At 37.3% G+C, this 71128-nt stretch overlaps 7 protein-coding genes across 8 annotated transcripts; 4 read left to right on the forward strand and 3 right to left on the reverse strand.

Moving 5' to 3' along the window:
• Positions 1-11367: 11367 nt before the first annotated feature.
• On the reverse strand, positions 11368-12426 carry LOC112030030 (uncharacterized). Its single transcript, XM_024062712.1, has one exon. The coding sequence runs from the start codon at positions 12424-12426 to the stop codon at positions 11368-11370; it is 1059 nt and encodes a 352-aa protein (XP_023918480.1).
• An 18763-nt stretch (positions 12427-31189) lies between these two features.
• Positions 31190-33135, forward strand: LOC112030051 (probable WRKY transcription factor 7). Of its 2 annotated transcripts, none has more exons than XM_024062732.2 (3): positions 31190-32134; positions 32241-32369; positions 32603-33135. In XM_024062732.2, the coding sequence occupies exons 1-3, from the start codon at positions 31398-31400 to the stop codon at positions 32760-32762; spliced, it is 1026 nt and encodes a 341-aa protein (XP_023918500.1). In that variant the 5' UTR covers positions 31190-31397; the 3' UTR covers positions 32763-33135. The 2 variants fall into 2 exon arrangements, with proteins under 2 accessions (XP_023918500.1, XP_023918501.1); XM_024062733.2 differs by having other exon boundaries at positions 31194-32134; positions 32244-32369.
• Positions 33136-37483: 4348 nt separating this feature from the next.
• Positions 37484-38653, reverse strand: LOC112030031 (uncharacterized). Its single transcript, XM_024062714.1, has one exon. It carries the CDS (start codon positions 38651-38653, stop codon positions 37484-37486), a length of 1170 nt encoding a protein of 389 aa, XP_023918482.1.
• A 5937-nt stretch (positions 38654-44590) lies between these two features.
• On the forward strand, positions 44591-47410 carry LOC112030009 (tRNA-dihydrouridine(16/17) synthase [NAD(P)(+)]). Its single transcript, XM_024062695.2, has 3 exons — positions 44591-45194; positions 45291-45397; positions 46345-47410. The coding sequence occupies exons 1-3, from the start codon at positions 44724-44726 to the stop codon at positions 47078-47080; spliced, it is 1314 nt and encodes a 437-aa protein (XP_023918463.1). The 5' UTR covers positions 44591-44723; the 3' UTR covers positions 47081-47410.
• Positions 47411-47673: 263 nt separating this feature from the next.
• On the reverse strand, positions 47674-49389 carry LOC112030071 (probable 2-oxoglutarate-dependent dioxygenase At3g50210). The gene is made up of 6 exons (XM_024062758.2): positions 49010-49389; positions 48865-48884; positions 48739-48785; positions 48409-48489; positions 48236-48325; positions 47674-48157 (listed from the first exon to the last, which is right to left on the reverse strand). The coding sequence occupies exons 1-6, from the start codon at positions 49153-49155 to the stop codon at positions 48032-48034; spliced, it is 510 nt and encodes a 169-aa protein (XP_023918526.1). The 5' UTR covers positions 49156-49389; the 3' UTR covers positions 47674-48031.
• Positions 49390-63501: 14112 nt separating this feature from the next.
• LOC112030002 (stress-induced protein KIN2-like) lies at positions 63502-64248 on the forward strand. The gene is made up of 3 exons (XM_024062685.2): positions 63502-63657; positions 63746-63814; positions 64020-64248. The coding sequence occupies exons 1-3, from the start codon at positions 63604-63606 to the stop codon at positions 64164-64166; spliced, it is 270 nt and encodes an 89-aa protein (XP_023918453.2). The 5' UTR covers positions 63502-63603; the 3' UTR covers positions 64167-64248.
• Positions 64249-64908: 660 nt separating this feature from the next.
• On the forward strand, positions 64909-65670 carry LOC111995705 (stress-induced protein KIN2). Its single transcript, XM_024027635.2, has 3 exons — positions 64909-65057; positions 65146-65214; positions 65420-65670. The coding sequence occupies exons 1-3, from the start codon at positions 65004-65006 to the stop codon at positions 65492-65494; spliced, it is 198 nt and encodes a 65-aa protein (XP_023883403.2). The 5' UTR covers positions 64909-65003; the 3' UTR covers positions 65495-65670.
• Positions 65671-71128: the final 5458 nt, after the last annotated feature.

Consider the following 71128-nt stretch of genomic DNA (forward strand, 5'->3'; position numbering starts at 1 on the left):
TGTGGTTGCTTATTTGATTCTAGCACATTCTTTTTGACTAAGACCTCACAAGTATCTATCAAAAAAAAATTAAAAACAGACCTCACAAGTCACAAGTAAATGGCCTTCGCCCGACATATTTTGTCACACCAATTTCATATAGACTTGTCCTCTTACAAACTCATAAACACAGGGAAGGTTATTTCTTTGTGGTCTGTTTGGATGCCCAAAATTTGGGCCTTTGGATTGGTTTTGAGGGAATAAATCCAAATTCTTTGTTTGGGTAACTTTGAAGTTCTTCATTGTCTCAAAGTGAGTCAGGACCATCCTAAGCCAATTTACTTTACTCTTTACTCAAGTACAGTAGTTAAGCATTTCACATTGACTCCGTTGAACCTCATTATGAATTGTTCAACACTTTCTCCTCGCCTTTATTTTGTTTTCTTCGAGCCAGATTAAGCCGTACGTCGAGATTCCCAAATCCGTGTGGACAAAGTCGATTTGAAATTTTCTTCCATTTCTTCCCATGTATGGATTTAGTTTTGTGGCAGGTCGGTGTGTCTTACAAAGGCTTGGTCAGTTAAAAAATTTAGGTAATATTCTTAACTTGAAATAATCATTTTTTGATGGCTTATCACACTGAATGGTGTGAAACATAAGATATGTTCCATGACTATGTTAAATATAAACACACTAGTGAACAAACACAATGCACAGAAAATAAATTAATAAAAAATTATTATTTGGATAAGAGATCAAGCCTACGCGGGCCCAAGCCTAATTTCCAATGCATGAAAATATAAATTCATAGAATATGTAATTCCTTTCTCATTTTGGTCTCAATGATTTCAATCACCTTTTTTTCTTCTTATGAGTATGATTTCAATTGCTTTAAATCATATTCAAATTAACAAATTAGGAGTCAATTTCTCGTTTATTTCTTATTGGTTTTTAACTACTAATAAGTGATCATATAACGTTAATCTCCTCACTTAGGAGAAAAAGTTCTATCTTGGACTCGAAAAATTTTCAAATGCGCCGGGTACATGAGATACTGTTCCCTTGGACCCATCTCAAAGAAGGTGTGGGTTCTACTTTTCTTTTGCCTGAAAAAATAACTACACAAACACTTTGCAAACAACCATTTTCCAACATATATTTGTTGCTGAAACTTCTACAAGAACTGGAGTTTCATTTCATATTCCTCACGATTAAGGCTGCGGTGGTTGTAGTCACGGTAGTGATGGTGCTCGGATTTCCTCTTCGCTAGGCGTGGAATAGATCATCTTGGTGATTGATTTATAAAATAGTTTGGACACTAAAAATGTTAGGCCATTATGAGCATGGAGGAGGAGATTGTTAAAATTAATCACCTAAATTTCTCATACAGCCACCCACTAAGAAATCTCTCTCTCTCTCTCTCTCAACACCAATAAAAATTAGATTTTAACTTTCCTTCATCATGCATTGCCATATTCAAGGTAAAATAAATATTTTTTTAAAATGCTAAATTATATTTTCATTTCTAAAGTTTGCAAGGACTTTTGATTTTGGTCCTTAAACTATTGAAAATGTTACATCTTTTATCCTTAAACTTTAACAATAAATGTTTTAATCCCTAACTAGAAATTGCAATTTTTAAAGAACTAGAACCATTCATGTTTTCTTAAAAGAAAATGCTAGAGCTATAAACTATTTTACAACATGTCTTACAAACTACTAATATGGTGAGTGTTTATTGGTAAATGAGAAAGTAATGTTAACGATAGACCCAAATGAGAACCAATAAGAATTAGCTACATCAATAGTTTGAAAAAAATATTATAAAAATAGTTTATGGCGGTAACATTACTTTTTCTTAAATCCATTAAAAAACTCCAAACTAAAACTAGCGGCTTTTTTTAAGTAATTGCATTCTTTCAAGTTTCAACTAGGAAATTCTTCTTACTTCAACGTTAAATATATTTAGAAGAAGATTAGACACCACTTGGAAAAGAAGGAAGAAAATAGAGTCAAGTGGGCTTTGTGTGTGTTTACGTTTTTGTTTCTCAAAAAAGTGGGTTGCAAGTATCCAATATGGTAGATACAGAAGCAAAATACCCGACAAATATGGCACAATCAGATTCTGTATGTGAGTCCAACAACCATGTTTGATCTTGTCCATTGCAATAGATAACAACCACATCAATTAATCATATCCGCTTTGTTACTCAATCGGATCGTGAATTTTAGAATGTCAATCAACATCTAATTAATCCAATGAGTTCTTGGACAGTGCCTTTAGTTAATGTTAATGTATTCCTATACTTACCACAATTATTAATTATTTTTTTAAAAAAGGGGTATTCACATGACCTGAAAGTTCTTCCGTCTTTTTGTATAATATACTAACACACAGTGGGCATTATGATGGTTTAAAAACTTAATCAGCTAATGACCCGAGTCACCTGACAATAGTTTATTACTACAGATGGGTGATTAAAAAAGGATTGAACTATAGGAAAATTGTTTGATAACAGCAAGTAAGGTTGACTCCTACCGAGAATCTAGGTCTTGTTAGGAAAAGAAAAACCTTTACCTCAACTAGGGCCAATTAGTGAGGTTGACCAAAGGTGCTTCAATGGTTAAGCCAGCACAAAGAGAATCAGTAATTGAATTATAAACATAACTTCAATTAGAGGTAACATACCTTAATCAGTGAAATAAATGAGGTTTTATAGGACAGGAAGGGCTTGGGTTTGTTAATAATAATAATAATAATAAATAAATAAAAAAGCATCACAAAGTCACAAACTAAGCCATAACTATCCTTGTGTTTGACTATGAGTTGTGGATAAAAAGTAGTGGGTTCAAGTGAAAGTGATAAGCAAGCAGTTACAGCCTACCACGTAGGATAGTTGTGACTTAGTTTGTGGTACTAAAATTACTTAAGAACAATACTCTTCAAATTAGACTTTTTGGGATTTGTCAAGAAATAGTTTCCTTTAGTCAAGTAAGGGAACGTATACTAGAATTAAGTTCCTAAAGTTGCAAGCATCGGTGCAAGTTCAATCACATTGTATAACTCAAGGTGTTAGGAGTAGTACCCTAAAACCCAATTCTATGATGTCATCTTCCTAATGATAAAAGTTGTTTTATTCTCTGAGATTGTTTTTGCTTGAATATTTGGACATTATATTTTATAGTCCATAAGATGCATGTATGTGATATAGGTATAAGAATGATGTATACAGATATCTAAATCAAAAGTTTTTTATAAATACATAAACCCTAGTTCATAGCTAGTGATGAAATTGAGTATTTCATTTGGGAAGACTATAACATATAAATTATGATGATTTTTGATGATGCTGAGATCGTCAGTCAAGATGTTCGTCCAGATAAAGGTCATCCTTCGCTGGTATCAGCCCTGGGATACAACAAAAGAGAAAGAATCACCGGTGGGGTGCTACCCACAACGCCTCCGATGATTAAGTTAGAGAAGCTTAGCAAGCGGAGTAAAGTAGAGAAAACTAAAAGGAGGATAGAGTGGTGTGATTTTTCTTACCCCTTTTGGATCTTGTTTAAGGGTATATATAGGTTATTTCAGTGTCCTTCTAGCTGTTGGCTCCGTCATTATGGGAGCATTATTGATGGGGTTCATAACGCTTATGCCAGGTGTTAAGTTGACCGGCGTACCTTCAACGGCATTGGTGTTTATTGCAGCTATTCGTAACGGCCGTCCTTGGTTGGGTTGATCAGGCGGCCTCCTTCGTACTGTGACGGTAATGAGATCGTCCTTATTCATCGTCCTTGTAGGATGGACGATCTTACTAATTTATTGGACCCATCAGTTGCCCCCCATTCCAAGGTCGTCCGTAACCTTGGATGGTCTTGGGAATACAAAATGGTTATTTTTTTATTTTTTTTTTTTGGCGCTTGGGAATGTGTTCTCCGCATTAACTACCCTGTGGCGGTGTGGCATACTCTGTGGCCACGTGTCAAACTCTGACCAGTGGGGAGGCATCGTTTTCGGCGAATGTCTTTTTGGTTTCCCACGATTTCCAAGGTAAACTTTAACCTCTACTTTTCCTAACTTCTTCATTTTTATCTCTTATCTGGCTTCCTCTGGTTTTTTCCTTTCTGTCTCTTCTGTGTCTGCTGCTACTGCTTTACCTCTCTGATTCCAGATTTTCTCCCTTTCTTTTTAAGGTTCGTATCCCTTCTTCTTTGCTTCTTTCCTTTTGCTATCTACATATTTTTGCTTACTTTCCTTTTTCGAAATGCACATGTCCCTTCTTAATGGTAGGTTATTCTGATTTTGAGAGTATTTCTCCTTCTATTACCTTTTTCTTTGCTCGCTTAGGGGGACTTCTAGAACTTTCCGGTGAACGGTATCCACAATCTGGTGATTTTGCGGTAGGGGGGTGTGGCCTAGATTTAGTTTTGAGAGACTTGTACCCATTGTTACAGCGGTTGCTCTTTTGGTTCAAATCCACCTGCGAGGTTTTTAGGGGGGAAGAAATGGGTTCTGTTGTAAGGTCCACTAGTTCTGAGGGGGGCTCGTCCTCTGGTGCGGCCGCGGACGGGGCTGTGATGGACACAGCTACCTCCGTGCCTCCTCCCTCGTCAATACCCTCTACTTCCATTGTCGTCCCTCGTACCTTCCATGCCCTCAAGGAAAAATGTCATTTGGGCGTGAACGTTTTCAGTAAATTTAGGGATAGGTTTCAATTCCCTGTAGAAACTAGGGTTCGTCTACCCAGGAAGGGGGAAAGAGCATGTACCTTTACCCATGGGAAGGCTTGCTTCTATGAGGCGGCCTTCCTGTGTGGCCTGAGATTTCCCGTCCACCCATTTATCATGGAGCTCCTAGACCGCCTTCAGATTGCTCCTGGGCAACTCATGCCCAATTCTTGGAGAATCGTCATAAGCTGCATGGTGATCTGGACAATCATAGCAGATGGAGAAATGATAACCGTGAACGAGCTTACCCATCTCTATCGTTTGAAAGAGTCTAGGGAGTTTGGGTATTACGAACTTGTTCCTTGGGATAGGAGATCCCGTCTAATAGTTGACCTCCCTTCATCCTTCCGTTACTGGAAGTCGAGATACTTCTTCGTGTCTGGAGACGGTTGGGAGACTTTGTCAGATGATTTTTGGGGGAATGTTCCCAGGTTGCTGCGACGGTGGGAGACCCCTCATCTTGGTGCGTTCGTCTTTTATGCTCTCCTTCTTCCCTCCTCATGGATGTTTTCTTTGTTCGTCCTTACAACTTTGAATGGTTTTATTCTTGTGCAGTGAAAGAACGTCCTGATCTGAAGAGCCAATTTAGGGAGAGAGTTCAGGAGGCAATTAGATACGCAAAGACGATCGACGACTTTGACGAGCTCGTTGATCCACGTACTTTATCCCGTCACTGCTTGGGGCCTGAGCCTTCGATCTACGTCCTTCAAGCGATTGATCGAGATCAACGGAAACGTAAGTGATTCTGAAGCACAGGATTGTCCTCTTTTTCCTTATTATTCTAACTCTTTCTCATTTGTTGTTGCAGAGATGACGAGTAAATTTAACAAGGATATGTACGCGAAGATCAAGGGGAAGAAGAACGAACCCCTTTCAAGTATCGGACAGAAGACTCTAAAGATTACTGATAGAGAAAGAGAGAAGGCAAAGGAAAGAGAGAGAGAGACGACGGAGAGGGGCTCGTCTACCCTTACTCTGGACGAGGCAAGGACAGCTTCCCCGGCCATTTCCCTTGAAGAGGTCCCTGCCCCAAAGAGGCAAAAGACAGGCAAAAAGGGGAAGGAGAAGGTTGGCTCCTCTGTTTTGGAGGATGCTGACACCGCTGTTGCCCCGGGAAAACGAGTTCTTTACTCCTGAGGAGAAAAGGGAAATTTCGCTCGTGCCTTCTCATCAGATGGTGAACTAGCATGTGCACAAGCTCGTACAGGTATCTTTTGGGCTGTTCCTCGTTATTCTCCAAAATATATGCATACACATATGTCTTAAGTTTTTATCCACAAGTACTGGGGGAGACCATGCACCTTACCTCACAATTTTTGGCAAGCGAGGAGAAGGCAGTTATGGCTACTTCGAAGGTGGAGGTTTTGGAGGCCAAGGCTTCAAGTCTGCGAAAAGATTTGATCGCTGCGATGGACGCTCACAATACCTCCATGGAGCAGGTCAAAGCCCTGACGGAGCAGCTGGAGGCTGAAAAGTCTCAAGTAAAGTAGAAGGACGAGCTTCTTGCTGCTGCGGGACAAAAGATGAAAGAGGCTGTGGCTAAGGCCGTCCTTGCCTTCCAGACGACCGACGAATACAACACCATCCTGTTCCAGTGGTACTTTAAGGGTTTCGAGCTGCTGAGGAGATACATGGTGAAGCACGGGCAGGGGGTCAATCTGGACGATCTAGATTTTGAAGCCGTTGATAAAGAAATCGAAGCGGACGAGGCTGCTTCGGCTGCTCAGGGTTCAATGGCTTCAGGCGAGGATCCTCCTGCGGAGGACGAAGGTGGAGATGACGTTCCAGCATCATAACTTGTTTTTATGTAATGTATTTTGTTTTTATGTGCCCTGTGTGTTTTGGGCTGTCATGGTGAAAACATTTATTTTGGTCCCCATATGTTTTGGGGTTTCTCTTTCCTTTCTTTTGAACAATCTACATCTTCTGGCGTATATATATTTATGTTATGTTTGTGGCTTTCTTCCATAACTGTTGCGAATTTTTTTTTTCTTTATACTTAGAAAAAATTGACTTGGAATTATCTCATCGTCTCTTGAAAAGTTTCCTTCGTCATTCTGTGGACTTGGGTGATTTTGGTGGCAGATTACTCGGACGGTGTGTGTCCACTTGGAAACTCCAACATTTCCTTTTATTATTAGGGCGATGTGTGCCCTTTGGATAAATTTCATCGTCTTTTTAGATCTAGACAATGTTTTATTCCCGGTGTGGGTTTCATTGTCTTTTCAATCTGGACGATGTGTATTTTTCTTTGAGGAATTTTATTCCTTTTGCGAACTGAATGATGCGAGCATCCCCGCTGAACTCGTCGTTTTGATCTGGACGATGTGAATCATCGTCTTTTTGATCTGGACGAATGATTGTTTAATTCTGTGAAAGGTAATCAGAATACGATGAATTCTTTGAACGAGATGATTGAAATGCTGGATGATTACTGATAGAATCCTGAATAACTACTTATACAAAATATGTAGTTTGCAGAAAACAATGCATGTAAATAACTTGCTTTAATAGAAGATGTGGCACTAAACTATGGTAATTTCTTACAATGGGGCCACGGATCATTTCCTGTGATACCTTTTTAGGTGTTCAATGTTCCACGGACGAGGTAGCTTGTTTCCGTTCAGGTCTTCTAGATGGTAGCTCCCTTGTCGTGAATAGTGGACGACGCGGTAAGGCCTTTCCCAGGTTGGGCTTAATTTTCCTTGTGCAGGGTCCTTCGTTGCTGTGGTTACTTTCCGGAGGACGAGGTCACCGATGTTGAATCTTTTCAACTTTACTCTTTGATTGTAGTATCTTGCCATTTTTTGCTGGTACTTGGCCATTCTTTGGGAGGCCTGGTCCCTGACTTCGTCCAGACCGTCCAGGTTGAATCTTAACTGGTTTTCGTTACTTCTTTCGTCAAAGAACTCCCTTCTGGTGCTTGTGAGGCCTACTTCAACCGGGATGACTGCCTCTGTGCCGTATGTTTGCCTCTGTGTTGTATGTTAGGTTGAAGGAGGTTTCTCCTGTTGGTGTTCTTGTCGTCGTCTTGTAAGCCCATAAGACGCCTGGTAGTTCCTCTAGCCATACTTCCTTTGCCCCCACTAACCGGGACTTGATGGACTTGAGTAAGGTTCGGTTAGTTACTTCTGTCTGCCCGTTGGCCTGAGGATGCCCTGGCGAAGAGTATTTGTTCTTGATGCCTAGGCCTGAGCAAAATGATCTGAACTTTTGGCTATCGAACTGATGACCGTTGTCAGAGATGATCGTCCTTGGGATCCTGAACCTGCAAATAATATTTTTCCAGACAAAATTTTGTACCTGAGCCTCTGTGATTGTTGCAAGAGCTTTTGCCTCGACCCATTTTGTAAAATAATCAATTGCGACCAGCAGGAACTTTACTTGTCTCTTTCCTTGTGGTAGAGGGCCCATGATATCGATCCCCCATTGCGCGAATGGCCAGGGTGAGGAGATAGTCGTCATTCTTTCTCCTGGAACTCGTTGAATATTCTCATATCTCTGGCAGCTGTCACATTTCTTCACAAAATCTGACGCGACCTGCTGCATCGTTGGCCAGAAGTAGCCTGCTTGCACGATCTTTCTAACGAGAGATCTTGACCCTATGTGGTCTCCACAAATTCCCCCATGCACCTCCTCGAGGACGTATCTGGCCTCTTCTTCTTCTAGGCACTTCAGGTAAGGTTGAGAGAAACCTCTTCTATAAAGTTGGTCATTCAGTATGGTAAATCGGGCAGCTCGTTTACGGATTTTCCTGGCCTCTTTAGTGTCTGATGGTAATCGTCTATCCTTGAGGAAGGATAGAATCGGGCTCGTCCATCCTTGAATGGTGTGTCCAGAGAAGTTTTCTAGTTCCTTGATGCTGGGGAGGTTTTGCTCTTCTAATTTCCATCTGCTGGTCACGTCTAGAACATCTGTTGAGGCGCTCCGTGCCACTTCGTCGGCTTCTACATTCTGCTCGCGTGGGATCTGTACAAACTCTACACGGTTAAAGTTGCTAATTAGTTGGGTCGTCAATTGGAGATATTTTTGCATCCATGCTTCCTTTGCTTCAAAGTCTCCCCTGGCCTATCCAATGACGAGTTGCGAATCATTCTTGATCACAACATTTTCAGCTCCTAGTGCCTGAGCCAACCTGAGTCCTGTTAGCAGGGCCTCGTATTCTACTTCGTTATTGGTTACGGGAAATTTCAACTGAACCCCATATTTGAGAACATCTTCCTGGGGGGAAACAATAACGACGCCTGCTCCTCCTCCTTTTTGTGTGGACGAACCATCTGTATTAATCGTCCATATGTCTTCCCGACCTTCTTCCTGTTCGTTGATGGTGAATTCTGCTATAAAATCTGCTAATACTTGGGCTTTTATGGCTATGCGAGGGCAGTATTCGACATCGAACTGACTGAGCTCAATTGCCCACTGCACCATTCGTCCCGCTGCTTCGGGCTTGTTCATGGCTTTCTTGATGGGTTGGTCCGTCATTACTTTGATTGGATTGGCCTGGAAGTAGGGACGAAATTTTCTTGAGGCCACTATTAGGCCGAAGGTGATCTTCTCAATTCGTGGATAACGAGCCTTGGCCCCCTGGAAGGCTTGACTGACGTAATACACAGGGAGTTGTCTCTTGTCTTCTTCCCTTATTAGAGCTGCACTTACGGCCGTAGCAGATACTGCCAGGTATAGGAATAGATCTTCACCTTCTTTGGACGGACTTAATAGTGGAGGGTTACTCAAGTATTGCTTCAAGTCTTGGAACGCTGCCTCGCATTCCTCCGTCCAGTCAAACGCCTTCTTCAAGGTTTTAAAGAAAGGGAGGCACTTATCCGTTGCCCTAGAGACGAACCTGTTGAAGGCTGCTACTCGGCCTGTGAGTGATTGCACTTCTTTAATCGTCCTTGGTGAAGACATTTCGAGAATGGCTTTTACTTTTTCCGGATTTGCTTCAATTCCTATTCGCGAAACCATGAACCCAAGGAACTTCCCTGATGAAACTCCAAAAGCACATTTGGAGGGATTCAACTTCATGCAGTATCGTCTGAGCGTGTTGAATGTTTCCCTTAGGTCGTCTAGGTGATCGTCCTCTTTTTTGCTCTTGACGAGCATATCGTCGACGTATACTTCTACATTTCTCCCGATCTGTTCTCTGAACATCTGATTTACCAACCTCTGGTACGTGGCACCTGCATTCTTCAAGCCAAAAGGCATGACTTTGTAGCAATAAAGCCCTTGGATGGTGACGAAGGCAGTTTTTTCTTGATCTTCCTCGGCCATCTGTATTTGGTTGTATCCTGAAAATGCGTCCATGAATGTCAGGAGCTTGTGCCCGGCAGTAGAGTCAACTAACTGATCAATTCTGGGCAGGGGGAAGCTATCCTTTGGACAGGCTTGGTTTAGATCGGTGAAATCAACGCACATCCTCCATTTTCCGTTAACCTTCTTGACCATGACGACGTTGGCCAACCATTCCAGATAATAAACTTTTCGAATGAAGTTAGCAGCGAGTAACTTGTTCACTTCATCCGTCACTGCCTTGTTTCTTTCTGAAGCAAAAACCCTCCGCTTCTATTGGACGGGCTTCTTTTCTGGGTCCACGTTTAAGCGGTGCTGGATGATGTTTGCAGGAATCCCCGGCATATCTTCATGGCTCCATGCGAATACATCGAGGTTGTTTTTCAAGAAACGAATGATTAATTCCTTCGTTTTTGGGCTTAGATTCATCCCTACTTGAGTTGTCTTTGATGGATCTTCTTCGACTAAGTTTACTGTTTCTAACTTCTCCATGATCTCAGGGGATTTATCCTTGATCACCCACATATGATTTTCTCTGGATGCCAGGACCGCCTGATAACACTCCCTTGCCAAGACTTCATCCCCTCTTATTTCTCCAACTCCCTGTTCTGTCGAAAATTTTACCTTCAGGCAGTATGTGGAAGTAGCAGCTTTCCACTGGTTAAGCGTAGGTCGTCCAATGATTACATTGTAAGACGAAGGGGAATCCACGACCAAAAAATTGTGCCTGTTGGTTACCTGTAAGGAATATGAACCGGCGGTTACAGTCAACGTCACAATACCCCGAGGGTACACCTTATCCCCGCTGAAGCTGACGAGGGGTGATTCGAAGGGTCGAAGTCTGTTTGGGTCTACCTTCAATTGCTGAAAGGCAGATAGGTAAATGATATCTGCTGAACTCCCATTGTCTACCAAAACTCTCCTTGTGTTGAAACCTTCGATCATGATCATGACAACCAGTGGATCGTCATGAGGCTGCTTGATCCCCCTGGCATCTTCCTCCGAGAAATACATATCTTGATTCGTCCGTCGCTGCTTAAAGGGAGGTGAGCTGTGAACGCTATTTACCTGCCTTTGATATGATTTTCTGAGGGACCTGGACGACCCTCCTATGGATGGTCCCCCCGCAATGGTCTTTATTTCTCTCCTTGCATTCTGTGGATGAGGTGGTTGACCTTCGCTTCTTCGAAAATCCCCTTGTTGTTCTTTCTTACCATATCTGCTGGCTTCCCCCCTTTTCACATATTTTTGAAGTTTCCCTTTCTGGATAAGTTCTTCTATCTGCTCTTTCAGATCTCGACAATCTTCCGTGTAGTGCCCGTGATCTTTGTGAAAACGGCAATACTTTCTCTTGTCGCGAACACTAGGTGGCGATTAGAGCGGCCTCAGCCATTTAAGGCTCTGCTCGTCCCTTATTTCTGCCAGGATCTGATCAATTGGCATTATCAGTGGTGTGAACTTCATTTGTCGAGAATTTTTATCGTCCCTTCGCCTACTCCCGTCGTCATTACGTCGGTCTGTCCGATCCCTTTTCTGTCCCCTTCTGTCGTCTTCTTTCTCTTTCTTCTTCTCCCTTATTTTTTCTGTCCCGTCTATGGCTGCTAGCGCATCCTCGGCGTTCATGTACTTCTGTGCTTTTAGTAGCGCTTCTGCCATTGATTTGGGAGGGTTTTTTGCCAGAGAAGCCACAAAGTCTCTGGATTTTAACCCGGCTTTGAAGGTCGTGAGTTGCACCTTATCATCAGATTCATCCACTTCTAGCATTCCTTGGGTAAAGCGCGTCACATAGGACCTTAAAGTTTCTTTTTCCCCTTGCTTGATTGTGAGCAAGTGATCAGCTGTCCTTTTTGGTCGTTGTCCACCCACGAAGTGACGAATAAAAGAACTGCTTAGTTGCTCGAAGTTGTCAATGGTCGACATAGGCAGTTTGGCGAACCACTCCCGGGCTGCCCCTTTAAGGGTAGTGGGGAATGATCGACATAGGATTTCATCAGGGGGTTGTTGAAGACCCAAAGTTGTCTTGAAGGTATTGAGATGATCCAACGGATCCTTCAGCCCGTCAAAGGGTTCGAGCTGGGGTAGGCGGAACTTAGAGGGCACTGGGCACTCTTGGACAGCGGCAGTGAAGGGCGAGTTAGACTGCCAGACGATTCTGTCTACTCCTAGATCCGTCTTTCCCCTAATTGCGTTTCGTAACTCGCCCATCTCTTTCCTCATCTCCCTGAGGAAACTTGAATTTGATTCGTCAGGAGTGCTGGCGCGTCTCCTATGACTGCCTTCATCTTCATCCCTGTTGACCTCCGTGTGGCTATCTCTCTGTTGCAACCGCTGTCTTATTTCCTGATTTTGCTTGGTGAGTTCTTCTACCGTGGCTGCAAGTGCCTGGATTTGCAGGGCTAATGCAGCAGGATCTGGATTAGAGCTGGACTCCATCTTGTTGTAACAGAACAACGTCCCTGAACTGGTCGTTCAAAGATGTTGATCCCCACAGACGACGCCAAACTGATAATGCTGAGATCGTCAGTCAAGATGTTCGTCCAGATAAAGGTCGTCCTCCGCTGGTATCAGCCTTGGGATACAACAAAAGAGAAAGAATCACCGGTGGGATGCTACCCACAACGCCTCCGATGATTAAGTTAGAGAAGCTTAGCAAGCAGAGTAAAGTAGAGAAAACTAAAAGGAGGATAGAGTGGTGTGATTTTTCTTACCCCTTCTGGATCTTGTTTAAGGGTATATATAGGTTATTTTAGTGTCCTTCTAGCCGTTGGCTCCGTCATTATGGGAGCATTATTGATGGGGTTCGTAACGCTTGTGCCAGGTGTTAAGTTGACCGGTGTACCTTCAACGGCATTGGCGTTTATTGCAGCTATTCGTAACGGCCGTCCTTGGTTGGGTTGATCAGGCGGCCTCCTTCGCACTGTGACAGTAATGAGATCGTCCTTATTCATCGTCCTTGTAGGATGGACGATCTTACTAATTTGTTGGACCCATCAATTTTTTTTAATCATAGAAGTAAAGACTTCTAATTGACATGTTGGTATGTCTCAAGTGTGTGGGATACACTGAAATGGACCACTGTGAGATTTCTTGTTTAACCAACTACTGTCACTTGAACAAATAAATCTCATGATTTCTATTTGGAGAGACTATGAATCATAAGAGGATGGCAAACTCAAACATGAATTGTTGGTTCCTTTGATGTATACCAAAGTGAGATATTGCTTCGTCAAAATCTCAAAATGTTGGAAAGTTGCATGTAGTGTTGAGGGAATATACATTCTAAAAATGGAATCCATAATCTCCTTTTAAAGACAAAAAACATTCCCTTGAGATAGGTTTAATATGAATTAGTTATTCAAATTGTTGGGCTCAACCATTTTAGTAAAGAGTTTTTAAAGTTTATATTTTATGAAATTAGATTTCATAAATACAAGAATAATCAGAAGATCAAATTAGGGACTTAGAGACTTAAGATGTAGTGATTTACAAAGTGATGATAACCTCTAAGTTTGTTTCATTATGAATGATTTCATGGAGGGGTCAAATGCTAATATCACAGTCTTCGGATAAGTCTTTGATTTAATGAAAACCTAGAGTGCAACAATAGCTTTTTTAGTAGAATAAATTATGGTTAATGGTAACTTTAGGATTCTCGAGAATTAACAAGAGGCCCAAGGCCCATTGGAGTTAGAGATTTTATTTCCCTTTGATCTCACTTCAAGCTACATGACTAAAGCCCAATTCAATTGGCCCAATAGCTAATTCAAATAAAAAAAAAGGGACCAATTTAAGTCAAACTAACCCTAATTTGCTAATGCACTAAACGGGTAAGGAGAAGAGAATTACTACTGTCAATCATATTGATTTGGGAGAACTAAAGTCAATTCATTAAAGGTAGGAGAGTTATTGTCGATTCTAGGAGAACTATTGTCGATCCTATGGATTGTTGATAAGGAAGAGAGACCACTCTTTCAGGATTCCAAATGATAAGGAACAGAGAATACTCTTTTGGATTTTTATGGTCATTGAGATGAAGACTAAGAAATTCTCAAGATCAAAAATTGTAAGATATTTTATTTTCTTTTGAGATTTATTGCATCAAGATAAGTTTTTTTTAGAGACGTAATTTAAAATTCAAATAGAGCATGCATTTATGCAGGGGCGGAGCCAGAAATTTTGGTTTGGGGGGGCCAAGTTGTGATGCAAATATGTTAGTTAAGACAAACCTTTACACACACACATATATAAATTAATTTACTAAGGGAATTTATCATCTTCTAAATTTTAATGAGTATATAAAAGTCATGTATTTTTTCTATTATACATGTACAAAAATTTATCATTTTTTACATAGCTTAATTTGTTAAACCTCTTAAATTATATGATTTTAGTATACTTTCTCTTTCTTTTAAGAGCACCATTGAAATGACTCAAAATTTGGGGGGCTAACTTCAATTTTTACATGCTACATTTTTTAAAATATAAATAATATACATACTATAAATTAATTTTTTAAAATTTTTGGGGGGGCCTTGGCCCCCCACCCTTGAAAGAAATTAAAAAGATAATGTAAGTGCCATATTTTTGTAGATTGTGAATTTGAGTGAAATTTGAAAAGAATTTATTTAAAACTAAATTGAGGTATTCAGTAGAAACGACACCATTTAAAATTTACAAGTTTTAAAACTTTTTATTTTATTTTTAAAATACTCAAGGTATATGAAAAATCTTCATAGAAAGGTGGCCATATTTTGCATGAAATACATTTAACATGCCAATAACATGGTTAATATTTCATGATTTTGGCATGGTTGTATTAGTATTAGTAAAAAAAAGAACCAATTCAATCAAGGCTAAAGTTGTAAAAAAAAAAAAAAAATCAAATTGATGGTTTTGCAAAGAAGTGTTCAACGAGTATTACTATTAAGATATTGGAAGAAATTAATAACTCTTCATAAATTTTTTTTTTAAATTGTTTTCTTAAGCCACGAAATGTGTTGAGCCGACCCTAAACACAAGGTAGAAATAGAAAGATATGTCCAATCCATAGGGATAAAAGCTTGAATATACGTAACAATTTGAATTCTACTCTAAAGAGAAAATAGTTAACCCTGGGTTTGGAAGTTTGGAGGGAAAAAGAAGCAAAGAGAAGATAATATATATAAAAAGAAAAGGATAGTTGACTAAAATAGGAATGGATATCTCTAGACAAGAACAAAAAATAATAAGTCAAATAAAAGATTTAACATGGTTCAGTTTGTTGGCCTATATTACCATTTTTTTGGTGGTCTACCTATAACACAGTTGCATGCTTGAAGACATCATTTATTTGTTTAGCCTGAAGAAGAAGAGCATGTCAAATGCTACTATTTCCCCTCATAATCAATATTTGAATGCACACCACCACCCTTGTGTTGGAAATATATATATATATATATATATATATCCATACAAATCATGTGCAATGGAAGAACAAGAAAGATCTACATTTATGTTCCATAAATGCATGCTCTATTTGAATTTTAGATTACGTCTCTAAAAAAAACTTATCTTGATGCAATAAATCTCAAAAGAAAATAAAATATCTTATAATTTTTGATCTTGAGAATTTCTTAGTCTTCATCCAATGACCATAAAATCANCATTATCTTTTTAATTTCTTTCATCTCCTCTCTCTCTCTCTCTCTCTCTCTCTCTCTCTCTCTCTCTCTATATATATATATATATATATTATGGTTTAGTATGTTGTATTTTTCTTGGGTTTCTTCTCTTTACTTCTAAATGTTTATATTAATCTTGATCTGTATTTTTCTTTTACTTCTTCTTAAGAATCTATAAATTTTGTTCCATATTGATTATTATTATTGTCTCTAGTAAAAATATAGAATATATCGTTAACCTTACTGTCCTAATTATCCCTTATTTGTTGGATGATATGTGGTGATAAATTGTTTGAGCATTCTATCCTTTTATATATATATATATACACACACACACAGTTTGGGCTGAAAATCCAACCACATGATGGTCACTCAGGGACAATGTGTTTTTTTTTTTTTTTTTGGAGAAGGTCTCAGGGACATTGTTGATTGGCTTTGTAGTCACATTGGGTGTAAGGTTATAAATGAAAGCTGTATAAAAACAACTCGGACTTAGTTAAGAAAAAATTCGTTTATATTAGTTCGATTTATTAAATGAGCCAAGTTTTAGCCTAATTTTAAGCTTGAATATTAAACGAGCTAAATTCAAACGTGATAATTTGCAAATGAACAAACTCATGAGTATGAGTCTCGATTAAATTATATATTATATTATTTATTTATATAATCCAACCTCCAGTCTCCAATCCACATAAGTAACTTGTCCAAACTTAAACAAGGTTAAGCTTATTCAAGTATGTAAATATTTTAAAATATTTAAAATAATAAATTAATCAAGTTGCTTATAAACAAGGTTAAGTTTGTTCAATAAAAAAAAAAAAAGAGAATCAAATTTGACATATAATCTTGTTTGGTTATGAATTCGAGCTCAACTCATGCTCAAACAATTTTGAATTTTCAATACTCAATTTGACTCAAATTGTTTATAATCTTAATTGATACCTCGTTTGTAAATCAACAATCAGATTCGATGAAGGTTTATATCAAACCCGATTTGATCTGAGTACCACTCATTTGGGTAATTTTGTTTTATCTTTTCTTTTTTTTTTTAAACAGTGCTACCAACAAAATAAAATTCACAACTGTTTTTCACAATTGGTTGTGATGTGGTAGATTGTACTATATCATCACATTTATAAGGGATCGCCATTAATATTACATTTATGAGTCACGACACACTAGTCACAAATTACCAATCAGTTATGAACTTTGCCCTTTCCTGGAAATTTTACTTATTGTTCTACTTTAAACTTCTTCTGCTTATTGGATTCTTATATAATTAAAAAATAAAAAATAAATCAACTTGCGCTTGTATACTCCACATAAAGTTTAGTACTGTACCGAATAGTAATTGATAGGCTTGTCATGCGCAGAGAAACAGATGAAAAGAAAGCTCACATAATTTATTGACATTTCGGTGGGAAGTCAATGTGTAAGGCAAATACCACCCAACTCAAGCACGTTTCTTCCTCTCTCGCTGTCTATTCAATACTCTGTTTTTCCAGCTTTTCCTTATTTGACTTTTGTGCCAAAATCACTCCGCCACGTGACTTTGTAAACCTTGTGGAAAAATGCTCCGTTTTTGTAATTTTCAAACTTTTCGTCCAGATAAAAACAGTCTAAGGACAAATAGTTGACTAGTTGTACACTAATGTATTACTAACTACTGTTGCAATCTATAACAAGTTGGCCCAGTTCAAGGTACCATTCGATGATTTTAATTAAGCTAGAAGCTGGTGATATTTGATTCACATGTGAGGGTTTTTGGATCTTCTGGATTGGGTCAATCAAATTCCCATTCAAACCTGTGAATTTTACTTTGAAACTTGATGACTGTTTTATTTTGAACCCTATTTTATGCTTTAAAAAGTTGTTAACTAAATAATATTAAAAAAAAAAGTTCGTAAAAATCGAACAGGATTATGACCGACAGTATTCTTATTCTTCTTTTCATTTCTAACTATGAGGGGGTTGAAATGGATGGGAATATCTTTTCCAAGTAAAGAGACAAAGAGAGATTCAACTAGCCACTCTGCCTTGCACAATTCAGACACTCTTTCTATTGTCAAAACTCAAAAGATAGACCCAGTGGAAGACTACTGGTACAATGTATCACTTACCTCTTTTGTTGAGGAGAAGTCTTTGATTTGTTCTGCCTCCTTTGTTCTGCCTCATTTTAGGATTGAGATTTTGCGCCTGATGAATTGTTGAGATTGATAATTGTAAAATATAACTTTTAATCTCAACTATTAATTAAAAAAAGTTAAGAAACATTTATGAGAAGTAAAAAGTAAAAGTTAAAAAAGTAAAAATTGAAAAAACTTTGTGAGATAAAGTTGGTGAATTGCACTTGGCACCGGATCTTAATCCCTTATCCTATTCCATCCAAAAAATTCTCTTTCCTCTCTCTGAAATTATTAGTCTTGTAGTCTAAAAAAAGAAGTCTCAAAATATTGTCATATTTCTAAAATTAAAAGTTACTAATTTACTAACTTTCCTATTATGCCCATACTCTATTTTAAGGAGCGTTGAAAATTTTGGGTTTTCTAAATAGAATTGTTACAATTTATTTTGAATTTAAATTTGGTCAGGAAGTGGTGTAAAACTTATGTTTTATACTATCTAATAAGATATTATCTCACAATAAACTCAAAACTTAAGGGAATATAATTTCATCATACCTTGGGACGAAGGTCAGCGTGTCATGAATCCCAAAGAGGCTCTGTTTTCATGATATTTGTAGATCTTTTCAACGTCTTATCTGAGTCGATCCATCCATCAGCATCCCATGCTGAATCAATGAACTTTGATGTGTTTGTTCCAATTTGGATCTCTATGCTGTCTACCATTCCTAGCCCTATTCAATATCGATCCATGTCCCTCCAATAACCAATAAAATTTGTATCACAAGCTAAACTCTAATTTTTTTTTTTAAATAATTCTATAGTATGATAAGGAAGGGGAATTGAACCCTAATTCTCATAACAGAGGAGAGTAGGATATGCCACTAAATTACAAGACTCTTGGCAATTGATTTAATTCTATTGTATATGTAAAAGGTTTTTTAAAAGAGACAATCAAATTTTAAAGAAAAAGTACTCCAATACTTGTTTACAAGAACAATGGAAATATTCAAAACTAGACAAACGACTATGGATTTAAACTTATGAGTCATGCTGTGAAACTTTGAGAGAGAATAATTGAATATAGGTTAAGACACGAAAAAACAATACCAAAGAATCAATATGACTTTCTACCTAGGCGATCAACCATGGAAGCCATTATTTCAGTTATTCACCTAATGAAAAAATGTAGAGGCCTATTAAGATCTTCATAAGGTTTTTATTGATTTAGAGAAAACATATTATAGGATCATTGCAGGTTTGTATTATGGATGAGAGAGTTGTAATTAGTGTGAGAACAAATTGAGGCTTCAAAAAGTAAGTTTTATATCACTATGGTTTGCATTATGGATCAACATTAAGTACAAATCCCTTTGCATTGGTGATAGATGAGCTCATTAAATTGATTAAGAATAAGCCCTTTAGTATTTTTTGCAAATGATGAAATTTTAGTTAAAAAAAACTATACGTAAAGTTAATGTCAAGTTAGAAATTTGGTAAGACACTTTAAAATCTAAAATATTTTGGTTAAGTAGGACTAAAACATAGAGAAATAATTCTTAAATCAAATTGGATGACATTTGCTGTTCAACTCAATACTATATTGGCATAATTCTTATATTGAAGAATCTTTTAAAAGGATTGAATTAGATAATTATTAGGTTGTAATATAATATAAACACACACAATTAAATCCACTTAACAGTTTCATTTTTTTTTTTTTAAATTTTAAACTTGAAAATTTTGCATTTACATTGTGTTCTGTGGTAAGCAAATTTTTTTGTTTGTTGTTTGAACAAGGTGTCAATTTTTACGTGCCCGTGGGTGCTAATTCCTTTCTTTGTTTCAAATGATCTCTTTGTATTTTTTAAGTGTTATATATTTCTATGAATTAATATTGGCAATTAGATGACATACATTAATATATATTGTGGGTGGTCGGGATTTTCACCTCTTTGAGGCTTGACACCCTATACCTCACCTAGGCATGCATGGAACGTTCTAGGCATGCATGCAACGTCCTAGGCCGTCCTCGGATGGCCTTGCATTCACCTCGGCATGCTTTTGCATTCACCTCGGCATGCTTGGCATTCACCTCAAACGGTGGCCTAGGAGTCCCACATCGAAGGAAAACCCCTCCACTTGCTACCTTATAAGCTATGAAGCGAAGGGAGTAGTGTACCATTAGTTTATAGTTATTTGAATAACTAAACTAATGGTACACTACTCCCTTCGCTTCATAGCTTATAAGGTAGCAAGTGGGAGGATTTTCATAAAAAAAGAAAAGATGAAGATAAAGGAGAGAGAAAGGCGAACTGAAACCTAGCCGAGGAAAATTTTTCTCATTCAATCAACCTAAAATATCTCTTGTTACTTGATAAGCATAGCCTTTCCTGTCAAACGGTACTAGTTCTTGTACCCATGCTACTCTCTCTCTCTCTCTCTCTCTCTCTCTCTCTCTCTCTCTCTCTCTCTCTCTCTCAACACCAATAAAAATTAGATTTTAACTTTCCTTCATCATGCATTGCCATATTCAAGGTAAAATAAATATTTTTTTTTAAATGCTAAAATATATTTTCATTTCTAAAGTTTGCAAGGACTTTTGATTTTGGTCTTTAAACTATTGAAAATATTACATCTTTTATCCTTAAACTTTAACAATAAATGTTTTAATCCCTAACTAGAAATTGCAATTTTTAAAGAACTGGAACCATTCATGTTTTCTTAAAAGAAAATGCTAAAACTATAAACTATTTTACAACATGTTACAAACTACTAATATAGTGAGTGTTTATTGGTAAGTGAGAAAGTAATGTTAACGATGGACCCAAATGAGAATTAGTAAGAATTAGTTACATCAACAGTTTGAAAAAAAATATTATAAAAATAGTTTATAGCGGTAGCATTACTCTTTCTTAAATCAATTAAAAAACTCCAAACTAAAACTAGCAATTTTTTTAAGTTATTGCATTCTTTCAAGTTTCAACTAGGAAATTCTTCTTACTTCAACGTTAAATATATTTAGAAGAAGATTAGACACCACTTGGAAAAGAAGGAAGAAAATAGAGTCAAGTGGGCTTTGTGTGTGTTTATGTTTTTGTTTCTCAAAAAAGTGGGTTGCAAGTATCCAATATGGTAGATACAGAAGCAAAATACCCGACAAATATGGCACAATCAGATTCTGTATGTGAGTCCAACAACCATGTTTGATCTTGTCCATTGCAATAGATAACAACCACATCAATTAATCATATCCGCTTTGTTACTCAATCGGATCGTGAATTTTAGAATGTCAATCAACATCTAATTAATCCAATGAGTTCTTGGACAGTGCCTTTAGTCAATGTTAATGTATTCCTATACTTACCACAGTTATTAATTATTTTTTTTTAAAAAGGGGTATTCACATGACCTGAAAGTTCTTCCATCTTTTTGTATAATATACTAACACACAGTGGGCATTATGATGGTTTAAAAACTTAATCAGCTAATGACTCGAGTCACCTGACAATAGTTTATTACTACAGATGGGTGATTAAAAAAGGATTGAACTATAGGAAAATTGTTTGATGACAGCAAGTAAGGTTGACTCCTACCGAGAATCTAGGTCTTGTTAGGAAGAGAAAAACCTTTACCTCAACTAGGGCCAATTAGTGAGGTTGACCAAAGGTGCTTCAATGGTTAAGCCAGCACAAAGAGAATCAGTAATTGAATTATAAACATAACTTCAATTAGAGGTAACATACCTTAATCAGTGAAATAAATGAGGTTTTTATAGGACAGGAAGGGCTTGGGTTTGTTAATAATAATAATAATAAATAAATAAAAAAGCATCACAAAGTCACAAACTAAGCCATAACTATCCTTGTGTTTGACTGTGAGTTGTGGATAAAAAGTAGTGGGTTTATGTGAAAGTGATAAGCAAGCAATTACAGCCTACCACGTAGGATAGTTGTGACTTAGTTTGTGGTACTAGAATTACTTAAGAACAATACTCTTCAAATTAGACTTTTTGGGATTGTCAAGAAATAGTTTCCTTTAGTCCAAGTAAGGGAACGTATGCTAGGATTAAGTTCCTAAAGTTGCAAGCATCGGTGCAAGTTCAATCACATTGTATAACTCAAGGTGTTAGGAGTAGTACCCTAAAACCCAATTCTATGATGTCATCTTCCTAATGATAAAAGTTGTTTTATTCTCCGAGATTGTTTTTGCTTGAATATTTGGACATTATATTTTGTAGTCCATAAGATGCATGTATGTGATATAGGTATAAGAATGATGTATATAGATATCTAAATCAAAAGTTTTTTATAAATACATAAACCCTAGTTCATAACTAGTGATGAAATTGAGTATTTCATTTGGGAAGACTATAACATATAAATTATGATGATTTTTTTTAATCATAGAAGTAAAGACTTCAGATTGACATGTTGGTATGTCTCAAGTGTGTGGGATACACTGAAATGGACCACTGTGAGATTTCTTGTTTAACCAACTACTGTCACTTGAACAAATAAATCTCATGATTTCTATTTGGAGAGACTATGAATCATAAGAGGATGGCAAACTCAAACATGAATTGTTGGTTCCTTTGATGTATACCAAAGTGAGATATTGCTTCGTCAAAACCTCAAAATGTTGGAAAGTTGCATGTAGTGTTGAGGGAATATACATTCTAAAAATGGAATCCATAATCTCCTTTTAAAGACACAAAACATTCCCTTGAGATAGGTTTAATATGAATTAGTTATTCAAATTGTTGGGCTCAACCATTTTAGTAAAGAGTTTTTAAAGTTTATATTTTATGAAATTAGATTTCATAAATACAAGAATAATCAGAAGATCAAATTAGGGACTTAGAGACTTAAGATGTAGTGATTTACAAAGTGATGATAACCTCTAAGTTTGTTTCATTATGAATGATTTCATGGAGGGGTCAAATGCTAATATCACAGTCTTCGGATAAGTCTTTGATTTAATGAAAACCTAGAGTGCAACAATAGCTTTTTTAGTAGAATAAATTATGGTTAATGGTAACTTTAGGATTCTCGAGAATTAACAAGAGGCCCAAGGCCCATTGGAGTTAGAGATTTTATTTCCCTTTGATCTCACTTCAAGCTACATGACTAAAGCCCAATTCAATTGGCCCAATAGCTAATTCAAATAAAAAAAAAGGGACCAATTTAAGTCAAACTAACCCTAATTTGCTAATGCACTAAACGGGTAAGGAGAAGAGAATTACTACTGTCAATCCTATTGATTTGGGAGAACTAAAGTCAATTCATTAAAGGTAGGAGAGTTATTGTCGATTCTAGGAGAACTATTGTCGATCCTATGGATTGTTGATAAGGAAGAGAGACCACTCTTTCAGGATTCCAAATGATAAGGAACAGAGAATACTCTTTTGGATTTTTATGGTCATTGAGATGAAGACTAAGAAATTCTCAAGATCAAAAATTAGAGAACTAAAGTCAATTCATTAAAGGTAGGAGAGTTATTGTCGATTCTAGGAGAACTATTGTCGATCCTATGGATTGTTGATAAGGAAGAGAGACCACTCTTTCAGGATTCCAAATGATAAGGAACAGAGAATACTCTTTTGGATTTTTATGGTCATTGAGATGAAGACTAAGAAATTCTCAAGATCAAAAATTGTAAGATATTTTATTTTCTTTTGAGATTTATTGCATCAAGATAAGTTTTTTTTAGAGACGTAATTTAAAATTCAAATAGAGCATGCATTTATGCAGGGGCGGAGCCAGAAATTTTGGTTTGGGGGGGCCAAGTTGTGATGCAAATATGTTAGTTAAGACAAACCTTTACACACACACATATATAAATTAATTTACTAAGGGAATTTATCATCTTCTAAATTTTAATGAGTATATAAAAGTCATGTATTTTTTCTATTATACATGTACAAAAATTTATCATTTTTTACATAGCTTAATTTGTTAAACCTCTTAAATTATATGATTTTAGTATACTTTCTCTTTCTTTTAAGAGCACCATTGAAATGACTCAAAATTTGGGGGGCTAACTTCAATTTTTACATGCTACATTTTTTAAAATATAAATAATATACATACTATAAATTAATTTTTTAAAATTTTTGGGGGGGCCTTGGCCCCCCACCCTTGTGTGTGGCTCCGCCACTGCATTTATGGAACATAAATGTAGATCTTTCTTGTTCTTCCATTGCACATGATTTGTATGGGATATATATATATATATATATATTTCCAACACAAGGTTGGTGGTGTGCATTCAAATATTGATTATGAGGGGAAATAGTAGCATTTGACATGCTTTTCTTCTTCAGGCTAAACAAATAAATGATGTCTTCAAGCATGCAACTATGTTATAGGAAGACCACCAAAAAAATGGTAATATAGGCCAACAAACTGAACCATGTTAAATCTTTTATTTTACTTATTATTTTTTGTTCTTGTCTAGAGATATCCATTCCTATTTTAGTCAACTATCCTTTTCTTTTTTATATATATTATCTTCTCTTTGCTTCTTTTTTCCTCCAAACTTCCAAATCCAGGGTTAACTATTTTCTCTTTAGAGTAGAATTCAAATTGTTACGTATATTCAAGCTTTTATCCCTATGGATTGGACATATCTTTCTATTTCTACCTTGTGTTTAGGGTCGGCTCAACACATTTCGTGGCTTAAGAAAACAATTTTAAAAAAAAAAATTATGAAGAGTTATTAATTTCTTCCAATATCTCAATAGTAATACTCGTTGAACACTTCTTTGCAAAACCATCAATTTGATTTTTTTTTTTTTTTTTTTACAACTTTAGCCTTGATTGAATTGGTTCTTTTTTTTACTAATACTAATACAACCATGCCAAAATCATGAAATATTAACCATGTTATTGGCATGTTAAATGTATTTCATGCAAAATATGGCCACCTTTCTATGAAGATTTTTCATATACCTTGAGTATTTTAAAAATAAAATAAAAAGTTTTAAAACTTGTAAATTTTAAATGGTGTTGTTTCTACTGAATACCTCAATTTAGTTTTAAATAAATTCTTTTCAAATTTCACTCAAATTCACAATCTACAAAAATATGGCACCTTACCATTATCTTTTTAATTTCTTTCATCCTCTCTCTCTCTCTCTCTCTCTCTCTCTCTCTATATATATATATATATATATATTATGGTTTAGTAGGTTGTATTTTTCTTGGGTTTCTTCTCTTTACTTCTAAATGCTTATATTAATCTTGATCTGTATTTTTCTTTTACTTCTTCTTAAGAATCTATAAATTTTGTTCCATATTGATTATTATTATTGTCTCTAGTAAAAATATAGAATATATCGTTAACCTTACTGTCCTAATTATCCCTTATTTGTTGGATGATATGTGGTGATAAATTGTTTGAGCATTCTATCCTTTTATATATATATACACACACACAGTTTGGGCTGAAAATTCAATTCGTGACTTGTTTGGATGCGATCCAACCACATGATGGTCACTCAGGGACAATGTGTTTTTTTTTTTTTTTGGAGAAGGTCTCAGGGACATTGTTGATTGGCTTTGTAGTCACATTGGGTGTAAGGTTATAAATGAAAGCTGTATAAAAACAACTCGGACTTAGTTAAGAAAAAATTCGTTTATATTAGTTCGATTTATTAAATGAGCCAAGTTTTAGCCTAATTTTAAGCTTGAATATTAAACGAGCTAAATTCAAACTTGATAATTTGCAAATGAACAAACTCATGAGTATGAGTCTCGATTAAATTATATATTATATTATATTATTTATATAATCCAACCTCCAGTCTCCAATCCACATAAGTAACTTGTCCAAACTTAAACAAGGTTAAGCTTATTCAAGTATGTAAATATTTTAAAATATTTAAAATAATAAATTAATCAAGTTGCTTATAAACAAGGTTAAGTTTGTTCAATAAAAAAAAAAGAGAATCAAACCTGACATATAATCTTGTTTAGTTATGAATTCGAGCTCAACTCATGCTCAAACAATTTTGAATTTTCAATACTCAATTTGACTCAAATTGTTTATAATCTTAATTGATACCTCGTTTGTAAATCAACAATCAGATTCGATGAAGGTTTATATCAAACCCGATTTGATCTGAGTACCACTCATTTGGGTAATTTTGTTTTATCTTTTTTTTATAAAAACAGTGCTACCAACAAAATAAAATTCACAACTGTTTTTAACAATTGGTTGTGATGTGGTAGATTGTACTATATCATCACATTAATATTACATTTACGAGTCACGACACACTAGTCACAAATTACCAATCAGTTATGAACTTTGCCCTTTCCTGGAAATTTCACTTATTGTTCTACTTTAAACTGCTTCTGCTTATTGGATTCTTATATAATTAAAAAATAAAAAATAAATAACTTGCGCTTGTATACTCCACATAAAGTTTAGTACTGTACCGAATAGAAATTGATAGGCTTGTCATGCGCAGAGAAACAGATGAAAAGAAAGCTCACATAATTTATTGACATTTCGGTGGGAAGTCAATGTGTAAGGCAATACCACCCAACTCAAGCACGTTTCTTCCTCTCTCGCTGTCTATTCAATACTCTGTTTTTCCAGCTTTTCCATATTTGACTTTTGTGCCAAAATCACTCCGCCACGTGACTTTGTAAACCTTGTGGAAAAATGCTCCGTTTTTGTAATTTTCAAACTTTTCGTCCAGATAAAAACAGTCTAAGGACAAATAGTTGACTAGTTGTACACTAATGTATTACTAACTACTGTTGCAATCTATAACAAGTTGGCCCAGTTCAAGGTACCATTCGATGATTTTAATTAAGCTAGAAGCTGGTGATATTTGATTCACATGTGAGGGTTTTTGGATCTTCTGGATTGGGTCAATCAAATTCCCATTCAAACCTGTGAATTTTACTTTGAAACTTGATGACTGTTTTATTTTGAACCCTATTTTATGCTTTAAAAAGTTGTTAACTAAATAATATTAAAAAAAAAAGTTCGTAAAAATCGAACAGGATTATGACCGACAGTATTCTTATTCTTCTTTTCATTTCTAACTATGAGGGGGTTGAAATGGATGGGAATATCTTTTCCAAGTAAAGAGACAAAGAGAGATTCAACTAGCCACTCTGCCTTGCACAATTCAGACACTCTTTCTATTGTCAAAACTCAAAAGATAGACCCAGTGGAAGACTACTGGTACAATGTATCACTTACCTCTTTTGTTGAGGAGAAGTCTTTGATTTGTTCTGCCTCCTTTGTTCTGCCTCATTTTAGGATTGAGATTTTGCGCCTGATGAATTGTTGAGATTGATAATTGTAAAATATAACTTTTAATCTCAACTATTAATTAAAAAAAGTTAAGAAACATTTATGAGAAGTAAAAAGTAAAAGTTAAAAAAGTAAAAATTGAAAAAACTTTGTGAGATAAAGTTGGTGAATTGCACTTGGCACCGGATCTTAATCCCTTATCCTATTCCATCCAAAAAATTCTCTTTCCTCTCTCTGAAATTATTAGTCTTGTAGTCTAAAAAAAGAAGTCTCAAAATATTGTCATATTTCTAAAATTAAAAGTTACTAATTTACTAACTTTCCTATTATGCCCATACTCTATTTTAAGGAGCGTTGAAAATTTTGGGTTTTCTAAATAGAATTGTTACAATTTATTTTGAATTTAAATTTGGTCAGGAAGTGGTGTAAAACTTATGTTTTATACTATCTAATAAGATATTATCTCACAATAAACTCAAAACTTAAGGGAATATAATTTCATCATACCTTGGGACGAAGGTCAGCGTGTCATGAATCCCAAAGAGGCTCTGTTTTCATGATATTTGTAGATCTTTTCAACGTCTTATCTGAGTCGATCCATCCATCAGCATCCCATGCTGAATCAATGAACTTTGATGTGTTTGTTCCAATTTGGATCTCTATGCTGTCTACCATTCCTAGCCCTATTCAATATCGATCCATGTCCCTCCAATAACCAATAAAATTTGTGTCACAAGCTAAACTCTAATTTTTTTTTTTAAATAATTCTATAGTATGATAAGGAAGGGGAATTGAACCCTAATTCTCATAACAGAGGAGAGTAGGATATGCCACTAAATTACAAGACTCTTGGCAATTGATTTAATTCTATTGTATATGTAAAAGGTTTTTTAAAAGAGACAATCAAATTTTAAAGAAAAAGTACTCCAATACTTGTTTACAAGAACAATGGAAATATTCAAAACTAGACAAACGACTATGGATTTAAACTTATGAGTCATGCTGTGAAACTTTGAGAGAGAATAATTGAATATAGGTTAAGACACGAAAAAACAATACCAAAGAATCAATATGACTTTCTACCTAGGCGATCAACCATGGAAGCCATTATTTCAGTTATTCACCTAATGAAAAAATGTAGAGGCCTATTAAGATCTTCATAAGGTTTTTATTGATTTAGAGAAAACATATTATAGGATCATTGCAGGTTTGTATTATGGATGAGAGAGTTGTAATTAGTGTGAGAACAAATTGAGGCTTCAAAAAGTAAGTTTTATATCACTATGGTTTGCATTATGGATCAACATTAAGTACAAATCCCTTTGCATTGGTGATAGATGAGCTCATTAAATTGATTAAGAATAAGCCCTTTAGTATTTTTTGCAAATGATGAAATTTTAGTTAAAAAAAACTATACGTAAAGTTAATGTCAAGTTAGAAATTTGGTAAGACACTTTAAAATCTAAAATATTTTGGTTAAGTAGGACTAAAACATAGAGAAATAATTCTTAAATCAAATTGGATGACATTTGCTGTTCAACTCAATACTATATTGGCATAATTCTTATATTGAAGAATCTTTTAAAAGGATTGAATTAGATAATTATTAGGTTGTAATATAATATAAACACACACAATTAAATCCACTTAACAGTTTCATTTTTTTTTTTTTAAATTTTAAACTTGAAAATTTTGCATTTACATTGTGTTCTGTGGTAAGCAAATTTTTTTGTTTGTTGTTTGAACAAGGTGTCAATTTTTACGTGCCCGTGGGTGCTAATTCCTTTCTTTGTTTCAAATGATCTCTTTGTATTTTTTAAGTGTTATATATTTCTATGAATTAATATTGGCAATTAGATGACATACATTAATATATATTGTGGGTGGTCGGGATTTTCACCTCTTTGAGGCTTGACACCCTATACCTCACCTAGGCATGCATGGAACGTTCTAGGCATGCATGCAACGTCCTAGGCCGTCCTCGGATGGCCTTGCATTCACCTCGGCATGCTTTTGCATTCACCTCGGCATGCTTGGCATTCACCTCAAACGGTGGCCTAGGAGTCCCACATCGAAGGAAAACCCCTCCACTTGCTACCTTATAAGCTATGAAGCGAAGGGAGTAGTGTACCATTAGTTTATAGTTATTTGAATAACTAAACTAATGGTACACTACTCCCTTCGCTTCATAGCTTATAAGGTAGCAAGTGGGAGGATTTTCATAAAAAAAGAAAAGATGAAGATAAAGGAGAGAGAAAGGCGAACTGAAACCTAGCCGAGGAAAATTTTTCTCATTCAATCAACCTAAAATATCTCTTGTTACTTGATAAGCATAGCCTTTCCTGTCAAACGGTACTAGTTCTTGTACCCATGCTCTAAAAATTTATTGTTTGGGCTTGTTGGGCTGAAAACCCATTCATACTCTGGGTCCAATCCAAATTGAGTCCCTACATATATATATATATATATATAAAGTAATTTCAAAATGGTACCCAACATATACTAATAAAATGGCACTCCAAAGAATTTAGAGACGCTTTTTGTCATTACTTGGTACATTTGGTTCAACCGAAACTAGGTTGTGCACAAATCCTTCTCCACTCCTCCTGGTCAGATATGGGGGACTTGGCCTTGAGGCTTGCTAAGGATTTTAAGGGTGCTTTAACTCCACATAGCAACCAACAAGGTGGCCGTGCCTCTCACTGGTCTTTTCCTCCGCCGGGTTTCCATAAAGTAAACGTGGATGGTGCTACCTGCCCTGATGGCTCAAATTCCTGTATTGGAGTCATTATTCGTGACTCAACCAGGCAAGTCATAGCAGCTTTGAGCAAACCTCTGTCAGCCCATTATTCCTCTGAAATTGCTAAAGTTCTCACTTTGGAAAATGGTGTTATCCTAGTGCATGAAATGAATATTTCCTGAGTAATTTTTGAATCGAACTCTCTTGCAACGGTGTAATCTGTGGTTACAATGGAATCTGGTGGTCAGCTTGGCCATATCATTAGTGGAATCCGTAGCTCTTTGCTCCATTTTTGTAGCTGGAGTCTTCACCACCTGAAACGGGATCACAACAGAGCAGCCCACAAGCTTGCCCAATTGGCCAAATCGGCTAGTTTTGCTCAAGTCTGGAAAGGAACTTCTCCCCCCTTGTCACATTCTATTCTCTTCCCAGACCCCACATAGACTTTGTAATTTTATGTCTTTGTTGCTCTCCTTTGTTGTAATGCCTTTTCGGGCTCTTTTATTTGAATGAATGATGTTTCTTATTTAAAAAAAAGAAAAAAATCTAAAATAATCTGTTCCAAACTGTTCTCTAGAACTTAAATCAAAACTTTGTTGTAAAAGATGTAGGTTTTTTTTTTTTTTTTTTTTTTTTTGATAATCTCAGATGTAGTTGTAAACAAAATGGAGCTGAAAGACACTTTAACATCAAATCTATATAAAAGTGATAAGTATATCGCCTAATGGGAAAAAAAGAATAATCACAAAAATGTTTGTTTTCTTTTTTTGATAGTTACAACTTACAATAATTGAGGACATAGATAACAATTGATATTCATCCTTACAAACTATTCTAACCAAATTCCGTGAAGTCTTTTTGTTAAGTCTTTGGATAAGACAGCTTAGTTTAGTAATTTTTTTAAAAATAAGATTTTATTATGTTAACTATCCTATTGAGGGAAATGAGTTTGTTCAGTTTAGTTGAGAAGAAATTTGAATTCTCCTCTAAAAAAAGAGTAAAACTTTAACCACTAATTATTAGTTACAACTTACAACACATACACAAAGTCCATCCTCCAATCCATTATTTTTTTTTTCAAAAAAGAAAGCTGTATCAGTATGTAACTACAGTTGCATCCCCATAAGCAAGGTCAACTCTACCGTGCTGGCAACAACTAAAACCTCTCCATTCCTTTTTCAACACAGTTTCCAAATCGAATGGTTAATAGTATTGGTTTGACCTGATGTCCTCCAATCTCCCAACGATTATCAAAGACCAGTTTGTTAAAAAATGCACTCAATAGCATAGGTCTCATCATTCATACATTCAGGAACAAGTCTTCATTTTTAAAATTTTTATAAATGGGTTTTATATATAAATAGCTAGTATTTGTACACGGTTCTCAATAAAAATGTCATGTGTGGTTAGATCGTATTCGCACCTACGTTTGACGGCAAGTGCTAACGTGACAAGCCAGTCACAGTGTGGGCCTAAATATATTGCCAATCACTTTGACCATAGACTTTCCTTTTTATCAATCAATCAAACTGAAACTCTCTCCTCGTTTTCCTTTTTACCTTTGTTTGTGTTTTTTGGTTTTTTGGTTCTGTATGGTTTTGAAAAATGGCCGTGGAGTTCATGATGGACTATAGGAACAACAATTTCTCAGCCAAAATGGAAGAGAACGCTGTCCAAGAAGCAGCTTCTGGGCTTGAAAGCGTTGAAAAGCTTATCAGATTGCTATCTCAGAGTCAGCAGCAGCAACAGCAGCAACAACAACAACAGCAATACCAAATCCAAAGCCAAAACCAATCGTCCTCTGAAATGGAGAGGGACTGTAAAGCTGTAGCGGACGTCGCCGTTTCGAAGTTCAAGAAGGTAATTTCTCTTCTGGGTCGGACCAGAACAGGCCATGCTCGTTTCAGAAGAGGCCCTTTGGGTCCTCCACCACCACCGCCACAACCTCTGGTGTCAAATCAAAGTCAAGAAAGGTCAGCTCCTGAGCCTAGAGTTTACCATGCCACCCCGATCCAGCAGATCCCGCCTCTTCCTCAATACCACGGCGAGACGTTTATGCCTAAAAATGGTGTGATTGAGAGGAAGGACTCGTCAACGACGACCATTAATTTCTCGTACTCTTCTGCTGCGACTTCGTTCATGTCGTCTTTGACTGGTGACACGGACAGCAAGCAACAACCTTCCTCTTCATCTGCGTTTCAGATTACGAATCTGTCCCAGGTTTCTTCGGTCGGAAAGCCACCTTTGTCCACCGCTTCGTTGAAGAGGAAGTGCAGCTCCGAAAACTTAGGTTCCGGCAAGTGCGGTGGTTCCTCCGGCCGATGCCATTGTTCTAAGAAAAGGTCGGTCACTTGGTCTATCTCCACTGCGTCTCTGTCTCTGACTCTTTGGTCTTTTATTTCTGGTCTGATTTTGACTTTTTTTTCTTTACATTTTCTTTTGGTTTAGCAGAAAATTGAGATTGAAAAGGGTGGTGAGGGTCCCTGCGATTAGCTTGAAGATGGCTGATATTCCACCTGACGATTATTCTTGGAGGAAGTACGGACAGAAACCCATTAAGGGCTCTCCACATCCAAGGTATATAATTGTAGATCCTTTCAATTTTTTAGATTTGCCCTTTTAAATCGATAACTCGTTACACCTCTTCATGTTTTCGTAACCATTGGATTATTAAACATCAGTATGCTTTTTTCAAATTTGTGAAATTTCAAAGTTAAGGTCATATATATAGTTGTATACTTTGTAGTGCTTTGGTGCCAAAATTGGAAACGTCAGATTCAGCATCTAAAGGTTGTGTTCTAATTCTGTAGGGGATACTACAAGTGCAGCAGCGTGAGAGGGTGTCCAGCACGTAAACATGTTGAGAGAGCTCTGGATGATCCAGCTATGCTAGTTGTGACCTACGAAGGCGAGCACAACCACGCTCTCTCTGTTGCTGAGGCTTCCAATCTTATCCTTGAATCATCTTAGATCATCAAGCACCATCAAAAACAAAACATCAAAAAGTTAAATCGCAGTGCTACGGAGCTTTTATGTGTCACTACTTAGAGGCTGTTGCAAGCATCATTAGCTGGCCCTGTCGGACTCAACTCTATCTCGAAGGAGATTAGTGGGTTAGTTCAAAATTGCCTGTAACAATTGGATTCCTTTCTCTCTCTTTGACTCTATGCAACCATTATAATTATATATATAAAAAAAAATGGGGAAAAGGAGAAAGATGGTGGATTTGGTAATAGATTTCAGTATCCAAAGAAAAAAAAAAAAAAGTGAGTTCCTACTTCCTATCCTATCTATTCTATAATTCTCATTGATATTTGTATTTGATTGCTTTATCTTTGGTTTTTGTCTTGGATGCCTACCTCTTACTTTATTTTCCCATCACCCAAAGCTTTTTTTTTCTTTGATTAAAATAGTAAACAAAGAAAGAAAAAATAATTAAAGAAAGGAAAAGGACTGGGTCAAACAAATGAAAAGAAGTGGACCAACATGTCGTGTATGGGACGGTTGACCAAAAGGAAAAGTGGTGGCAGTTGCCAGTTGGGACGGCCAAATTTATAGTGATTATTAGTGATGAAGGTTGGTGATGGGTGAGGAAAATGAAAGGAAAGAGAGAGAGAGAGAGAGAGAGAGAAAGAAAAAGAAAGAGTAGAGTTTTTTAATGCATCTTTGTTGGCTTGTTCGGCTTGTGGGAAAAGGGTTGGCTGAATTTGGAGGAGACTGAGGAGAAATGGTTGGTCCAGAAGGGGTTCAAGCCCACCCCTAATGAAAACACATATGGCAAAGTCAAAATGGGTGGGTGCGGAATTGATAAGGTTCCGGCATTGTTGGGACCCACGCCAACGTTCACATTTTTGTTCCTTTGCCTTGCCTCCCTCTGCCTTTGCCTTTGCCTTTGCCTTAACGTCAACCTTGTTAACATGCATTTGTGGTCCCACTTCAAAAGACTCCATCATTTTAAAAATTCGCCATTCACACATGTGGCTGCGTCAATTTCACTCGGACGCTACTCTTGAAACTATGTAGTGAGAGAAAGAGAGAGATAGTGGTTGAATCTGATATCTATTCATTGCTCTCCTCATTAGAATGTGTTACCAACACCAACACACTTACACACCCGTTTGGGTTTTTTTAGTGGGTTATTCATAACCGACAAGAATTTGCGGCCACGCAATTATGTCAAGCAAGCACAATCCAAGCTTTGAAAAACTTCACTCCCTCTTTTTATTATTATTCAATTTTTTACTTTTTCAACCGATTTTAGCTTTTTTGGTAGAGTTTGTTTTCAACTTATCTGACTCATTTGTGATTTTTAAAATTTTTTAATTTAAAATATAAAGACGTGTTTTTGTTGGTTTTGTTAAAAACAAGAGTAATTAGTAAAAAATAACTCTACCGAACGCACAATTTTACCTTTTTAAATATGCAAAGTCCGACAGAGGCTTCTATTTTTTATCTTGCAAACCACGTTTCTCTTTTAAACCTGCCCGCAATAGTCAAATCGTGAAAAATGTACTTGGGTGCGAAAGTTTGACAAAGCTTGTAATTATCCAGGTTGAGATTTGAAATCATACAAAAGAATAAAATATCCTATGGTGGACAAAAATGAACAGAGGGACGTTTTAATCTTTTATCAGAGCCATATTCTTCTTTACACACGAAGTCCATGCATAAATGTCTTTTTTTTTTTTTTTTTTTGGTAAAAGATGAATTCATTAACAACTAAGAACAACCAAAAGGAGCAGGACACAGCCTGGACAAATAAAACCCATTACAATCAGCCTCATAAGCCTTCAGAGCATCCACAGGAGGTCTCTCAAAGGTAACAAACTCAGCTTCTTGGCTGATACTCATCCTAGCTAGGCTGTCGGCGCAACGGTTTGCTTCCCTATAGCAGTGCTTGAAAAGAATCTGCTGAAAACAGGAAATCAGCCATCTGCAGTCATCCAAAACAGGGGATATAACATTATTTACATACTGATCATTACTAACAGCATCCACAATAGTCCTTGCATCAAGTTCAACAATGACAGAGGCTATGTTAAGATTTCTGCACAGCAAGAGACCCTCCCTTAGACCCCACAGTTCAGCTACAAAGCTGTTTGTAGCTCCTATGCGTCTGGTGAATCCCACAATCCAATGCCCACGATCATTCCTTATCACTCCCCCACAGCCAGCCACACTCGGCTTACCACACGCCGAGCCGTCCGTATTTAGTTTCATCCACCCAACCGGAGGCTTTTCCCATCGAATTCTCTGAATAGTTCTATGAACTGGAACTCTGGGAGAGACAATACAGTGCATGAACTCAACAACTTGATTTGAAATAAGCAAATCTAATTGCGGGTTCAGCCTCTTCCTTTGAAAAACAAAATTATTTCTACTTTTCCAGATATTCCAAATAGCAAAAGGAAATCTAATTTTCCACGGCAAACTCATGGATGCACACGTACCAATCCCCATGCCCTTATGATTTCCATTCCAATGAAGCCAGTCCAGCAACCCACTGTCCCAAAAAACCCGGTTTGCTTCTGTAATCCCCATCTTAGCCCACACCAGCTTAACCCAAGCACAGTCCCGAAGCGCGTGAATAACTGATTCTGAACTCTCTTGACAAATGGGGCACAAATCTTCTTCACAGACACCTCTCTTCATGAGACAGCTCCTAACCCCAATACTGTTATGGGCACACCTCCAAAGAAATGATTTAATTCTAGGGAGAGTGTTTGCTTTCCAAATCCAACCAGCACTGAAATCCGTATTCTCCGCATACCCCAAAGCAATTATATAGGCACATTTCAAGCTAAAAGAACCCTGAGGAGAATCAGCCCACGCAAGTTTATCCCTTCCCCTACTAGTCATCGCAATAGGAGTGGCTTGAATCAACATCTTAACCTCCGGAGGCAGCTCAAAAGATAGTCTATCCCAATCCCAACCCGTATCTCGTAAGAAATCCTTGACTTCCAACAGATTTACTCCCCGAGGCAGAGGGCCCTGAATAGCACTTCGAAGAGTACCCTTACTCAACCAATTACTGTGCCACACATTTAAAATACTATCTCTACCAACCATCCATCTACTACCCTTGTTGAAAATGTCCATCCCCTTTTTCATAGCTGCCCAAACAGAAGAACAGGGAAGCTTATGAGGAATAGCAGCATGCGTTCTTCTACCAGCACAGTATTTTCTTCTTAACACTTGAGCCCACAAAGCTTCACCTTCAGTATGAAATCTCCAATTAAACTTCGCAAGGAGAGCAAGGTTTCTCCCTTTGGCAGAATGCAACCCAAGACCCCCCTCCTCCTTTGGTTTGGAAACCTTTTGCCAACCAACCCAATGCATTTTCTTTTTTTCCTCCGATGACCCCCAAAGGAAGTTTCGGTTGACCCTATCTATCCCATCCAAAATTTTTCCAGGCAAATAAGAGCATTGCATAACATAAGAAGGAATAGCAGCCGAAGAGGCTTGAATGAGGATCGTTCGACCAGCCAAAGACAACATGCTCGCTTTCCAACCCAACAACTTTTGCTTGACTCTATCAAGAATAAAATTATAAGCCTGAGATGACCTACCAGCATGCTTCAAAGGAAACCCCAAATATTTACCAAGCGACTGAGTGGATGCAAATCCAAGAATATCACTTAATGACTCCCTAGTATCTCTGTCAACATTTGGAGAAAAATAAACTCTCGACTTAGCTTCACTAAGAGATTGACCGGAGAGATTGCAAAATTCATCTAGCACATCTCTAATTGCTGTGCAATTAATATGATCTGCTTTGGCAAACAACAATATGTCATCCGCAAAGAGAAGGTGAAAGAAAGAAAGACCACTTTGGGAAGTCTTAACTGGCTGCCAGAGTTTTGCATGACATTTCTCTTCAATCAACTGCCCAAGGTAGTCCATGCACAAAATAAACAAATACGGGGACAAAGGATCCCCTTGCCTTATCCCCCTAGAAGGGTAAATTTGATCAAGAGCCTCTCCATTAAATAAGATTGAAGTGGACACCGTGGAGACACAACTCATGATAATATCCCAAAGATCCATTGGGAAATTAACTCTAGTGAGCATGTCTCTAATAAAACTCCATTCGATCTTATCATACGCTTTCTCCAAATCTATTTTTAGCACTATGTACCCAGTTCCCCCTTTCTTTTTTCTTAAAGAATGGATAATCTCTTGAGCTATGATCACATTATCAGACCCTTTCCTGCCTGGCACAAAGGCCGTTTGATAAGGGGAGATTAATTTCCCCAAGTAAGGTCTTAACCTAGCCACAATAATCTTAGTCAGCACCTTGTATACTGAATTACACAAACTGATGGGCCTATAATTCCCCAACGTCTCCGAGCCTTGAACTTTTGGAATTAAAGAAATGTGGGTCTTATTTAAATAATCCGGAACTCTTTTATCGGTAAAAACCCTCTTGATTTCCTCCATCACTGATTTCCCCACCACAAGCCAGAATCTTTGGAAAAATCCTGCATGCAGCCCATCCGGGCCAGGAGCTTTGAAAGGTTTTAAGGACCACATGGCTGCCTTAATCTCCTCTTCTGAGACCATCCCACTCACACTTTGTTTCTCTGCCTCTGAAAGCCTTGGCTGCCATTGACAATTAGACCTGGATGAGGCCGAAGCAGAAGCAAGTGAAGTCGTATAAATGTCAGCAAAGCCTTTCCAGAAGAACTCTTTCACAGCATCCTCTTCACACAACCACTCCCCACTGGTATTTTGATAGCCAAAATTTTATTTCTTTTCCTTCTAATCAAGGTGGACACATGATAGAAATTGGTGTTCCTATCTCCCTGGATCATCCAATTCACTCGGGATTTTAAAGCCCATAACTCCTCTTCCTGAGCCAGCACACTATCCAGCTCCTTTAACAAATCATTTTCAAGATTTAATAGAAAATTGGAAGGATTCACAGAGACAGATCGCTGAATGCCACTTAGTCTGGCCATGATATTCTTTTTCCAGGTAAAAATGTTCCCAAATTGCGTTCTATTCCAGACCTTGGCTTCCTTTGTAAAATTTTCAATTGCCTCACCAAGCCTGGGAACATTTCTCCAGGCTTGGGCGACAACCTTAGGAAAGGTAATATTAGACAACCAGCACGTTTGGAACATAAACGGCCTCTCCCTTCTATTAACTTCCCTCGGTTGCATCTCCAATAAAACGGGGCAGTGATCTGAGTGGCATCGAGTGAGATGTACCACTTTAGCATCGGGATACAAAACACACCAGCTAGGATTTACAAAAAACCTATCAATTCTTTCTTGGATCAGAGCTTGGACTTCCCTTCTATTTGACCAAGTAAAACGAGGACCCGAAAACCCAATATCAATCATATTACAATAATCAAGACATTCTTTAAACAACAAAGACCGATTAACACTAACAGCTCTCCCCCCAAACTTATCGTCCTCCAAGAGAGGTTCATTAAAATCCCCTGCTATCACCCAGGGCATATTATGAAGATCTGCAACTTTAATAAGGTTATTCCATAATATGTGCCTTTCAGCACTTCTAGGACTGGCATAAATAGCAGAAAATAACCAACTAAGGTTTGAGGGACGAACCTTTACCGAAATGTGAATTTCCTGCTCTGTACTGGCTAAGGAAGAGACCTCCACCTTCTCTGACATCCAAAGAACCCACAATCCACCAGCGTATCCGATAGTGTCCATGTGGATAACTCCATCAAAAGGAAGATTATCAGTAATCGCCCTTGCTCTCTCCCCTCCAACCCGAGTCTCCATCACCACTAGAATTGCAGGGTCATGATTCTGCACCAATTCTCGAACATGCTTTTGAAATGAGGGCTTCAAAGCACCCTTACAGTTCCAGATTATAATATTCATTAAAACAAGGGCTGGGGAGGAGCAAACATCAACAGGAGGCATCTGCTTCGCCTCCACCTTCCAAATCCATTCGATCTCCAGCCACAACTCCATTATCTGGACTTTCCCGAATGCTATTGTTAAGTTGAGCTGAAAACCCCACATTTTCATTCCCTGTGGAGCCATTTAAGATTTGAAGGCCACCATCCGTTGAGTCACTTGGATCATTTCCTCCATTTCTAATAAGAGCTTCTCCCTCCAAACTTTCCTTACACTCACCCACAGGCTGGCATTGTATCCCCCCATGGTAAGTATCGGACTTGCACGCATCTCGGCTTGCACTAGACCCAGACACTTCGCCCCTACACCCTTCAAATTGGTAGCTCGCATCTGACCCATTGGAAGAACCGAACTGGAAATCATATGTGCTCTTCGGATATGAACCATCATTGCACGCCTTTGAAAGAATATGGGTGCGAGAAGGAACACTTTCTCTCTGAATGGAAATGGAGTTTATTGCTTGATAAGAGTCAATGGCTTGATAAGAATCAATGGCGCTCTTTAACTGAACCTTGGGATCCCTAGCACGGGCAATGGCTTTTTTGCCCTTCACTGAAGTGCTACGAATGGCCTTTACTTGACTTTTATTCAGCGAGGTCCACTTTCCCACCTGACCCGTGCTCTGTGGGCTTGTGCTTTGGCTTGAAGGGGGATGGGTCCGTCCCACAGACTCTTTAGAAATATTTTGAATGACACTTGCAAACTGGGCCCTATCCATGGTCCTTGAGGGGGATAGCTTCCTTTTTGTCTCTCTAGATGGCCCAACACTTTCTTTAGAAACCCATTCGTTCCTACCATTACCACGAATTCCTTGTGCATTAATCTGGCCCACAGGGGTCCCACCATTCCTGCGAGCTCTTGTCTCATTCTTCCTACGGGCTACCACTACCCAGGGGACATACGTGCCACCACGCACATCCTGAGTCCTGTCCTTTTGCACGATCTCCTGTACCACAATGTCTGGCCCCACCTCTGCACTTGTCTGCTCCTGTTCATGCATACTGCATGACTGATCATTCCCTTTACTTTCAACCTCCACCTCCGTTTCCCTTATCGGCGAGTGTTGCCGGACAAGATACGGGCAAGCTTCACGCCTATGCCCCAATCTCCCACACTCAAAACAAAGGTTTTGTATTCCCTTATAGGCTACTGATTGTTCGTGTTTACCAATAAGAATGGCAGTGACCAAAGGTTTTTCTACATCAATTTGAATACACAATCTAGCAAATCTACCCCTGCTTTCCGACGCTATGAAAGTGTCCACCCGAAGCATATTTCCAATAGCATTACCTATATGTTTAAGTGCCTCTGCATTATAATACTCAATCGGCAGTTCATTGAGCCTCACCCATACTGCAACCGAAGAAATATTTGCCGACGACGGTCTAAAATCTGGCTCCCATAATCTAAGAGACAGAAAATGCCCTCCAATGAACCAAGGACCCTTCTTTAGGACATTTTCAAAATCTTCCTTCAAAGAGAGCCTCGTGAGAACAAAACCATTCCCCAAATTAACACAGTCCAGTCTGCTCGCTGGTCTCCATAAAGCCAGCAGCTTGCTTTGAAGGAAGTTAAAACCCACTGATTTCCCATAAACCTTTACAATGAGAGCTCTAACCCAAGGGTCTCGTATTTGTTGCTTGAAATCACTAGAAAACTTCACAGCTACCAGACCGCGCCTAAGGTTCTCTACTTCCTCATCCGACTCAGCACCATCTTCCATAGCTTCCCCAAAGTTGAAAGCTTGAATGTAGGCACCTGGAATCTCACCTACAAGCTTGTCCTTAAAGGACATACTCTGAGACCATGGACCAGCCCCACGGTTTGGGGATGGAGGATCTGACTTCTGCCCATATCGGTCATCCTTTACTTTTTCCTTGCTCCGAGATAGCTCCTCTTGTTCTTCTTTGGAGAGCGAGAGAGCCATTTTTTTTTTTATAAAAGCAATTGTTGGAGATACGGAATCACAATCACCCATGCATAAATGTCTTGTCCTCATAATATGTGCGAAATAGTTTGGCTTCTACTTCAAATGTTGAAAACACTTTTTTTTTTATTTATTTATTTATTTATTTAGAAGAAAGAGATAGAAGCTTCTGAAAACGATTCAATTGTGGTAATGTCGTTCATACGGTGTGAGTTTGGATTCGCTTTGTTCACACGGTATTTACTGTAAGTACTACAGAAAAATGAGGACGTGACCGTTAAAACTTAAAATGAGTTCACAAAAGCAAAACAAAAAATAAAAGGACTTCCATTACGCTTACCAAACGCACTCTAGCGACATGTTTTATCCACACTTCTCCCTCCTCTCACCCTGGGTGTACTTAAGGATACTTCTTGTTGGGGGTCTTTTTATTGCTGCAATAAATGTTGTTAGAACAGTCAGGATATTCTCCGTTTTATTAGAAATGGATAGAGTCAATTTCATGAATCTAACTGTGTATAAATTACCACGTCATTTAACATATATTTTAAATAATGTGACACTTGATACGCATTCGCATCTGTAATTGATGATGCAAAAATCTTCAGTCGATTACTTGTTCGAACACAATGCGTTAAAAGGTCTTCTAAGATTTGTAAGAGGGAAACCTTATTAGAGAGTATGGGCATGGTACCGGCCTATCAATTAAGAATGCTTAAGTCATAAAACCTTTTAGAATTGGAATAAATAGAGTAGATAGTTGAATGTGTTAGAATGCTACACATACTTTTGCTAATGCAGTTATGTTGCCCTAATATAGGTGGCATGAGTGACTATTGCATTCATAAATGTCCATTCCATATTTGGAAAATGGTTATTACTTTAGTAGTAACAGACGCTGGGTCAACATGATTTATGACCACTAGGGAATAGTCATGAGTTAACTTGACATATTCAATGCACTCTCAGTCGTTACACTTTTCTCCTCCCTCCCCTCCCCAAAAAGCGACTTCAGGATTGTCCATATATGTGGATGAGTGCGTAATTGATTGTCCATTAGTAGTATTTATTTATTTTTATACAATCCAATAGTATATAATCTAAACCATGAAACATTATCCATTTCATAAGGGGATGAATATTTTCCTATTGAATTTTGATAAGTTAGTGGCTAGACCTAGGTTCTTTCGAGTAGTCGAATTTGGTACTCACGTTAAAGGGTCATTTGCTAGCTACTACCATTGAATTTCCTTCAACAATAAAATAATAACGAGTGAGGGAAGTCAAAAAAATAATGAGCAAAAGAGTGTTCTTTGATGAAAATAATTAGGCTTTGAAGCATATACAAAGAAAGAGAAGGAACTATGTAAGCTTTGTTGGGAAATTAGTGGGGGGAATCATGAAAAGTGAAAAAAAAAAAAATTGAAGTAGGCTTAGAACACGAAAAGATCATTTTCTTTAAAATAATATTTTTTTCCCCAGCTCAATTGATTTTGCTAATGAGTTTAGGCAAATTGTCTTCATGATACAATTAAAATAAGATTCTAGAAGTATAAATCTTGGAGGGTTCCTATGAATTTCCATATGTGGTGTGCCAAAATATGTATATATATTATTTAAAAAAATCTATAAATAATTAATATGAATGTTAATTTATACTCACTAAAGAGTTTGATGAAAAGACAAAGTTGAGAGGTGACTTGTGTAGGGACAAACATTCTAAAAAGTAAAAAGTAGCCAGGGCTGTTTACTAACCGTTAGAGACCTTTTTTTTTTGGGTAGAATTTTGCACAAAATTGAATTAATTTGTAAGTATCTCGCAGTTGTGATTAAATTAATGCAAACTCAAGTATAGATTATTCGCAAGTAAGAATATTTCAGTGAGTCAAAGTTCGATCCACAGAGAATGATTGTACTAATGTAAAAATCTCTATTATTTAACAAAAAATAAAATAGTTTTTTTTCCCCACCCTAAGATGGAGCAAGATAATATTAAAACTGCAATTCAAAATAGCAAAATAAATTTAAGAGAAATTAATGGAAAAAAAATAGAAGGGATTCAAAGATAAACCTAATATTTTATCATATGAACTTGGATTATTTTTAACTCAATTAGGATAGAGAGTCAACTCCCCTAATTGGAAGATATAACAATAAAGTACTCAAACAATGTATAAAGTAGATTGATTATGAGTGATTGAGCAAGTAATTCAATTGGCATGCTACATGGGAGATTATGCATTGAATATATTCTTAAATCATAAGAAATCAAGGAGTTAAGCATTCGATTTATATAAAAATAATATTACATATTAAAAATTTGTCACCGTGCAATGATTCAAAATAGTAAAATCAATCTCAAAATTCAATCATCGATCCATAGAAGACATAGATAATCTGAAGAACACATGATAAATCCATAAAAACAATGCTAAAGGTATAAAAGAAATAAACAACAAGATAAAAAATGTTCTAGGGTTTTCCCTCCTCTATAAGCTTAGCCACATCCAAACAAAAAAGAGAAAATCCCTCAAATTTAGGATGTGAGTCCCTTTATTTTTGGAGTTTTTTCATAGTTAACTTCCAGCCCACGTTTGACCTCTAAAAAGACTTTTTTCCAAATTTGTGGTAAACTAAAAAGTTGTAGATATTCAAATTTTCTTTATGTGGCTACAAGAATCAAATGAATTGGATATATGTGCAAAACGTTATGGCAAAACTACCGAAACAGCGCAAGATGTTTCTATATTAGGATTTTTCCAATTTTGGCTTGAAAGAATTTCTTTCTTCACTTTTTTATTCTCACTCATTTTTTACTTATTTAATGCTTCAAAAACCATGCCTCAATTGATCTTGACCCTTAGATTCTCTTGGCTGCATGTCTGCATGATTAGCTGATTAGTTTTAATCTCCTACAAGAGAAAATACATGTAATGAGTATATTTAAGAAAAATCTTTTACTACCTTAGGTTAAAGTAGAAATTCTATTTTATATTAAAAAAAAGAAGGAAAAAAAAAAAAAAGAGAAATCTTTCAAACTCACATATTTATGTGTAATTAAACATTTAATTGATGTGATATTGTTTACCAAAGCTAAGATAATAGTATAATTTTAAGCAATTATTACTCGCTCAAGTGAAAATGCATATAGCTCAAGCGAACTCTTAAGTTACCAAATTAAAAGAGAGAAAATACACTTGGAAGCATCATTACACCAGGAATTCATATATTGTTAGCACTATTATGATCTTTTAATACTCCCTAAAGTTGAGGTACCATAGAATGAGCTCGAGAAAGTATTATTTGAGTTCAATCTCTCTCTCTCCCTCTCTCTCAATAATAATTTTTTCTATAAAAGTACAAGTCATCAATAATTTTCCTCTAATGGAACAAGTTTTTAGAAATATCGCACAAAATAATTTACTTAGGTAATTAAGTAAACAAGAACAACAAGCAGATTCTATAAACAAGAATAAAAGTATTATTTTTAAATGATAAAAAAACATTTAAATTTGAACAAATAGAGCCTACTTGAGATGGCGGCACGCGTGTGTAGTAGAAGATCTATTTGGGTAAAACATCCCCCTTCCACTAAAAGTGCGGTGTCCCTTAGAACCCAATCTAATTTCCAACCCATGGGTATATAAGTTCACAAGATGTCCAATTTCTTTTCTATGTGACACTCAAAGATTTCACCACTTTAAATCATGTTCAAGTGAGCATACGAAATTCTTCTCCCCGCGGAGGAGAATACATCCCCAACTTGGGCCTCCTTAGAGGGCACGTGAGTTTCTCTTTAATTTTGGTTAAAAAAAAAAGACCATTCAAACTCTTTCAAAAAACTATTTTTGTAACAATAAGAATGGCCCAACAAGAGGCCCAAATTGCTTGATAACTATTTGAGAATGGCCCAACAAGAGGCCCAAATTGGTGTTAGAGCAAGCCGGTTCATTTCTACCCGCCCAATAACCAAAACGCCCTAACTCTGACATAGCATTACATACCAGACCTCGAAAGCTCTCTCATCAGACTAAGCCTCCTCTACCATCCCAAACCTACGGCGGCGATGGGTTGCTTCACCGTCCTCATCCCCATCGTCCGCTCATGAAATTCAAAATTCCTCCCATACCCCTCAACTCCTCCCGAAATTCCTGCTTCCCCACACTCAAATCTCTCATGGCCTCCTCTCTCACTCAAACCCAAACCCAAACCCTAACCATCCATTCCGACCCGCCACAACCCGACCCGGAAGACGACCTCATCTGCTCCGACCAACAACAACAACAACAACAACAACAACAGTTACTTCTTTCTTCGTCTGACACGTCGCCGTTTAGCTTAGGCTCACTGACACGGTGCTTGACCGGAGAGTCCCACATCGACCGGGCATGGGCTCACTGGTTGAAACTGGGTCGACCCAAATTGATAGTTGCCCCGATGGTCGACAATTCGGAGCTTCCCTTTCGAATGCTTTGCCGAAAGTACGGTGCCGAGGCAGCTTATACGCCCATGCTGCACTCTCGCATTTTTACCGAGACTGAAAAGTACCGTGACCAGGAATTTACCACTTGCAAGGTATTTAAAACTAATATTTTATCCATTTATCTCTGTAAATTTATACTTTTTATAAATTTTAATTTTAATTTTTTATAACTTTGCAATTAATTGCAGGAGGATCGGCCATTGTTTGTCCAATTTTGTGCAAATGATCCAGACATTTTGTTAGAGGCTGCAAAGAGAGTGGAACCTTTTTGTGACTATGTTGACATCAACTTGGGGTAATAATTTCTTTTTTGTCTTTTCACTATTAGTGCTGTTATATAAGTTTGTTGATTGTGAATTATACATCATTTGCTGCATTGAGATTTATCTTTGTTATGGTTGGCTAGTAGATTATAAACTAGTGCTGCTGAGCTTTATTTGAGTATGGTTCAAGAAAACTATGGTCTATTTAATTAGACTAGTAACTAATAAGTAAGAAGACTTTAAAACCTGTAGCACTTGGAAAGCCTTGAAGTTGAAGGTGAGTGAAGGCCGTCAAAGAACTCTATAACAGGACTTGGAATGATAAAACACCTAGGATTTCATAAAGCATGACTTGGAATGTCTTAAAATTTTAGATGATATATATTTTTAATATATTAATCAACAGCTGCCCAATACACACACGCACAACCGCACAAGCGTTACCTTTTTCACCTCTCTGGCTTAGAATATTTCTTGCTGTATAGTCACCATGCTAGTTCAAGCTGTCCTCTTAATGTTTATCACACTTTTGAAGTTAATGAAGTCTAAGTCCCTCCTCTTGAACGTGTTATTTAAAATCATATCATACGCTGTTGCAAAGTCTAGAATAGTATATCCTGATTCACTCCTTGGCCTCCACGAATGCTTTTAGAACACCCACTATCATTGGTTCATAATAAAGTCACTAAATTTTACAATTGCCATTAACCTACTGCAATTCTCCTTTTTTTTATTTATTTTATTTTATTTTTTTGGGGGGCGGGTGTTTCAGATGTCTTGGGGCAGAATATCAAATTGCTTCAAAGTTATAAAGGTCGTTTTATTAACCTTGTAACAATAAACTAAGCAGTTTTCACCTGTCCTAGCAAAAAGGAACATAAATTCTACACTAATTTCTAAGGACATCTAAGTTAATGGGACAATTGTAGTTCACAGAGCTTTAACACAAGATATAAATTGATCTATGATTTTTGTGCAGGTGTCCTCAGCGTATTGCTAAGAGGGGAAATTATGGAGCTTTCCTTATGGATAATCTTCCACTTGTAAAATCTCTAGTACAAAAATTGGCTCTCAACCTTCAAGTTCCTGTGTCATGCAAAATCCGGGTATTCCCAGATTTGCAAGTTACAATCAATTATGCTAAGATGCTAGAGGAAGCAGGTTGCTCTCTTTTAGCTGTCCATGGCCGAACAAGAGATGAGAAAGATGGGAAAAAAATTCGGGCTGACTGGAATGCTATCAGGGCTGTGAAAGATGCACTCAGAATCCCAGTCCTTGCAAATGGGAACATTCGCCACATCGATGATGTTCAGAATTGTTTGGAAGAGACTGGTGCTGAAGGGGTGCTTTCTGCTGAGTCTCTCCTTGAGAATCCAGCTCTTTTTGCTGGTTATCGAACTGGTGAATGGGTAGTGGGCAGCGAAGGAGGTGATAAAGTGGGAAATTTGGACCAGACAGATCTACTGGTGGAATATTTGAAGCTTTGTGAAAGATACCCTGTGCCATGGAGAATGATTCGTGCTCATGTGCACAAGATGTTAGGAGACTGGTTCAGGTTGCATCCGCATGTGAGAGAGGATCTCAATGCCCAATCCAAACTGACCTTTGAATTTCTTTATAACATAGTTGACCGACTTAGGGAACTTGGCACAAAAATGCCACTTTATACAAAGGATTCTCATGAAGATAGAGTTCTGGCAACTGGAAATGTATGATGCAAGTTACTGGGTTGAAGGTCCCCAAATTTTGGACTCATTGCAAAATGATAACATCAATCTGGTTCACTGTTAATTTTATGATTTTTGTCATTATTTTTTCACATAAAAAGTTTACAATTGTTGGTGTCTTGATTATTGCTGCAATGCTGATGCTGAGGAATTCGGAAAGTATACTAGCATAGAAAATGCTTCCTAATTCTAGGTCTTCTTTTTAGGGTAGAGTTATTGTATCGTGACTGAGGTCATCCATGTTGTATCAAATTCCCTTCATTGGGAAAATTAAAAATTTTGCAGATTTAATAATTTTAAAGCATTCATCTTTTCCAAGTGCAAAGTATCTGTACGATGAACTTTTTAATTGTAATTGTTAAGTTTCTTGGTTTATTTGTAATATTATTTTTGCAAAATTTAGAAATGGTTTGTTTGTAATTGCACTTTGTAACTATGATATTTGAAGAACTTTTTAATACCATTAGGTTCCCATTGAATGCTGGAGACTTTTTTTTTTTTTTTAATAAAAGGGAAGTCGGGTCTAGGAAAATAAAGAAGAAGAGAATGTTGTAATTCTTTCCTTGTACTAGCGCAAGCAATTGATACTTAAAAAAAATATATTATTATTATTAGTTTGCTTACAATAAGTGGAGCAGAGGGCATTCAAACCCAAATTCTGCCACTAAGCTAATCAATGAATTGGCAATTGATACTCCATTTTAATTTCTAAGAAAGCCTAAAAGAAGGATTGTAATGACCAGCAGTTTATAGTTATAATGCACAACTACAAGAGAACTGAAACAATTTTCTTAAATCCCAGCAGGACGTTGAGACAAAGGTTCCAGATGGCAAATACTCTTCACAAAGTACAACTTGCAGTTTATTTCTCTCCCACTCTCTCCAGATGAACGCAATCACAGCAATAACACCTGAACATTCATCTCATCATCTCAGCTCCTAACCGAAATTGGTTAGGACCTTGCTGACCAAATGCTCCCCATATACAGCTCTTTCGAACTTCTTAGCTCTACCTGACCTCTGTATACAAGTTTCCAAAGGCTCCACTGCTGTATCGAAGTTTGTCTGTTCATGCAACAAAAGGATGTGGGGAGGACAATTCAAGGGCTGAATCAAGACAGTGGCGAATGAAGAAACACTGACCTCATAGAAATATGCTACACAAACCCGATATGTTGGAGACTTGTTGATAACGCGGCGCAAGGTTGAGTCAGACAAACCATTGGAGTAAATCTGCACTCATACAGTTTTTGTTAGAAATTTCAACTCCAAAGGACATATGGAGATTGGGGACAATTAATTTACAAGCAATATACCTTTAGCATGTCACCAATGTTGCATACAAATGTTCCAGAAATTGGAGGAGCTGATATCCATTCGCCAGACAGGTTTCTTACCTAAAACAACATAACCAATTAATGTGGTGAAACTAAAGCAGCAGTATGATTTAATACAGGATGGTTCACAAGTAAAGGTTATATGAAATACATTTTATTAGCAGCTATAGGCTCCATAATATCAGAGAGAGGCAGGGGATTCAGATAAAGCCACATACTTGACATACAACCAACTACAGCACACACTAGTTTGATTATATCTCCAAAATCAAAATGAGCCTCCTAATAAAAATGACTAAATGATTGTACCTGTAGTGCAGTTATATCATCATCCTGATTAACCAACGTCAACAAACCTATGCAAAATTTTTAAATGAATGAGATTGATAAACAAGATTTTCAGGTTCTTGATCATCTGTAGGATGAGAAACTTACCATAGTCAGTGTGAGCTCCACTGGATTTATTCAAATGGAATACAGGTACAAAAGAAAACAAGAAAGAAAATAATAATGTCATTTTCATAAAATCCAATAATAAAGGGTAACGTGCAAGCACCAAAAGCAGAAGTATTTGCATTACCATCCAATGTCATTTGTTGGGTTTGGACCATCTGCTGTTGGTACACCTGGGTAACCTATAATACGCATCACCCAAAATGCATCTCCAGCTCTTCCGCCTTCAAATTCTTCTGGCGACCCAGTCAATGCTAAAGAAATTCCCCGCATAATTTTTCTTGAAAGGTCTGAAAGTCCCGGAAATTTAAGTTTGTAAGTAGAAAGTGTACAAAACCATAAGATGAAACAGGAAAGAGTGTCTTGGAAACAGGGCTTCGATTATTCCTGACAAGAATGGACCCCACTTTGGGAACAGGGGTTTGAATATTGAACCTTGAGCTAGATGCCGAATAGTGCTTGGCAGCAACATCCCCCAAGGCATTACCGAGGGATTTCACGGTGTGCACAGATAATTGAGGCATCTCGGCTAACCTGCCGTTCACATCATACCATTTGGGCCTACAATGGGCTAGTATCCACGCATCGTGCACAACGAGGCCTATATAGAATGGTCCAATGACCGCGCATTGTACAAATAGTTTTAACGATTATGATATTTAAATAATAGGACGTCCCTTTTCGTGCCTAATAAAAACTAAAGAAAAACCTTTATTTTTCGTAAGTGACTAATGTACGTAATAAGTATATTTAACTCTTAGCCAGGAAATTCGCAATTGTCATTGACGGGACTGACGAGTCCGTCTCACATGGACGATCCCATCAATATAGACGAAGACAGCCTCAGGCCAGGCGAAGTAATTATCCACTCTACTGACGAAGACAGCCAGACCATTCAATGCAGCCAATCAAACCCAAAACAGTTACAAGGCCAACTATATGAACCGTTGGAGCACATTGATGCCACATTACACAGCCCCAAACGTTACCAAGAGGAGCATTAAGACCTCCATAACTACTCTAACGGCTAGAAGCCATGAAAACATATATAAATCCCACACATTGCCAAGAACAAGGTACATACACACTAAGAGACTTCTTTTGCTCTGTTACTTTGCATTGTTCATTCTCGAATAGCATCTTATACTGACTTTGGCATCGGAGGCGTTGTGGTAGGCACCACACCGATGACCTCCTTTGAAGGCCGGAGATTGTTTCCATCTGACCAATTTTACTGACGAATTTTCGCTTCATCAGTTTGGCGTCGTTTGTGGGAAAGACATTTTCGTGTTCAATCTCGAAAAAGTAGTTTCCAATCAACAATTACTATCAGATGGAGTCCAATCAAGATTCCACACCCTTAGCTCAGCAAGTTTAGGCTCTCGCAGCCACCGTTGAAGAATTGACCAGACAAAATTAGGAAATGAAGCTACGGCTTCAGCAGGAGGAGAATTGATCTAAAAGGAACCGGGATGACGAGGGAGATAACCACAGAAGAAGTGACCATCAAAGGCCTACTACTCCAACCGAGCACAACTTGGATCTTCTCCAAGAGATGAGGAGCGAGATGGACGAACCTAGGAACGCCATCAAGGAGAAAACAGAACAAAGTGTAGATCGAATGGTTAGGGCAACGGATTCACCGTTCACCACAGTAGTCCTTGAATGCTCGGTACCGCCAAAATTTCAGTTGCCCCAACTTGAACCGTTTGATCGGCTAAAGGACCCTCAGGATCATCTTAACACCTTCAAAACGACACTAGGGCTCTAGCAGCCCCCGGATGAAATACTGTGTCGTTCCTTCCCAATCACTCTCAAAGGAGCTGCAAGGGAATGGTTCACAAAGTTGCCAACATCGTCCATTGACAACTTCGAGCAGTTGAGCAACGCCTTAAGAGGACCGCAGACCACTTACTTACCATCAGGCAGGGAGAGAAGGAAACCCTAAGGTCATACGTGAAACGCTTTACTCGCGAGACACTGGAGGTAGACGAAGCTAACGATATGGTGCAACTGATGACCTTCAATGTAGGGTTGAAATCCAGAGAGCTCGTTACGTCACTCACAAAGAATCCCCCAAAAACGATGGCCGAGATGCTTCTTAAAGTACAGAAGTACATGAATGCTGAAAACGCATTAGCAGCCATCGGGGGTGCAGAGAGACCAGGGGACAAAGAAAGGAAAGATGACGATCGTAGAGGGCAAAAGCGGGAGCGCCCAAATCGTCGGACCAATGAAGGGAGTAGGAGGAAAGATGATAAAGGTCCACAAATGGTAAAATTTACCCCTCTTATTATGTCTATTGATAAAATTTTAACGCAGATTAAGGACGAACACTATCTTAAATGGCCGCGACCATTGCACTCGTCTCCTAACGTCCGCAATAAGAATAAATACTGCCGATTTCACAAGGATCATGGCCATTACACTCAAGATTGTCGAGACCTCAAAGAGCAAATAAAGGAGTTGATACATAAGGGGAAGCTGTAGAAGTTTGTGAAGAAGGGGGAGTATAGTAAGTTTCGGGACAGAAACAAGGGCCAGCATGAGTCCTCATCCAGGGGCAGTGACCGTCAATTCCAACCTCCTTAAAATGTGATCGGGGAAATACAGACGATCGAAGGAGAGCCCATCGCAGGAGGATCATTCAAGTCCCTTAAGAAAAGCATATCAACGACAGGTGAATAGTATCCACATGACACCCCCGTTGAAGCATAGACGAACTGATCAGGACATAATTTTCAACGAAGGAGATGCTAGGGGAGTGAAGCAGCCTCACAACAACCCCTTCGTCATAATGCTTACCATAGAAGGATTCAACACAAAAAGGGTCCTCGTGGACAATGGTAGCTCCGCTGATATCATCTCCTTCCCTGCATTCCAACAACTGAAACTAGATCCAAAAAGACTGCGTCCATTTGATTTCCCCCTCGTCAGTTTCAGTGGTGATAAGGTATACCCCAAGGGCATAATGACATTAACGGTGACAGTGGGAACCTACCCGAAGCAGTTGACTTGTCATCTGGACTTCTTGGTGGTAGATTGCCCCTCGTCCTACAACGTAATCATCGGAAGACCAGCACTCAACAAGTGGAAAGCATCCATGTCTACCTGCTGCCTGAAGGTAAAATTCCCAACGAAGAACGGTGTTGGTGAAGTTAAAGGAAATCAAGTTTTGGCTCAAGAATGCTATCAGGCTATCGTGGCCGCAAGGGAGAACCATACATGGACGATCGAAGAAAAGGAGAAAGAAAAGGTGGAGGCCTCGGAGACAGTATAGCTGGCTGAAGGAGAATCAAATAAGACAATTAGGATAGGGACGACTTTAAGTCCTGAGATGAGAACGAAGTAGGTCCAACTTCTTAAAGAAAACCTAGACATCTTTGCCTGAAGCCATGATGACATGCCAGGCATATCTCCAGAAGTCATTTAGCACAGGTTGAATGTAGACCCGGAAAGGAAGCCTATTAAGCAGAGATGAAGAGTCTTCGCACCCGAAAAAGACCAAGCGATCGCTGACGAAGTTAACAAACTCTTGACTGCTGGCTTCATCCGGGAAGTATACTATCCAGACTGGCTTGCAAACGTCGTCCTAGTGAAGAAAGCGAATGGGAAATGGAGAATGTGCATGGACTTCACGGACCTGAACAAGGCCAACCCAAAGGACAGTTTCCCTCTTCCAAGAATAGAGCAGCTGGTAGATTCTACAGCTGGACACAAGCTGTTGACATTTATGGACGCCTTCTCAGGATACAACCAGATAAAAATGGCTGACGAGGATCAGGAGAAAACGACCTTCATCACCAGTCAAGGGCTCTATTGTTATAAGGTAATGCCCTTTGGACTAAAGAATGCAGGTGCTACTTATCAGAGATTGGTGAACATAATGTTTAGCAAGCAGATAGGCAGGAATATGGAGGTGTACGTAGATGACATGCTCATCAAGAGTAAAGAGGAACTTACCTATTTGGACGATCTTAAAGAGACATTTGCTACCCTTAAGCAATACCACATGAAGCTGAATCCTAGTAAGTGTGTTTTTGGTGTAGTTTCAGGGAAATTCCTAGGATTCATGGTATCCCAGAAAGGAATAAAAGCAAATCCAGAGAAGGTACAAGCCATAATCAACATGGCATCACCCAAGACCGTCAAGGAAGTCCAGAAGCTCATAGGACGGATTGCAGCCTTCAATAGGTTCGTCTCTAGAGCGACAGACAAGTGCCTACCCTTCTTCAAGACCTTGAAACAGGCTTTCGCCTGGACTGACGAATGTGAGGCAGCTTTCCAGGAACTCAAACGCTACCTAAGCAATCCACCCCTTCTAAGCCCGTCAAAAGAAGGTGAGAACTTGTATTTGTACTTAGTAGTGTCAGCTACAGTCGTCAGTGCAGCCCTCATTTTGGGAAGAAGACAAGAAACAGCTTCTAGTTTATTACGTCAGCCAAGCCTTCCAAGGAGCTGAGTCCAAGTACCCAAAGATTGAAAAAATTACGTTCACATTGATAGTAGCCTCACGCAAACTTAGATAGTATTTTCAGGCAAATCTAATCTTGGTGATGACGGACCAACCTATCAAGAAGTCCATGGCAAACCTGAGGCAGCTGGGAGAATGGTCCAGTGGGTAATCGAACTCAGCCAATTTGATGTTGAATATCATTCCAAGACAGCCATTAAAGCACAGGCTTTGGCAAACTTCATCGCAGAGTTTACCCTCCCAAACGAAGACGATCTCACCGACAAAGAAAAGCGATGGATAATACAGATCGATGGTTCGTCAGCCCAAAAAAGGGGAGAAGTAGGGGTTGTCATAATCGCCCCCGAAGGAGAAATACTAGAGTATGGAGTCCAGCTAAAATTTCCTGCCACCAACAATAAGGCCGAGTATGAAGGAATTCTGAAGAGTTTGAGGCTTGGAAAAGAGTTTGGAGCTAGGAACCTGTTAGTCCAAAACGGTTCAAAGCTAGTAATTAGGCAAATCAAAGGGGAATATGAAGCAAAGGAAGAAAGAATACAGAAGTACCTCAAGTTGACGAAACATCTGACTCAGGAGTTTAATGAAGTGGAGTTTATGTAGATCCCCAGAAGCCAAAATATGACAGCTGACAAAGTTTCAAAGATAGCCTCGTCGGAAGAAGGGGGTTCGAACACAGACCTGATGACGGAAGTCCAGAAAAACCCCAGCATTGAAGAAATCCCAACGTTCGCGATCCAGAGCACAAACAACTGGATGACGCCTATCCTATCTTTCGTTCAGGATGGACGTCTCCCTCAGGAGGCAGACGAGGCCAGGAAGATCAAAAAGAGGGCGGCTAGATTTGTAATCCTCAATGACACCCTATACAAGAGAGGCTTCTCCATGCCTTACTTGAAGTATGTTGATGAAGAAGAAGCAAAGTACATCCTGGAGGAGATCCATGAAGGAGTTTGTGGGGATCATGCTGGCCCCAGATCCTTGGTGAGTAAGATCATTTGAACAGGCTATTTCTGGCTAACTATGCAGACGGACGTCACAGAGTTCGTCAAGAAATGCGACAAGTGTCAGCGGTTCGGGAATGTTCAGCGGCTTTCAGCAAAGAAACTAATGACGATTGCGTCCCTGTGGCCTTTTGTACAATGGGAAATCTACATAGTCGGCCCACTACCACAAAGCAAAGGTCAGGTAAAATTCTTACTAGTTGCTATTGATTACATTACGAAATGGGTTAAAGCAGAAGCACTGGCGACCATCACCGAAGCAAGAATCCAAAGTTTCGTGTGGAAAAATATAATTTGCAGGTTCGGGATCCCACAGATGATCATATCAGACAATGGACGACAGTTCGATAGTCAAGGCTTTAGGAATTTCTGCTCAGGGCTAGGCATCAAGAATCAATTCTCATCCCCAGGGCATCCACAGGCGAATGGACAGACGGAGGTGACAAATCGGACATTGCTTAAGATCATCAAAACGAAGCTGGACGATGCAAAGGGGACCTGGCCAGAAGAGTTGCCCAATGTTTTATGGGCTTATAGAACCACAGCAAGAACCCTAACGGGAGAAACCCCCTTCAGACTTACCTATGGTACCGAAGTAGTGATCTTGATCGAGGTAGGAGTAACCAGCACCAGACGAAAGGTATTCAACGAAGAAGACAATGACGATCTTCTACGAGTTAGCCTGGATTGTCTAGACAAGGTAAGAGACAAAGCTTGCAGTAGAATGGCGGGTTACCGGCAGAAAATGATTAACTATTACAATAAGAGGGTAAAGCTCAGATGACTTAGCATAGGCGACCTCGTCCTGCGCAAGGTCACCCCGGCCACTAAAGACTCTGCCTAAGGAAAGCTCAATCCCACATGGGAAGGACCTTACCGAGTCATTCACTACTCCAAACAAGGTAGTTATCACCTAGAGACCCTAAACGGGCAAAAACTACCAAGGCCATGGAACATTGAGCATTTGAAGAAATACCATCAATAGATGTAGCATATAAATGTATTCGTTATTAAAGTTAATAAATGAATTATTCAGCTAATGTCTCTGTGCAAATAGGTCTGGTCAACTATATAAGCCACACAAACCAAAAATGGCTAAGTAACAAGATTCCGTTTAGACGGATGTAAGTTGCTGACAATGTAAAGACCCCTAAAAGGGTGTAAAAAGCCAAAAATGTCTAAGTAACAAGATTCCGCCTTGACGGATGTAAGTTACTAACAATGACAAGATCCTTAAAAGGGTGTAATTCATAAAAAGCCAAAAATGGCTAAGTAACAAGATTCGGCCTTGACGGATGTACGTTGCTGACAATGTAAAGATCCCTGAAAGGGGGTAAAAAGCCAAAAATGGCTAAGTAACATGATTCTGCCTTGACAGATGTAAGTTACTGACGATATAAAGACCTCTGAAAAGGTGTAAAAAGCCAAAAATGACTAAGTAACAAGATTCTGCCTTGACGAATGTAAGTTACTAATGATACAAGAATCACTAAAAGTGGCAAAGGCCAAAAATGGCTAAGTAACAAGAATCCACCTAGACAGATACAAGTTACCAGTGACTAAAGAATTCCTAGATGAATATAAGGTATTTCCTAATAAAACAAATGGAGAAAGAGGTGCTAACAGAATCAAGGGTTCGTCAAGCGCACAACGAGGGCAATCGAAAGATATCAACAACATATCTCAAACTAAAGAACATGTGATGCAAGTAAGTACAAATTAAGTTAAAAGCTCAAAACAAACGGACAAAAGTACCATTATTTATACAACTAAAAACCCATAAACACTGGGCTAAAAATATTGTTTTCAAAATAGATGAAAATAAATTTAAATTACGCAACTGCCCAAAACAGAGAGGGCATCCAAAAAGGAAAAATTTTCTTCTAAGTGTCAGGTTCAGGCAGCACCATCGTCAGTAGGAGCGTCAGTGGCGGGAACATCTCTGGGTGCATCAGTTGGAACGTCATGCTTAGTAGTAGAAGATTGAGCACCTTCATCGGCAGGTATCTCTTGGTCCACCTCCTCAAGATCCAGCCTATCCATATCGACCCTAGAGGGGTGCTTCACCAGATATCTCCTCAAGAGCTCAAAACCTTTAAAATACCAATTGAGGAGCACGATGTTATACTCGTCAGTGGTCTAAAAAGCTTCAACGGATCTGGCAGTGATGGTCTTGAGACTCTCCTTGGCTCCAAGAAGCTGCTCGTCCTTCTCGATTGTCAATTGACGCTCCACCCTGAGGTCATCATTAAGTTTCTTGACCTGCTCCTTCAAAGTATTCGCCGTGCCCATGGAGTCAATGAGGTCCTTCTTTAGAGTGGAGTTCTCCACCTCCAAAGCCTCCACCCTAGATGTTAGAGACGCCACCTTAGCCTCCTGAGTAAAATACTCAGAAGAAAGGTAAAGACTCTCCCCCAGCACCTGAAGAGAAGGTTAGTGGTGTCAAAAAAAAAAAAAAAAAAAAGAGGGGAGTCAAGATTGCCCAAAGCAATGTACCTGGACGATCTTCTGGACATGACGAGCAGCAACCCCACTGAAAGGGACGCCAGATAAGGCCCTCATATCTGCAGTTGTTATTACCTCGTGGGCCCGATCCACAACCATCTTTTCGTCGTTCCAAATTGTAGATGGACGAGAATTAGCTTTCTCCTTCTCCTTCTCCTTCTCAGACAAGCGTGGCCTTTTGGAAACAGGAGTGCCACCTATTTCTTCCACGAACATTGTAGGAGAAACCATCCTCGTCGTCTCGCCCACGGAAACGATCGGATTGATAGAGGCAGGTGGAGTAACGGGGGCATCCCTCCTAGTGACGTGCACTGTCTTCTTTCCAAGGTTGGACAGAGGCTCGTCTTTCTTTGACCTCATCTTTGCGTAGAGGTCTTTGTTAGATTTGGTTGTCATCTTTGCCAGAAGAGAATAATGTTTAAAAAAAAAAAAAATCGTACTGACGAGTTCAACACTTACTCTTTTTTCCTTCAATCTCAATGTTGCGCAAGACAAAGGAAGATGGGTCCGGGCCAAGATGATAGAAAGCAAGGGTCCGCGAGTCGCCCAAGTCGTCCCAGCTCTCGATTGTCTGGGCGTACTCAATTGCCTGCTCAACCCGTTCCTTATACCTTCTTTTATGTTTAGGTCGTCTCCTCACTGCAAAAGAGAAAGGACAAAGATGTTAATGATGACAACAAATGAATAGAGCCAAGCTAAAGCGACAAGGAGAAAAACTGATGCACCTAAAGTCGGGGTTCCCCACCGACGAAGCAACCTCGGAATGTCACCCCATTCCTGACTGGAGGGAGTCTTAAAGTCATCCTTGGACACAAAGAAAAATCTTGATTTCCAGTACCTGAAGGATGAAGGTAACCCTCTAACAATCCTGGTCCTCCTCTCCCAAGGTACCAACTCGTAGTATCCATACTCCTTGGATTCCTTCAAACGGTATAGGAAGACGAGCTCGCCTACCTTAATCATATCCCCTTAGAGCCAACCATATTCCATACAGTTGACTACTATCCTCCACGAATTGGGCATTAGCTACCCAGGAGCGATCCCAAAATGATTTAAAAGGTCCATTAGGAAAGGCTAAACAGGGAATCTAAGTCCACAAGTGAAGGCAGCCTCATAGAAGCACACCTCAAGGGAAGAAGTGACAAGCTTTATCCTCGTCACTGGGCTGATGGACATGAACCCTCTTTGAAAATTGAAACCTATCCTTGAACCTACTCACCGTTTTGGCATACAGCCCACAAACCTCCTCTAAGGGCATGAAAAGCCCTAAGAACACGAGGAGTAGAGACGACTGTATCCCCCTCCACTGGATCGCCGCTAGACGACAACCCAGTCTTGAGATCACTAGATCTGACTTCAGACATCGTTTTCTCCTTTCTCCCCTGACCCTCGGAAATTGAAACCTATCCTTGAACCTACTCACCATTTCGGCATACAGCCCACAAACCTCCTCAAGGGCATGAAAAACCTAAGAACATGAGGAAAGAGACGGCTGTATCCCTCCACTGGATCGCGCTAGCACGAACCCAATCTCGATATCATTAGATCTGACTTCAGACATCATTTTCTCCTTTCTCCCTGACCCTCGAACCAGTTAATTGATTGCCTAATCAACGGCAACAACTCAGTCAATACCACACTCAGACCACTACCCTAAAAAACAAAGCCTTCAAGACCTGGAAAAGTGCTTAAAGACCCCTAAACATGCGAAAAGAAAGGAAACTGAGGGGCAAGCAACTCTAACCTCAGAGTTACTAACCATGAAAAACCCAAAAGAAGCACAAGGAAGAACAATAAAGCTAAACCCCAGGGAGATCGAAAGCAAATAGAAAGAAAAAAGAAAGAAAAGAAAAAGGAAATCAGAAACACTACCACAGCAAAACGATGAAAGAAAAAGCGAGAAAAGAAGGAGAACATACCTTGAACAATGGCGGACCGAGGCATTCCAAACAGCACACCAATTCGAAGAAGAATAGCAGAAGAAGGCTAATAGAGGAGAAGTAATGATTGAAGATTTTCGAAAAGTGAAAAGAAAAAATAAGGAGAGGAAGAGTTTAAAAACAAAGGCTCGAAAAACGGAAAGACCGGCGGGAAACCCAACAGTCCCATTAGTTAGAGCATTAACTCCACCAGTCAGCACGTGCCACGTATGCCAGGATCTGTGGAGCGCCACCACTTCACACTTAATACAGAGCAAAACCAGAAAAAGTCATTTCCAATCTGTAACCCTTCACATTCTATGATTGTCATGACATGACGAACAGAGAATCGGGGGGCAACTAACGGGACTGACGAGTCCGTCTCATATGGACGATCCCATCAATATAGACGAAGACAGCCTCAGGCCAGGCGAAGTAATTATCCACGCTACTGACGAAGATAGCCAGGCCATTCAATGCAGCCAATCAAACCTAGAACGGTTACAAGGCCAACTGTATGAACCGTTGGAGCACATTGATACCACATTACACAGCCCCAAACATTACCAAGAGGAGCATTAAGACCTCCATAACTACTCCAACAGATAGAAGCCATGAAAACATATATAAAGCCCACACATTGCCAAGAACAAGGCACATACACACTAAGAGACTTCTTTTGCTCTGTTACTTTGCATTGTTCATTCTCGAATAGCATCTTATACTGACTTTGGTATCGAAGGCGTTGTGGCAGGTACCACACTGGTGACCTCCTTTAAAGGCCGGAGATTGTTTCCATTTGACCAATTTTACTGACGAATCTACACTTCTTCAGTCATTTCTTATACAAGTACAAAATCTAAAACATACTAGTATCCAATCTCTAATTTCTAACTACAATTTTTTTAATAATAATAATAATAATAAGTCTTTCAAAAAAAAGTTTAGTTTTTGGAAATTAAAGAAGGTTTTTATTAATGAGATTTACTATCTATTCTAGGGATATATATATATATATATATCTTAAATGAGCTACACATAGAATAAAAGTATTAAGAGGAAATTGGCAGATTATATTTTTTATATAAACTTATATATTTATAGAAAATATAACTTGAGACACTTTAATTTAAGGAGCTATGTATGGTAGAGGAAAGAGGACAAAGTTTGGTTATAAACTTGATTGTAGCATAAGACTACAACTTTACTCAATATCTTTTTATTTGATGTAAATTTTGAAAAAATTCACCATTAATTGAATTACATTTTTTTTCTTATATCTTCTATATTTGAAAAATTTACAGAAGATTAAAGATCAATAGTTATGCCATCAATTAATTTTTTAAATTGCAAGTTTTTGCAGTCTAAAATTATGCATTAAAAATAAATTTATGGATCATATAGTAAATAAAATTCGATTGGCACAAAATTTGACATTTCCCAGTGAACAACTCCATTTTATTTGCATCTTTGTTGGTTTGCAAATAATTTTTTTCTTTTCTTTTTGGTTCCAAAAATCGTATGTTGCAGGACTTGATAGTAGTTTTTAAGCACTTATTTTCCATTCGGTTGATTAAAAACTAGTTGATTTTCATCCGTGTTTCATTCATGTAATTAATAGAGCAATTAACAAGTCCATATTTGGGGTAATTGGGTTGGTATCACCTTCTTTGGGCTTCAAGGAAGAGTTGTTTTTCGATTGGCATTCTTTCTAAGAAGAAATTGTAAGCTCTGATAACGTATTTACTTGTTTCTTTCCAACAACAAAGCATTCATGAATGAATTTTTGGTTCCATCATTTCAAAGGAACATAAGATGTTGCAGCATCCTAGACAACTTGATGGTTTGAAGAATGAATTTATTTTTTAAGCTAATTGAAATTCTTACAACTGTGATTTGTTTTTATCAAATTGCCCAACTGTCTTCCATGAGCGTATAAATTACATTAAAATCGACTACAACTTCATTTTGTATCATTAAGTTTTTGTTTGCTAATCTTCAAACTCAAAATGGCTTCACCACATTACCTTGAGTTGAGGTGCGATGTTAATGTATCTCATGTAGCCTGATAATTTTGTTAGGGTACTTGCTAGTATCCTGATTAGCCTTGGTTGTGACTACCATAACGTGGTATTAATTGTCCTTAATTTTAGGGATCCTTCTAGATTAACCATAATCACTTTATATATGTACACCCTTGTATTGTATAGCATCCTATGTACTGAAAATACAGAAAAATGTACAGTGATTCANATGTATGTTAAAAGCCTAAAGAACATGCATCCAACGATATTTCAACTGTGCAATGTTAAACTTTAAAAAAGTTGTAGTCAAATTGCATCCACAGATAATGATAAAATGATTCATTAATCATTTATATTTTTCTTAAAAATCTATGGCGCCATTAGTAAAATTTTGTGTATAAGAATTCTTATTTCTAAATATAAGAACAAAAGGGAGGGGAAATTTTTTAAAACCCAAGGCCATGGCCCTACCCTTCCTCTGCTAGTGTCTCCAAATCGATAGAACACATACTGCATGTTTTACGTGTGATTCTCCATTCCCAGTGAACAACTCCATTTTATTTGCATCTTTGTTGGTTTGCAAATAATTTTTTTCTTTTCTTTTTGGTTCCAAAAATCGTATGTTGCAGGACTTGATAGTAGTTTTTAAGCACTTATTTTCCATTCGGTTGATTAAAAACTAGTTGATTTTCATCCGTGTTTCATTCATGTAATTAATAGAGCAATTAACAAGTCCATTTTGGGGTAATTGGGTTGGTATCACCTTCTTGTTGGCTCAAGAAGAGTTGTTTTTCGATTGAGCATTCTTTCTAAGAAGAAATTGTAAGCTCTGATAACGTAAAATACAGAAAAATGTACAGTGATTCATTAAGAATAGTTTCCTTCTCCCTTTTCTTTGTCTCTTTATTTCTACACGGTCAATGACTATTAGAAGTGATTTTATATGCAGCAATCAGCTTCTACCGAATGACTACTTTTTTCTTTTTTGATATTGCGGAATGACTACTTAAGGTTGAAATACTTCTTGATTATTCTTCTCTTTTATTTATTATTATTATTATTTTTTTATATCTCTTTAAATTGCATCAAAAGATATACCCAAAAAAGAGAGAGCACTAAATGGTGATCTAATCAAGGTTTTTTTTCTTTTTTGAGATAGTTAAAAATACTTGCATACTAAATATGTTACCTCTGTAACTCAAACCCTTGCCCTCCCCAAGCCAACTCACCCAAACGGCAACAAACAAGTTAAAGGAATCCTTTGCACATAATTCATCCATACTAAAATTAAAATAATAATAATAATTCATCCATCCTGAATTTAGACTTTTGGGATCTTCAATAAGACACATAGCATTGACTCATGGCTATAATCGAAAAAACCGACCAGCCCAGGAGAAACTTCTGCATGTTTCCGAAACATGCAATACCATCTCCCAGCCCAGAGGCTAGCAACTGAAGCCGAAAACTTCAATGATGTAATGTAATGGCTTTACTGGTTAATAATGTACCTGGAATACTTTGATTCAATAGTCTAATATATATTCCCATAAAAAAAAAAAAGTCTAATAAATATACAATATAGTTTTATTCAAATGATAATAATAAGATGTCTCTAGCACAAGTCTTAGAACTTAGTAGTACAGTCCTAACTCCTTAAGACAAAATAAGCAAGTAGGAGTGTAGGACAGCAATCATGTGGTTTGGCTGGTAGGCACCTCCAGCTGCCCCATGCCAATAGTATTTTCTTATTATGATTTTAATTATCTAAACGGTGCAATAATAGCCACACACACACACACACCAAAAAAAAATAAAAAGACATTGTATAATCCAAATTGAAAAACAAAATTTTTCTTTTCTTTTGCCTCTACTTTCTCAGCAGTCTAGCCGAAGGCTAAGCCCAATTGGATGGGCACATATCAAGGCCCAATTTGTAAGATCTAAACCATAAATGTCACAGTTGAATTTATCAACATGTCATTAGCATGAAATCACATCCAAAAGTGCTGGAAGAAGAACAAAGAAACCGTAGCTGGAAGGGGGATAAAAAAAAAAGTGGAGAGTGATTATTACGCAAACACTCACTTTTTTTTATTTTTTATTTTTTATTTTATGGGAAACAGATATATTTCATTGATAAGAAACAGCAATATAACAGACTAGAAAGAAGAAACAAACACTCACTTGCACACATAGTATACACACTTTCTATAAAAAAAAAATTGTGACTTGAATGATTTCAAAGTTTAAAATCATGACTTAAAGTTGAAATCACGATTTTTCTTGTTTTTGAAAAGTGTGTACTATATGTGCATTAAGCGATGTGCACTAGACATTTTCCAAAAAAAGGTGGGGGAGGACGAATCGGACGTGGCTCTATAGAAGGAAGACTGAATTAAATTCTCATGCCTCTATTGTTTTTTATATTAAAAAAATATTAGATTGATTCAATGCCATACACATACACAATGACATGTATTTTCCTCTGATCCAAAATAAACTGTGAAAGACAAAGTCCATATCCCTCTAAAATCGTAACCAACTTGGAATTGAACCAAGTGTCATAAAAAGAAGAACCTGGTCATAAGGCCAATTTAAAAATGCCAAACTTCAATCATATAACGACACATGTTATGAACATATTATGAGAAAACAAAAACGTGTCAAGTAGTGGATCAGTTTGAAGGTTGTATAAATTTGGCCGCACATTTGTTTGTTGCATCACCCAACAAAGCTGAATTTTAGAGCCTGAATTACTCTTTTTACGTGTTTAAGTTCCAATCAGAAAGTGAATTATGGACACCCAGAATGCGAGTTACCAAGCTGGCCAGGTCAAGGGCCAAACTCAGGTGGCTTCTTATCCCTATTATTTTTATATCAACTGAAACTCTACATTGCATGCATTTATTATAATGTGTTATTTTTGTTTTGGTTTAGGAAAAGGCAAGCAACATGGCAGACAAGGCGAGCAATGCTGCCCTATCTACCAAGGAATCTTGCCAAGAGGTTCAACCAAGTTTTTTACTTTTTACTACAAGTTTACAATTACAAATGAACATAACAAAATGCTTCTCATCTCAAGTATCAGGAAAAATGTTTTCATATCAAACTAGTTTAGTTTGATCCCAAGGACTTGTCACTTTGAGACACAATTTTAGTCCCCAAATCTTTGTTAATTTGCTTACAAATGGAATTCTGTTGCAACTTGCAGGCTGGTCAGCAGGTGAAGGCTAAGGCACAAGGGGCTTGTGATGCTGTTAAGAATGCAGTTGGAGGAAACAATGAAACTAATATTATTGGAGTTCATCATGCAAGACCTCCCCAAATAAATATTTGTGCTTTTTTAACGTTTGAGTAATGAATTTTTGTTTTCTTCTACTTTGTAGTTTCTTTTGATCTTGCTCTCATAGAGCTGGTTGAATTTGTTTTCTGAATTAACAAGGGACTCTTTTATAGATTTTTCTCCATGAATTCGAAGATCGTGCACAAGTTTTCTTAATATCTATAGATACAATTCAAAATACAAGTCTACTGCTATAAAAATATACATTAACAATGCAATCCACAGCATATAATTCAATAGATGAGCAAAAATTTACTTAATTCATGCAGCTATGGAATCCAGGGTATTTCGTATCAAATTTTTTGGCAGCCTCTTAAGTACAATTAATTGCAATGCTTCAACATCTAAAATTATTTTGGATCAAAATCAGTAAATCACAATGCTTCTATTAAACATGTCTTGTAATTAGAAACCAGTGAAGTTGTGTGTTACCACATTTTGGAGCCTGCCACCATTCCCACATTTTCTGTATCTAATTTCCCTTTAAATCAAGGGCATACCCAATATATTTCTACGAAAGTGAGTTATAATGCTTCAAAAATTCTATAAAATTCCTGGACTTAGCCGCCAACTTTAGATATATCAGTAACAACCCTCTGAACAGCCTGTGGATGCAATAATCAGATAATGATTCTAAGATGCAGCCACAAAAACCCAAGAATTCTTCAAATGAAAATTCTAATTAGTACACAAATTTCCTTTGAAATAGATNTAAAACGTGTTAGTAGTGGATCAGTTTGAAAGTTGTATAAATTTGGCCGCACATTTGTTTGTTGCATCACCCAACAAAGCTGAATTTTAGAGCCTGAATTACTCTTTTTACGTGTTTAAGTTCCAATCAGAAAGTGAATTATGGACACCCAGAATGCGAGTTACCAAGCTGGCCAGGTCAAGGGCCAAACTCAGGTGGCTTCTTATCCCTATTATTTTTATATCAACTGAAACTCTACATTGCATGCATTTATTATAATGTGTTATTTTTGTTTTGGTTTAGGAAAAGGCAAGCAACATGGCAGACAAGGCGAGCAATGCTGCCCTATCTACCAAGGAATCTTGCCAAGAGGTTCAACCAAGTTTTTTACTTTTTACTACAAGTTTACAATTACAAATGAACATAACAAAATGCTTCTCATCTCAAGTATCAGGAAAAATGTTTTCATATCAAACTAGTTTAGTTTGATCCCAAGGACTTGTCACTTTGAGACACAATTTTAGTCCCCAAATCTTTGTTAATTTGCTTACAAATGGAATTCTGTTGCAACTTGCAGGCTGGTCAGCAGGTGAAGGCTAAGGCACAAGGGGCTTGTGATGCTGTTAAGAATGCAGTTGGAGGAAACAAATGAAACTAATATTATTGGAGTTCATCATGCAAGACCTCCCCAAATAAATATTTGTGCTTTTTTAACGTTTGAGTAATGAATTTTTGTTTTCTTCTACTTTGTAGTTTCTTTTGATCTTGCTCTCATAGAGCTGGTTGAATTTGTTTTCTGAATTAACAAGGGAACTCTTTTATAGATTTTTCTCCATGAATTCGAAGATCATGCACAAGTTTTCTTAATATCTATAGATACAATTCAAAATACAAGTCTACTGCTATAAAAATATACATTAACAATGCAATCCACAGCATATAATTCAATAGATGAGCAAAAATTTAATAATTCATGCAGCTATGGAATCCAGGGTATTTCGTATCAAATTTTTTGGCAGCCTCTTAAGTACAATTAATTGCAATGCTTCAAAATCTAAAATTATTTTGGATCAAAATCAGTAAATCACAATGCTTCTATTAAACATGTCTTGTAATTAGAAACCAGTGAAGTTGGTGTTTACCACATTTTGGAGCCTGCCACCATTCCCACATTTTCTGTATCTAATTTCCCTTTAAATCAAGGGCATACCCAATATATTTCTACGAAAGTGAGTTATAATGCTTCCAAAAATTCTATAAAATTCCTGGACTATAGCCGCCAACTTTAGATATATCAGTAACAACCCTCTGAACAGCCTGTGGATGCAATAATCAGATAATGATTCTAAGATGCAGCCACAAAAACCCAAGAATTCTTCAAATGAAAATTCTAATTTGTACACAAATTTCCTTTGAAATAGATTCCACACAATCCAGAGAGGAGGAAAATAGATTGATATTAATGAAGTATCTTGAGCTACACAGCCTTAGAACTTGAGAGCTACCTTTCTTATAATATTATCCATCACCTATTCGTTTTAGATTTACCTGCAAGTATCTTGAACTACACCATCCTCTCCAATGTGGTATTCCAGAATCTCCTTGTTGAGAACTATCTAGGAAAAGTTTATTTTGATGAAATAGTGCCAGAAGAAGTGCAAACTTGCATTTGATAATTATTTGCTATCTCTATGAATAAAAGAACAATGACTTCAAGCTACTAAATAAGTCCATCGAATAAAAAGATACCACTGCACAAAAATTATTGGCAGTACATTTTGAAGGCCTACATGATATCTTTCAGGTACAAAAATCAATTTTAATTGCGAATGCTCATTGAAGCCCCCACCTTTTGTACTTTTGCTCAAATGTATTAACAGAATAATTATCTACAATAAGATTCAAAATAATTTAAGAATTAAAATATTTCAACATCTCAAACATTCTGAAAACTAAGATAAATCAGAAGTTTGCAGCAAAACAGCTTGCAGGATAATTAGGGCTGATACTCTGTGAACTAAGATAATTTTCCAATGGTCTAATAGTACAAGATATAACAAGGGAAAGATACTTTTCTGTTCAAGCAAAAGCCTATCACTGAAAAAACTGAGAATTCACTTAGCATGTTGGGCATTCTGATGCACTCATAAGAAATACTTATGCACTTGTATAAATCGTTTGTTGGATTGTAAAAATTAAAAAATAGAGAGAGAAGAAAAGAAATCTCCATAGAATAAGGCCTTGGAACACGATTCCTGCAATATCATCTGGGCCTGTCATTGGTTAAAAACTAAGGGGTGACAATCCTCTATGTATTCTAATACTCTCTGCTACCAATGCCCTTGTTCTTCCCAATCTAACGATCAAAATCACCGCCTATTTCATCCTTTTATTTTAAATCACAGATTATTTAAGTTGCATTCTACCCAATATTTATTTCATATCAGATAAAACATTCATGGTCTTCCCAGTGTATAGATTCTCACTTCATATTATCTGGAATCAGACATTTTGGGTGACCTTTGTCTTATGCTTATGCTTAAGGAAAAGATTACAAAATACCTAACAAAGGCTATGCTGACTTTTGTTGTCTATACTGTATTATACCATATACGTCAACAATACCAAGCGGGCATGCCGGATCTATTGCAGCTCTCACAGCAACCCTTGCCATTGAAGTCACATTGACTGGAGGCGAAAACAGTGGGCCAGTTAGTGGGATTATGATCAAAACTTTTGCATATTGCACAGACTGTAGTTAAAATATTAAAAGCAAATAACACAGAAGTGAAAACCCGTCACCAAATGCCAGATCCATAATGAAATTTATGTGCATAAATCATAATGTAGTCACAGTATACATCAGCTATGCAATCACAAATATGGGACGCAAAATGGATGCATACTAAAGAGCATATCTATAACCACATCTACTGACAACAGTAACAAGTGTGTGTGTGTGTGTGTTACATCATGGTGATAGGTCCAATGGAGCCTCAATTACAGGCAGCTTCAAGCACCAAACCTGGTGAGTCCCATGAATGAAACCTGGCCTAAAGAATTATATACCTGTTCATTTTTTCTTTCTCTTTTTTTCAAAAGAAAAGGAAAAGAGTAAACCTACTGTAACAAATCAACTATCAGAGCTGTCAGAACTAGCAAATTTAGAGTAATACATACTTCTTCTTAACTGATGTATCCAACCAGAATATACTAGTCTCAAACCCACGCGAATGTAATATAATTATTTTATAAGAATATTATGCAAAATATGTAGGTGCATGTGTTATTTACAGTATTTTCTATTTTTATAAGTTTTATGTAATAAAAAATATAATGTATTTTGCATTCATCAAAATAAATTTAATTATAATATTGTTTTATATAAATGAAGAAAATGTTATTAAAAATTTAAAATAAATTTTTTCAAATATACCATAATCGGTTGACTAATTTGAACATATTCAAGAATATTAAAATAAAAAAATGTTCACCCTCATTCCATGGAACACTTGTAACATGTTACATTAAGTTTAGAATTGTAGCATTTTTTTTTCCAAATATAACTATATAAGTATAATGTCTATATTATTGAAACTTGAATTTTAAGGTAATCTTTTTCTTTAAAAAAAATTAAAGCTAATATTTTGAATATTTATCATTTTTATTGCTTTTTAGGGCATAATCTCTAATTTCTAATGTCTATTTTATTTATATTTTTTAGGCCAAAACTAAAGAGTTAGGCCCAAATAGAATAAAATTCATACTTTCCAACCCAAAAATTAAGGGGGAAAAAAAAAGAATTTTAACTTGAGCCAAAAACTGAAAAGGACCATTTAATTCGAAATGGACCTAAGTGGACCGAAATGGAACTAAGTGAATGGATTGGACCGAATTGGACCGAATCAGAATGAAATGGACTGAAGTGGACCGGATGACCGAAATGGACTGAATGGACCAAAATAGTTCGAAGCGGACCAAAATTCTATCCTAACATGGCTCAAAAAGAGCACAGTAACAATAAATATTATTTAGATTTGTAAGACATTATAAAATTTGTACTAACTACATTATCACTAAAAAATAAATATGGATTTGTTTATTATGTTGTTGATGTGAAACTAACTAATCATGTCGAATTTTTTAGTCAGTAAACGATATTGTTTAAATGTTTTCGTTTACTATTAAAAATTTAAGTGAAAACACTCATAAGATGCTTTATTTAAAAGATCTTATTGTTTTATTAGTATTAATTTAAAAAAAATGCTTAAATGACTTCATGTACTTATAGATTTAGAAAAAAATAATTAAATTAAATCATTTAGTTTTTTACTAATAGATCTTATAATTTATATGAAGAAAATTATACCAAAATGGACTATAAAGACCGAAGTAGACCAAAATGCTAAGCTAATATGGCTTAACAGAAGCATAATAATAATAAATATTACGATTCAACTTTTAGATATATAGTAAAATGTGTACTAACTACATTATCACTAAAAAAATAATTAGGAATTCATTTATTATATTGTTGATGTAAAACTAACTAATCATGTCACTTTGTAAATCTTTTAGTTAGTAAATTATATCATTTAAATGTTATTTTTACTATTAAAAATTTAAATGAAAACATTCATAAGAAGCATTATTTAAAAGATTTTATTGTTTTATTATTATTAATTTTAAAAATGCTTAAATGACTTTATGTACTAATAGTTTTGGACAAAATAATTAAATTAACTTATTTAGTTATTTACTAATAAATTTTACAATTGAAATGTACCAAAGTGGCCCGAATTGAAACGAATCAACCAAAATAAATCGAAATACTATGTTAATGTGGCTCACCAGGAGCGTAGTAACATTAATGCTAACAATAATGATACGCTTCAACTTTTAAATTTTATACATACATTTTAGATATTGTATATACGTTTGGGACAATTTTGAGTATATCTGAAAACTAAATAACTTAATAATTTTAGTAACAAAAACTACCGCTTCCAAATATAAGGAATCTCCACCCTTACACAGCAATCACAACCATAAAAGTGACATGATTATAAGAGAGACGCATCTCATCAAATCTGCATTGTTCTCATGTATCATTATGAAATTATTAACTTTGATTATACAAAAGCTCCAGAAGCTCAAATTAAATTCCAATTCCGACAAGTTCTACTTCTATTACGATATGCATACTTTTGTGTTCAAATATTCAAGTGTGAATGAATTGATTGATTAAATAGTCAAGCTGCATATTATATAGCAATTATAGAAGTGGACGGTTGATACACAATATGTTGGGCCTAAATCCAGTATATTATGTTTTTGGATTAAGATAGTGCTCAAACTCCACAACAAATTTGTCAATCATTTTAGGAGGATACCGACATGAGAGAAAAGGTATTGATAGCTCGAGAAGGTGAAAAAGCGATCAGCAATAATAAGGATATAGGCACATCCATTGATAAGAAGTTTCATGATCATACATACTATACCTATGCTTGTAAATTTTCCACAAAAAATAAAATCAGTTCTATTATGGATAAAACTTAAGCATAGTATCTTAAGTGCTGTTCTTTAGGTTCTTTTAAGATTTAGCCATGTGACTATTTAGTAAAAAAATACACTTCCATCCCATGAAAAAAAAAATCCACATAGTAAAATCTTAAAAAGGAAACATAAGAAACAGTACCTAAGTACTGTACCTAAGTCTTACTCTTCTCTTATACTCTCATGTTTTCATGCCAAATTAATTTTTAAACATGTGAAAATATATGGGGTTCCCCAAGCCAATATCAAAGGAAAAGCAAGCAAACAGTGTGCAGTCCTCCTATAAGGCTATAACCTCATGTCTGAAGAATATGATACTTGATAACAACACCATACATGGAGCTCATTGGCATTCTGCAAGTTTATACATAGGCCATCAATAATTATCATTCAGAAGAGTTGCAACCATTTCTTCCCCTAAGAGAAAGAAAGAATTAGATTCGCCTTCGTAGAACATTTACAGAATCTTGTTGCTAGGTTGAAAACATCTTCAAAGGAGCAATTAAAGTTTGTCACGTGTAAGAAGCATTCCAAATTCACTGACCTTCCACTCTAGTCTAAGCAAGCAAAATTCTCTCTATCTTTATACCAAAAAACTGATAAGAAAGGGCGATGCATTAAAATTTAAAACAACAATTACATAGCAAAAGAATAAAGGGTACTTCAAACATAGTGTGTGGTTTAAATCTCATGCCTCAAATGAAACAACTATTTCTGCTAGGTTGAA

Source organism: Quercus suber, unplaced genomic scaffold (assembly GCF_002906115.3).
Source record: "Quercus suber isolate HL8 unplaced genomic scaffold, Cork oak 2.0 scaffold_748, whole genome shotgun sequence".
Classification (NCBI taxonomy): domain Eukaryota; kingdom Viridiplantae; phylum Streptophyta; class Magnoliopsida; order Fagales; family Fagaceae; genus Quercus; species Quercus suber.

Excerpts from the sequence above, each read along its gene's own strand:
- LOC112030051 (XM_024062732.2), top strand. The coding sequence starts at position 31,398 with ATGGCCGTGGAGTTCATGATGGACTATAGGAACAACAATTTCTCAGCC. Across the intron at positions 32,135-32,240 it reads TGCCATTGTTCTAAGAAAAG|CAGAAAATTGAGATTGAAAA; the intron begins GTCGGTCACTTG and ends CTTTTGGTTTAG. Across the intron at positions 32,370-32,602 it reads AAGGGCTCTCCACATCCAAG|GGGATACTACAAGTGCAGCA; the intron begins GTATATAATTGT and ends CTAATTCTGTAG.
- LOC111995705 (XM_024027635.2), top strand. The coding sequence starts at position 65,004 with ATGGACACCCAGAATGCGAGTTACCAAGCTGGCCAGGTCAAGGGCCAA. Across the intron at positions 65,058-65,145 it reads AGGTCAAGGGCCAAACTCAG|GAAAAGGCAAGCAACATGGC; the intron begins GTGGCTTCTTAT and ends GTTTTGGTTTAG. Across the intron at positions 65,215-65,419 it reads CCAAGGAATCTTGCCAAGAG|GCTGGTCAGCAGGTGAAGGC; the intron begins GTTCAACCAAGT and ends TGCAACTTGCAG.
- LOC112030009 (XM_024062695.2), top strand. The coding sequence starts at position 44,724 with ATGAAATTCAAAATTCCTCCCATACCCCTCAACTCCTCCCGAAATTCC. Across the intron at positions 45,195-45,290 it reads AGGAATTTACCACTTGCAAG|GAGGATCGGCCATTGTTTGT; the intron begins GTATTTAAAACT and ends AATTAATTGCAG. Across the intron at positions 45,398-46,344 it reads TATGTTGACATCAACTTGGG|GTGTCCTCAGCGTATTGCTA; the intron begins GTAATAATTTCT and ends ATTTTTGTGCAG.
- LOC112030030 (XM_024062712.1), bottom strand. The coding sequence starts at position 12,426 with ATGGAGTCCAGCTCTAATCCAGATCCTGCTGCATTAGCCCTGCAAATC.
- LOC112030031 (XM_024062714.1), bottom strand. The coding sequence starts at position 38,653 with ATGAATATTATAATCTGGAACTGTAAGGGTGCTTTGAAGCCCTCATTT.
- LOC112030071 (XM_024062758.2), bottom strand. The coding sequence starts at position 49,155 with ATGCGGGGAATTTCTTTAGCATTGACTGGGTCGCCAGAAGAATTTGAA. Across the intron at positions 48,885-49,009 it reads CCAACAAATGACATTGGATG|TGGAGCTCACACTGACTATG; the intron begins GTAATGCAAATA and ends GAATAAATCCAG. Across the intron at positions 48,786-48,864 it reads TGGAGCTCACACTGACTATG|GTTTGTTGACGTTGGTTAAT; the intron begins GTAAGTTTCTCA and ends AATTTTGCATAG.
- LOC112030002 (XM_024062685.2), top strand. The coding sequence starts at position 63,604 with ATGGACACCCAGAATGCGAGTTACCAAGCTGGCCAGGTCAAGGGCCAA. Across the intron at positions 63,658-63,745 it reads AGGTCAAGGGCCAAACTCAG|GAAAAGGCAAGCAACATGGC; the intron begins GTGGCTTCTTAT and ends GTTTTGGTTTAG. Across the intron at positions 63,815-64,019 it reads CCAAGGAATCTTGCCAAGAG|GCTGGTCAGCAGGTGAAGGC; the intron begins GTTCAACCAAGT and ends TGCAACTTGCAG.